Below are 72,089 nucleotides of genomic sequence, written 5' to 3' on the forward strand. Positions count from 1 at the left end.
AAGGTTTTCCTTGACCGGAGCCGCTACTGTTCGGTCGAGTAGCTCCTCAACTGGCACCATGAGGCTGAGTGCACCCCGAAAAATGGCAACAGTGCATGGTGGCCCACATGGTCATCCGTCCAAGTGCCGGCCACGCCCGACAGTGCTTAATTTCGGTGATTTGACGGGAACCGGTGTATCCATTGCGGCAAGGTCGTTGCCCTGCTATCTGAAGTACGTACCGAAAACACTCGTTCTCAACAAAGTAAACTCCTCTCTGTACCACTACACAAGACTGCCACGTTCACTAAATCATTCTCTGTATAAGCAACAATCTTCCACAAAATATTAGAGAAATTAAAATCCTTTTAAAGTTCAGAAGACAGTTAATGACACACGTTCTATCACAATACCTATCTTTTCTTGCATCTCAATCTCATCAACTTTCCCTGTCCCAACACTTTCCCCTTCCACTGTCCATAAAGTTCTCTATTGACTTTATCTTCTTAGCATCTTGTAGCTCAATCTCATCAACCTTCCCTTCCCCCAACACTTTCCCCTCCCTCTGTCTATAGAGTTCTCTATTGAAATTATCTTCTTAGAAGCCATTGTCACTTTCATTTCAATCCTCTCCTCTTACATTATGACTTCCACGTCTTCTAACAGTAAACAAAGCTTCATAAGTGCTAAATTAACATTTTCATTTTGAATGCCTCTATTATTTTATTATCATTATTATTATTGTTAATTACTAGTTTTCTTAACAATGCGAGTTATTATTATTGAGTTTTTGTGCAATAACTAATTGATACCATTCTCTCTTCCTCCATTATTTCATCATCATTATTAGTGTTTATATTATTATTGTTGTTATTGCCTTGCATTACTTTTATTAATAATGAAAATTATTATTATTATTATCACTGGTGTTGTGTAATTGTTTTTTATATGTGTTTTCCCGATCAGAAGTAAGAGAGGGACTTAAAGCCCTAATCTGGTCAGCCTATACAAGCAGTAAATAAACAAATAAATAAATAAATAAAAATATCTTCCGCCAAACGTATTTCCACCGATTCCTTAATAACTGAACCCCAGAAGGACTCATCGAGGCCAAGCTCTCCATGAGAGAATAACCCATGCAATGTCCCACATAGGGCTGGGACCTAGTAATTCCTTTAATTTCGTCAGGTAGAATATATTTTATGACTAATGAAACGTCTACCGATAGCTAATTTTATTGATTTGGCATCTGAATTTTAACTCCACGAGAGCGCATTCGGACAGAGAGAACACAGGGAGTAACATATATACGCACGCGCCTGTGCGCCGCAAATGGAGCAATACTGGAGGAGGGTGCGAAGCTTGAAGGAGGTCGCTCAGCCGGCCGATGTGGCCGTGCGGTTAAAGGCGCTTCAGTCTGGAACCGCGTGACCGCTACGGTCGCAGGTTCGAATCCTGCCTCGGGCATGGATGTGTGTGATGTCCTTAGGTTAGTTAGGTTTAAGTAGTTCTAAGTTCTAGGGGACTGATGACCACGGAAGTTAAGTCCCATAGTGCTCAGGGCCATTTGAACCATTTTTGAGGTCGCTCATGTAGTGGTAGGCTTTGCGCATGAGTGTCCGCGCCAGTTTCTTGTTTAAAGTTAGTGATGTGAATTAGCAGTCTCCAGTGCAAAACCCTCACCTGAAGATGGTTGCGCAGTTGTCAGCCGAAATATCGTGGCAAGGAGCCGACGTCAACCGTCTGTAATCCCCCAGCTTCATGGAGGCAATAGTTGTTGCTAAATCGTATTAGGGATGCTCTAGTAATACAGCTGTATGATTCTGACAGACTAACCATATCTGTTGCCACTGGATTCACGGACGCTTCTAGTACAGTTATTTCATTTTATTTTTGTAGACTTCTATGACAACCATGCCGGGTATAGAATCTCCATTTTCCGACTCTTGACAACAGCTGGGTCTAACGTTGGTGTCATCTGCAACTTGATGAGAAGCTTTACTTCCGTGAGAGATTTGAGCTCTACAGAGACTGTTATTTACTAAGGTATGTTACCTTGAAGATAATGCATCTGTATGGAAAACAAAATCGTAATGATCATGTGACATTGTTACAAAACAGGAAATACCCTGCAATGGTGTTATTTTCTCCATGGTGGATTTTATGAACTCAGCGGACGTTAATGTTTATTGGTGAATAAATCAACCGGCCATAAATATGTTCAAAATGCTCTATTTCAATGCCACAACCGGTTTCGGCCTATCTTGTCCATCTTCAGATGGCTAACATTTCCAGATTAATTGATATTTTGTTCAGCAGCGTGTCCTCTTTTCCGGTACTTCCCAAGAGTATGTCACTGTTGAGGTAAACTCCACAAGTTGTTTCATTCACAGGAGAATGCTAATGTAACTGCATTTATTTCGATATAAGGTGAAATAGTTGTGCACACCTACATGTGTTCCAGCGGATGACGACTTGTTTTGTTACGGCCCTTGTGGATTTCCAGGCTGCGTATAAGTAAGTTACATTGCAACAGGCACATTTAAGTAAATACTGTGATAAACTTGATGATATTCTTAAAGTGTGTTTGAGATTCAAACACGCGTTTTACGCTCGTTGTCTTTGGTTAGTGTAAAGCACGTCTATGAATATTAAACTGCGGTAATAATATGGATAATTATTAAAAATATGAAGAACTATGATGTGTGCCACAGTGAGTTACCGCCCTGGAAAACAACAGGGACAAAACACATCCCCATCTGGTGGAGCATTTGTGTGTACAACTGTTTCACCTTATATCTAAATAAATGTAGGCACATTAGCATGTTTTTATTATTGAAACAACATATAAGGTTTCTCTAAATACTCAAATATCCTTCTGCAGTGCAGAAGCGGACTGACCAAAAAATCAATGTAACTGCAAATGTTAGATGTCCAACGATGGGCATGGTAGCTCGAAACGGGTAATGGCATTGAAATTAAGCGTTTTAAAGATAACGGCGGCTACCTGAGTGATTCGCCAATAATTTTATCTCTACGAATTCAGCGTTTAGATTCTAAAGATACGAGTAAATCGCCGATTCTTTAACGAATCGAACTCCCATGCATAAAAATGTTTCAAACTGTGACTACTTTTCAAATAAATTACACTGTTAAATATGTTACATTAAGATTGTAAGAAAGAAAAAGGTTTAGAAAAAGTATGCAATTGTGTTTGTAATTTGTAGGAAGTCGCTAAATGCTCTCACTGTCAACTACTGGATGATTATTGTCTGTGTCATTTGCTCTCCGTTTTCAACAAACGGTTGTTTTCCACGTATCTCAGTATTTGTAAGGTATATGTTCAATCGTGTGTTGTGCAATGATCGAACCCTGCAGATACATTCAGGGGTAAATGTGGATACTGCCTGCAAAATATGTTGCGAACAGTGTTAGTACTACAGAAGCAATAAATTGAAAAGTCGTTACTGCACGAAGACCGAAAATGTAGTAAATGATGATTTTTACCCTTTCATCATTTAATGGTGGTTGTCAGCGAGAAAAATTTTCCTAAAGATTTAAAATGAGGTGCAAAGTTTGTTTAAAGATGCTATATACTCTCAATCTCAAGCAGTAAATGAATATATTTTTGGGTAAATAACTCATCAAGATCTATCCTATCTCAAGGTATTTACACTGTTTCTACCGTGTCTTACTGTGTTAAACCTTTAACGTTAGATTATACGTCTTAATGTCTAGATTATGGCAGAAATTTAATTTTTTAAATCCGGTCAATAAATATAAGATACTGAAAATCAAGTTTTCTTTTCATTTGTAAGTTCAAATGGTTGAAATAGCTGTGAGCACTATGGGACTTAACTTCCGAGGTCATCAGTCCCCTAGAACCTAGAACTACTTAAAACTAACTAACCTAAGAACATCGCACACATCCACGCCCGAGGTAGGATTCGAACCTGCGACCGTAGTGGTAGCGCGGTTCCAGGCTGCAGCGCCTAGAACCACTCGGCTACCCCGGCCGGCTGCATTTGTAAGTCTTAGAGAGACAATCTGCAGCTGGTTTGTGACAGAGCGCCAGGTTAGCTGTTTACAGATCGGGATGATTACAAATATGTAAACACAATGTTTGGTTGACCTAAACATACTGAACTACACTATTATATAGATATTAAATGGCTCAAATGGCTCTGAGCACTATGGGACTTAACATCTGTGGTCATCAGTCCCCTAGAACTTAGAATTACTTAAACCTAACTAACCTAAGGACATCACACACATCCATGCCCGAGGCAGGATTCGAGCCTGCGACCGTAGTGGTAGCGCGGTTCCAGACTGCAGCACCTAGAACCGCTCGGCTACCCCAGCCAGCTGCATTTGTAAGTCTTAGAGAGACAATCTGCAGCTGGGTTATGTTAGTACGATAGGTTAGCTGTTTACAGATCGGGATGATTATGAATATGTAAACACAATGTTTGGCTGACCTAAACATACTGAACTACACAATTTTATAGATATTAAATGGCTCAAATGGCTCTGAGCGCTATGGAACATAATATCTGTGGTCGTCAGTCCCATAGAACTTAGAATTACTTAAACCTAACTAACCTAAGGACATCACACACATCCATGCCCGTGGCAGGATTCGAACCTGCGACCGTAGCGGTCACGCGGTTACAGACTGAAGCGCCTAGAACCTCACGGCCACACCGGCCGGCTATAGATATTAGTTAAAATCTCTAAACTATACACAAAAACCTATACAAATATAAACAAGAAGATATCTTCCAATAACATTGTATTACATTACACTCTAAGAGTATGGAAAAAGAAGCCATTCTTTGTACAGATAGAAGCTCACGCTGATGTGCGGACTGTCTCTTTAGTTTTAAGTTGTCTGGAATGTCGAAAGACGTTTTACAACAAAATATAAAATAAATGTTATTGTGGAACATTAAAATTGTGTACTTGAGTTTTTCCTGTAACTGCGGATAACAAAAATGGTTCAAATGGCTCTGAGCACTATGCGACTTAACTTCTGAGGTCATCAGTCGCCTAGAACTTAGAACTAATTAAACCTAAGGACATCACACACATCCATGCCCGAGGCAGGATTCGAACCTGCGACCGTAGCGTCACGCGGTTCCAGACTGAAGCGCCTTTAACCGCACGGCCACACCGGCCGGCTGCGGATAACACTTAATGAACAATTCCCTTGTTTTATTTTCATCTGCAAATAATTTTGGTCATTCCTTTTGACGAATGTATGTTGAATATTACACGACAGAAATGACTTCAGGTATCACTTTGTAATGTACCTGTATATAGATCAGGGTTACATTATTTCATCTCCTAAGCATTTCGTCTGGTTTCTCCACGAAATTATAAATATTTCGGTGATCTGCAACTCAGCAGATACATTTGCTTTCAGAAATAATTTCACTAACAGGGTCCAAATAAGCTGTTCGTTTCATTCCGAGTAATTACGTGCATCACACTGTCAGATTGTTTTTGAAATTGATTCAATTATCCAGTTTTAACGCTTGGCAGAGTAAAATGAACAAGATACATTGATTTATTAACTTGATGAGAGCTGAGAGAGATACTGGTGCTGTCACAAAGGACAGTGCTGTGAATATTGCGATGTATGTTTTGAGTAATTTGAATGCCACCCCTGTCATCAGCCCCTCAGACCCTAAATCGCTCAAAATGGCTCTAAGCACTATGGGACTTAACATCTGAGGTCATCAGTCCCCTAGACTTAGTTACTAGTTAATCCTAACTTACCTAAGGAAGTCACACACATCCATGCCCGAGGCAGGATTCGAACGTGCGACCATAGCAGGCGCGCGGTTCCGGACTGAAGCGCAGAACCGCTCGGCCACAGCGGCCGGCCCTCAGATCTAATTTTCATCTCTTTGACAGGTGCTCTTCTTTGTGGTAAATGAATACGGTTGTTTCAGGTATAAATAATCTCGTATATCCAAGTCATGTTGAGGACAGAAATACAGCTTCGTTAAATTAAGCTCAAATGGTGGAAGTTAAAGGTTTCATAATGTCATCCCCATATTTTATACTGTTGAGTTTAAGAATTATAGATTATTTTCTCTACATCTTCTGTAATCACGTTTTAAATATATTGTTGAAATTTTATAGCTTCATGAGCTGCAAACGGATCAGAATAACGAAAAATTCGTGGCTGAGAGAGTCAGCAAGAATGATTCCATCTTATCAAAGTTGCCCTCAGATAACATAAACTGAAAAGAATATGTGAAAGTTTTGTTTTGCAGATGACCTTTTATTGTTTCTCTGTAGTGTAGATAAAGTAAACAGCTAACGAAAGAACGCAAAAGAGCGAATTCCAAAGTAGGCCGGATGGACTAAAACAAAAATGGAGAAACTAACTAAGTAAGCCTGATAAGTTGTTAGAAGTAACGCGAAACTGTGGAATCCATAATCCAAAATATTGTCTAAATAAAGAACGGAGTCCCAGAATTAGTTGGTGGCTTTTTATAATTACTTTAAATAACTCTCCAAATAGGTAAACCAAAAATGAGACAAAACTGAACAGTAAAAATTGTGTGCCATAAGAGGAAGTGGTGTTTTCAAACTAAGTGTCAGATATATGTGAAGCTAAAAGTACAGAAACAGTGTGCATTTCCAGTTTAAAATTATACAGGGTGATTCAAAAAGAATACCACAACTTTAAAAATGTGTATTTAATGAAAGAAACATAATATAACCTTCTGTTATACATCATTACAAAGAGTATTTAAAAAGGTTTTTTTTTTCACTCAAAAACAAGTTCAGAGATGTTCAATATGGCCCCCTCCAGACACTCGAGCAATATCAACCCGATACTCAAACTCGTTCCACACTCTCTGTAGCATATCAGGCGTAACAGTTTGGATAGCTGCTGTTATTTCTCGTTTCAAATCATCAATGGTGGCTGGGAGAGGTGGCCGAAACACCATATCCTTAACATACCCCCATAAGAAAAAATCGCAGGGGGTAAGATCAGGGCTTCTTGGAGGCCAGTGATGAAGTGCTCTGTCACGGGCTGCCTGGCGGCCGATCCATCGCCTCGGGTAGTTGACGTTCAGGTAGTTACGGACAGATAAGTGCCAATGTGGTGGCGCTCCATCCTGCTGAAATATGAATTGTTGTGCTTCTTGTTCGAGCTGAGAGAACAGCCAATTCTCTAACATCTCCAGATACTGTAGTCCAGTTACAGTAGCACCTTCGAAGAAAAAGGGACCAAAAACTTTATTGGCTGAAATGGCACAGAAAACGTTCACCTTAGGCGAGTGACGTTCATACTGAGTTGTTTCCCGCGGATTCTCAGTGCCCCATATACAGACATTGTGACGGTTGACTGTCCCGTTAGTGTGGAAAGTTGCTTCATCACTAAACACAATCATTCAAACGAAAGATTCATCTGTTTCCATTTGAGCAAGGATAAAATCACAGAAATCGATTCTTTTAATCTTATCAGCTGCAGACAGTGCTTGAACCAATTTCAGACGATAAGGTTTCATAACTAACCTTTTTCGTAGGACTCTCCATACAGTTGATTGTGGAATTTGCAGCTCTCTGCTAGCTCAGCGAGTCGATTTTCCTGGGCTGCGAACAAATTCTTGCTGGATGCGTGCTACATTTTCATCACTCGTTCTCGGCCGTCCAGAACTTTTCTTTTTGCACAAACACCTATTCTCTGTAAACTGTTTGTACCAACGTTTAATACACCACCTATCAGGGGGTTTAACACCATACTTCGTTCGAAATGCACGCTGAACAACTGTCGTCGATTCACTTCTGCCGTACTCAATAACACAAAAAGTTTTCTGTTGAGCGGTCGCCATCTTAGCATCAACTGACGCTGACGCCTAGTCAACAGCGCCTCAAGCGAACAAATGTACAACTAAATGAAACTTTATAGCTCCCTTAATTCGCCGACAGATAGTGCTTAGCTCTGCCTTTTGTCGTTGCAGAGTTTTAAATTCCTAAAGTTGTGGTATTCTTTTTGAATCACCCTGTAGTGTCTCAGACTTGATAGCTACCAAGAACGTAAATTATTTCTGTAAAAAAACGGACATGCATGTTGTGAATTTTTAAAACAGACTAAAAATGTAATTTTTGAGACTTGGTAACCATCAAGGAACTGAAATTATAAATGGTAAATGGTAAATTTGTCATTCGGAGATAATGACTTGAGCTGTGGATGCTAGAAAACAGAGTACCAAATGGAGAAATCGGAATATCTTCGTCTTTATTATCTGTTTCAGTTACATAGAGGGGTGAGAGCAGCAGAGTCAGCCAAAAATATTTGCGCCGTGTATTGGGATAATGCCACTGGACAGAGAACGGCAAGAAAATGCTTTTCTCTTTTTAAGGAGGATCGTTGTGACATTAATGAGAATCCACGTTCAGGAAGATTTTCGGGGATTGATGAAGGTCGTTTAAACGCATTAATACACAGTGTTTCCACGTCAGTGTACACGAGAACTGGCAAAAGTGATGAACTGTGATCCTCCCGCCATTGCGCGACATTTGCATGCAATGGAGAAGGTTCAAAAGTCGGGTGAATGGGTACCGCATGCTCTACGCCAATATAACAGCAATAGAAGTTTGGCCATATGTGCATCTTTGCTTGATCGTCATTCATTGCCTGGTGAACAATACCGGGCATTCCTATCCTGTATCGTTATTGGTGTCGAGAAATGGCGTCTTTAAGGTAATATGAGGAAAAGAAGGGAATGGTTAAGTCTACACAAAGCAGTAACTCTCCTTAAAAAGACCTGCGGGCATCCACAGAAATGTTATGTATGTGGTGGAACAATGACGGTGTGGCTCACTACCAGTTGCTTCCCCTGAGTGTAACCATCACTGCTGTCATTTATTGTCAATAACTGAGAGAAACCAGGAGGCTGCGTGAGGTGATATTACTCCACGATAACACCCCCCCCCCCCCACCCCCCCGTAATTCTACACTGACAAAAAGCACTGTACAGGAGCTGGGCTGGGAAGTCATTTCTCTCTATCCCTCTATCGAACAACCTTCAAGAAGCTTTCGTTCTGGATGAAAATGCACTCTGAACATGGTTCGACGTGTCTTTTGCCTCAAAATCTTGTGATTTCTTCAGTCACGGAATCGGACTGTTACCCGAGCGTTGACATACTGTTGAAAGTAATCAAGGAAAACATATTATTGACGATTAAAGTCTCTGTTACGCGTATCTGTTTAATTATCAAACTTACAGAAAAACACTACAAACTTACGCACCAAGCTAGCATCTCAGGGAACAATGTTGTGAATTACCAGGACCGAAACGTAAAAATGGTCTTGAAACTAAATGGAAACGTAATTACAGTTCCAGTGAATAGTAAATGGAGGGAAAGAGGGTAGGTGATGAATATGGCAGCATCATGTACTGGGTGGTCCATTGATAGTGACCGAGCCAAATATCTCACGAAATTAGCATCAAACGAAAAAACTACAAAGAACGAAACTCGTCTAGCTTGAAGGGGGAAACCAGACGGGGCTATGGTCGGCCCGCTAGATGGCGCTACCATAGGCCAAAAGGATGTCAACTGCGTATTTTTAAATAGGAACCCCCATTTTTATTACATATTTGTGTAGTACGTAAAGAAATATGAATGTTTTAGTTGGACCACTTTTTTCGCTTTGTGATATATGGCGCTGTAATAGACACAATCATATAAGAACGTGGTATCACGTAACATTCCGCCAGTGCGGACGGTATTTGTTTCGTGTCACATTACCCGTGTTACAATGGACCGTTTACCAATTGCGGAAAAGGTCGATATCGTGTTGATGTACAACTATTGTGATCAAAATGCCCAACGGGTGTGTGCCATGTGTGCTGCTCGGTATCCTGGACGACATCATCCAAGTGTCCGGACCGTTCGCAGGATAGTTACGCTATTTAAGGAAACAGGAGGTGTTCAGCCACATGTAAAACGTCACCCACGACCTGCAACAAATGATGATGCCCAAGTATGTGTTTTAGCTGCTGTCGCGGCTAATCCGCACTTCTGTAGCAGACAAGCTGCGCGAGAACCGGGAATCTCAAAAACGTTGGTGTAGAGAAGGCTACATCAACATAGATTGCACCCGTACCATATTTCTATGCACCAGGAATTGCATGGCGACGAATTTGAACGTCGTGTACAGTTCTGCCACTGGCCACAAGAGAAGTTACGCGACGATGACAGATTTATTGCACGCGTTCTATTTAGCGACGAAGCGTCATTCACCAACAGTGGTAACGTAAACAGGCATAATATGCACTATTGGGCAACGGAAAATCCACGATGGCTGCGACAAGTGGAACATCAGCGACCTTGGCGGGTTAATGTATGGTGCGGCATTATGGGAGGAACGATAATTGGCCCCCATTTTATCGATGGCAATCTAAATGGTGCAATGTAGGCTGATTTCCTATGTCATGTTACAACAAGATGTTTCACTACAGGACAGAATGACGATGTACTTGCAACATGATGGATGTCCGGTACATAGCTCGCGTGCGGTTGAAGCGGTATTGAATAGCATATTTCATGACAGGTGGATTGGTCGTCGAAAAACCATACCATGGCCCGCACGTTCACTGGATCTGACGTCCCCGGATTTCATTCTGTGCGGAAAGTTGAAGGATATTTGTTATGTGATCCACCGACAACGACTGACAACGTGCGTCAGCTCATTGTCAATGCATGTGCGAACATCACAGATGGCGAACTACTCGCTGTTGAGAGGAATGTCGATAAACGTATTGCGAAATGCACTGAGGTTGACGGACATCATTTTGAGCATTTAATGCACTAATGTGGAATTACAGGTAATTACGCTGTAATGCATGCGTTCTCAGAAATGATAAGTTCACAAAGGTACATTTATCACTTTGGAACAACCGAAATAAAATGTTCAAACGTACCTACGTTCTGTATTTTAATTTAAAAAATCTACCTGTTGCCAACTGTTCGTCTATAATTGTGAGCCATATGTTTGTGACTATTACAGAGCCATCTATCACAAAGCGAAAAAAGCGGTCCAAATAAACATTCATATTTCTTTACGTACTACACGAATGTGTGATAAAAAATGGGGGTTCCTATTTAAAAAAAAAAAAACTTAGGTGATATCCGTTTAACCTATGGCAGCGCCATCTAGCGGGCCAACCATAGCGCCATCTGGTTTCCCCCTTCAAGCTAGACAACTGTCGTTCTTTGTAGTTTTTTCGTTTGACGTTTATTTCGTGAGATATTTGGCCCGCTCACGATCAATGGAATATCCTGTGTATGTATGGCTGAAGTCTCGAATATCAGGAAAGAGCGGAAAGTATATCTTTGAGCCATGTATAACGAATGGTTGATTTTCCTGTGTGTGTGTGATTCTGTGTGTGTGTTTGTGCTGCTATAGCACTTATTAAAATAATTATCACCACTTTCTACTCTTAATGAGCACACTGCATTGCAATTGCACTTTCGACCCCCAAACAAAAGCCAGCTATTTGACAAACACTGGTGAACAAAACTGTATCATTCAGCGGGTCGCTTCGTTGGAAATCTGTAATCAGAAATTCGGCTATCTAAATTTTCAGTGGAGACAATAAATTAGTGTTGTCTACACAGGGTGAACAATAACAACACCGACAAACTGCGGGGACGGGATCCTGACTGGAAATGGAAGAAAGAAGATCCCATGAACATGTGTCCGGAAATTGTTCATTGCCACGGTAGATGGCGCTGACAATTTACAGTTCCTCTGTCTACGTGGCGTGTGTTCCTTGTGTGTTGCAGGCTGTGTGACTGACGCAGCGTACTTCAAGCAGCAGAATAATCCGGTATTAATGTGAAAATGGTCGAGAGGCAGCACTGATATACCAAAACAAGTACCATCACAGACACCAAACATTATACAACATTTCATGCACTTTTTGGGCGTTTGTGTGTGATCATGGCTCCTTCCAGACAAACGAATGTGAAGGAGTGGTGGCAGACTGTGTGTACAGTAGATTTGGATTCTGAAGGAGATTGAGACGAACCCTATACAAGCTTCATGCAAGTGGCAAGCCAACATGGCTTAAGCCAAAATACGAAGACGCGTATTCTGCATGATAGCCGCTTCTATCCCATCACCTGCAATAAGCGCAAGGATTATCAGCAGCGGATTTCCCTCTACGGAAAGAATTTTGTCGGGGATTTTTGCACCGGACCATCACAATTATGGGATTTCTGTTATCAATTCTCTTTACCGACTTAGCATTATCAATATGCATAATTATCATCTGTGGACTACAGACAATTCTCGGGGAATGGTTGAAGTGTCTCATCAGTATTGGTTCAGCATCAATTTGTGGGCAGGCCAGATATTTGGACCGGTTATTATTCCACGACGCCACGATGGAGGAACGTACCATGGCTTCCTGCGGAATACTCTACCTGTCTACCTGGGCTGCTTGAGAATGTGCGTATATCAATACGACAAGTTATGTGGTTTCTGCATGATGGAGTACCACCCCACTTCCTCATAACATTTCGCCGACAGCTCAGCAACATCTTTCCCGGATACTGTATATGACGTGGAGGTGCTGTCGCCTTGCTAGATCACCGAACTTAAAGCGCCTGGATTTTTACCTGTAAGGCATCTGAAAAGTGTTGTGTATGACGAACCGGTTCCTGATGTGCATGTTGACGACGCCTGTCACGGTAATTAGAGAGAGGCTGGAACGTACGAAATCGTACAGCAGTCCATGATGTGTGAACATGTGAACTACATCCCATGGGGGCCACTTTGAACATATGTTGTGACATGGATGCGATGCATGTCTGTACTGTGTTCCGGAACGATTTTCGTCTTTGCATGCACACTGTACATTTCCGGACACATACTCATAGGAACTTTTACCATCCGTTTCCAGTCAGGAATCCAACCACGCAGTTTGCCGTTTTATTAATGCTCACCGTGTATACGATTAACAATGAATCTGATCTCAAGAATGATAAATATGAAAAAAATAGAGACTGGGACCTTAAATTGGATACAAGAAAACACAAACTTCGCGAATTCGACATGGTGTTAAGAGGAAGCTGTCTTATTTCCCATAACAATTTTCATGTAGTTTTGGCCATAAATGTGAATGAAAATGTGAATTTTATAAACGTACTGAACCTCCATAATATCGACACAAAGATATTTTTTCAGTCCCTTCCTGAGACCTCTAATATTGGGCAGAGAGATTAATTTTGTCAGAGTAGCAGTCATTGTGTGTTAGACAGTATTGCAATGTACTTGTTTTGAAATGAATGGAAGCAGGCCTGCCGTGCAGTGGAGACAGCAGTATTCAGAAAGGATTTTCAATTAATACGTTTTTGATGAGAAATATTCAATAAGTGGGATTATAGAAATGGAGGAACTATGTAAGCCAACGTGTAAGGTAATCCAGTTTCTTCTGTAAGTAATTGTGTGGTTTCTTATTGTTAGAAAATTGGGTATGATTGAAGTTTGGTGTAGAAGTTTTGTTATGTAACATATGATTTTGTCTTATGTTTGAAACGAGTGTTGAGGAAAGTCGTACACAGGAAAGTTATTAAAAATATTTTGCAAATTTATCTAGTTGTGAGAACTTTATGAAAGGGTTTATCAACATGGTGTAATGAAGCGTAGTGTAATTTGAAGTCTTTATTCTCATTTATCGCTAAGTTTAATTCCTCATTTTTCATTCGTTACCTTTATCAATATATTTGTATACTTGCATTGCGTATAGCGGGTTGTGTGCTGCTGGAGCTTTTTTTTTTTTTTTTTGTAAAGATTGATAAGATACCGTTTTGCATAGATACAGTAAATGAAATTTGATCTTTGACAATTTCATCGTTATCTTAATAGTAACAGTGCAGAATAGAAGAGCGTACCTTGCGCACAGTTACGACAGCAAATTTAATTATCATCAATATTCATGTTGATTGTAAGGTACAGTGATTGCTGGGACGTATTTGTGAAAATATCATTCTGTTTCAGAGGTTTCAAATCAGTAAAAGATTTCAAAAAGGTGTTATCTTGCGAACTTTAAAGTAGTTTTAACACAAAGTCAGAAGCGATAATTTATACGTTCATTTTCTGCGTAATTAGAATAACAATTCTGGTATAGTGATTGTTTACAATATTAATATAAAGATTAACAACATTCAGGGTCAACATTTTAATCGGAAACATTTTGTTTTGCAGTCATATAGCATATGTAAATTTAATTAAAAATAGATTGTTTGATGTACTGGCTAGTGAAGATTTCACATCGTGTAGCGCGAGATTCACATACTGCCGGTCAAAATTTAATTATAACCCAGTTCTGTTGCCTCTCACTGCGATTTATGTATTTCAATATCAGAATAAGTTCTATGTATATGTATCAGATACAAAACCAGACAATTGCTAACACGAGTTTAAGTAGAAAAGTTACACATTACTTTCAGTGTCAAGTCTCAAAGCCCTACAATGAGGTTCTCAACAGCTTGAGCACAGAACTAAGGAATGTATGGAATTGACAGTGTGGAATCCCCATTCCGGTATATTCATACGCTCATCCACAGATTATTAACACTGATTGCAGGAGAACTTCCCAGCCTCAGTGAGCGGCGGCAGGTGACAGATCTTGGTGCCCAGGGAAATATCGGCGTTCGTCATTCTTCCGGGATGGCTGCATGTTCCTCGCAACACGTGCTCGAACATTTCTTGCTGAAATGTTAAATTTGGAAAACTCCTGAAGTACAATACTGATCTAGCAGTTGCTGTTTAGACTGAGTTCGACAAGTTGGAGCCGTGATCGTGTTATGTCCTACCATCTTACTACACCGCTCAACTATACACAAGAGAAGTATATAGCCATCACTAGCGTGTCAAACAAACACGCATGTAGCAGGTGGGATGGGTTTGGAAAGAATTACTTTAACCACTAAGCACAACTATAGCGTTTTCTACACCACTGCAGCCAGAGGTTAGTACCTAACACGAAGATAATCGAACCCGAGTACTGCATTTACGGAGGGCGGTTCGTAACCAGACAATACGTAACTGCCTCCATGATATTCATATCGCATCTAGGCGTCCATTAAGAAAAACAGTTGAAATTCCCCCGCCACCCACCTCACCACCTGTTCGGGATATGAGTGGGAAACGAAGTGGGAAGGTGTGTGTGTGAAATCTCCTCCGCCGGGACCAGCCGCACAGTCCACGAAAGTGAGACGGCATGAGAGGCACTCGGTTCTCTTCATCGACGAATTCTGATTTGGTGCGATGCTTGACGAAGAGAAGAGTGTTGTGGCCAAATACCAACGAACGTCTCAGGACTGCAGTCCCAGTGGTTCAGTATGGAGGTGCGTCACTGAAGTTTTGGATAGGTGTCACACACGGTTGTCGGACATCTCTCATCGCTATTCATTATAATTTGAGAACTGTACAATATCGAATCAGAATGGACACATCATTGGAACAGCGGAAAGTTCCACGGGACTGTAAGAAGATCCAAGTCATATCAATCTATAAAAAGGGGAGAAAATCGGATGCACATAATTACGGGCAAATTTCACTTACATCGATTTGTTGTAGAATAATGGTACATATTTTGTGTTCAGAAGTAATGACCTTTGTAGACTTTGAGGAGCTCATCTGCAGAAACCAGCACGGTTTTAGGAAACAGCGACCATGCGTGACACATCTGGCCCTCTTTCTGCATGATACGCAACTGGCTCTAGATACCGGCTCCCAGGTTGATGCCATATTTCTCGACTTTCGAAAGGCGCTCGACTCGGTTCCGCACTGTCACTTGCTCCAAAAAATGCGCGCTTACGGTCTATCCGACGACATATGCGGTTGGATAGAAAGTTTTCTAACGGACAGAGAACAGTTACTTAAAATACGTTAGTTCGTGCAGTCTTAGAGTATTGTTCGTCTGTATGGGACTCTTACCAGTTTGGTCTGATTCAAAAGATTGAGAAGGTCCAAAAAAGAACGGCAAGATTCGGGACTGGTACATTTAGCCAGCGCGAGAGCGTTACAAGTCTCATAGAAAGTTTGAAGTGGGACACACTTGCAGATAGGCGACGCGCTAAACGGAACAGGCTGCTCACTAAATTGCGAAATCCGGTCTTCGCCTAGCATGTAGAGCATATATTATTGCCATCAGTTTTCAATTCGCGCAATGATCACCATTCAGTGATAAAGGAAATTAGAGCTCGTACTGAGGAGTTCAGTCGTTTTTCCCTCGCAAGATCCGCGAGTCGTACAGAGTGGAGGAAATATGAATTTGGTGCGAACTGTGCCATCCGCCACACACCGCTTGGTGGCTAGCGGAGTATATATGTAGATGTAGATGTAGAATGTACCAACCTAGTTCAGCCTTACAGCCAACATTTCAAGGATGGGTTCGTTTTCCAGTGTGATAATGCAGTAGCACGCCCCACCCATTTCGTGTACACGTTTTCTTCAAAAATTAGTACTCAACCCGACAGGATGACTTGAAGTTCATGATGATATGAACGCATGGTGGGTGTACTTGAGACCAGTGGATAGCTGCAATACCCCGTGACAGGGACGCTGCACACACGCTGGATAACCTCGCGAGAGACGCAGATGATGTGAGCGTGGGCATGAAGTCAGGGTGTACTTGAGACCAGTGGATAGCTGCAATACCCCGTGACAGGGACGCTGCACACACGCTGGATAACCTCGCGAGAGACGCAGATGATGTGAGCGTGGGCATGAAGTCGAGTAGGGTCGGGGCGTGTTGCAGTACACGGTTTGGAGAAATACTGTACTGAATATTGTTCAGCACCAAATTGTGACCTCAAAGATGAGCAAAAAATTGCTCTTTGGAACTTCCCAATACAGTAACATCTTTTCCAGGTTTTCCAGTTTGTTATTTCTACATCTTCATAGATACTCCACAGTCCACCGTATGGTGCATATCGGAGTGTATCTTGTACTACTACCAGTCATTTCCTTTCCCGTTTCACTAAGAAAGAGAGCGAGGGAAAGACGAGTATCTATACGGTTCCGCACGAGTCCTTTCTCTTTTCAAAAATGGTTTAAATGGCTCTGAGCACTATGGGACATAACTTCTGAGGTCATCAGTCACCTAGAAATTATAACTGCTTAAACCTAACTAACCTAAGGACATCACAGACATCCATGTCCGAGGCAGCATTCGAACCTGCGACCGTAGCGGTCGCGCGGTTCCTGACTGTAGCGCCTAGAACCGCTCGGCCACCCCGGCCGGATTTTTCTTTTCTTCGTCTTTCTTACGCGGGATGCATTTTGGCAGCACTAGAATCTTTATGCAATCAGCTTAAAAATGCTTCATGTCTAATGTTTCTGAACACTGTTTCGCGGAGCGGACGTTCTCTTTCCAACTGAGTTCACGAAGCTTCTCCATAATATTCGTGCGTTGATCGAACCTACTAGCAAAAAAATCTAGCACTTCGCCTTTAGCCAGTGGGAATCCCAAACACTCCAGAACTCGAACGAGTTCTACATGCGGCCGCCTTCGCAGATGAACCGAACTTTCGGAACATTCGCCAAATAAATCAAAGTCAATCATACCCCTTCCACATTGCGATCCTTACGTGGTCATGCCGTTTCATATCGCTTTGTAGCTTTGTCCCTAGATATTTTATCGACGTGACTGGACCAGGCAGTACGATACTAGTTCTGTGCTGGAACGTTACAGGACTGCTTTTCCTACTCGTCTGCATTAACTTAAATTTTTCTACATTTAGAGATAGCTGCCATGCATTAAACCAACTAGAAATATCTTGTAAGTCATCTTGTATAACCTACAGTCATTCAAGAATGACCCCTTCGCGTAGACCAAAGCATTATCGTCAAACAGCAGCAGACTGATGCCCAACCTGTCAGTCTGATCATTTATGTGTGCAGGGAATAAGAGTGTTCCTATAATCTTTCCCTGGGGCATTCCTTGCTGATGGATACTTGCTTCTGTTACTTAAGATTTCTTCGAGCCACTCACGTATCTGGGAACCTATTCCATATGCTCGGACCTTCTTTAATAGTCTGCAGTGCGTCACCGTTTACGCATGTCTGTGAATATGGAATCTTCCCTTTGCCCTTTATCCATGGAACGCACGAGTTAGCAGATGTGCAGACAGCGAAAATTTTTTTAAACTTTTCATGTAGTTGGGTGCGTTGCAGTTCACTGATGTCGTGTAAGAAAGACGTCCGTAATGAACTAGGAAGGCAACATCAGAGTCTGACTTTCTCCCAGAATATCAGCAAATAATAAACTGGCAATGACAGTATCGGCATCTATGCGACGGATAGCAAGTGAGAAGCGAGGATATAGCGAGAACTTGGCAGTGGTGACACATTCGGGTCACGTGTCAGACAATGCGTTAGTAATGATGAAAGTTATGAGATGATGGAGCAAGGGGCTTAAGATGAATTTAAATTCAAAAGAGAAAGAGCGCCGTTGTTTAATGGAGGTAGATGATGAATTGGAGTTGTTGAGACGGATGAAGTTTCGTAGGAGGAGCAGCAGTTTATTGATGGGGAGAAAATGCACCGGGGAATATTAAGCAGTGAGAATGCACTGGGGAAGCTAAGAATTGGAATTTGCGACGGGGGAAAGTTAAGAAGAGTGCCGTACAGATCCATGTGAGTAATGGAAACATTCCCAGGGTGAACAAATGCATCATTTCTCCATAGTAAAAAGAAGAGTGAGAAAACGGATGACGTGACAAAAAGGTTAATTTCATATACTACAGAAGAAGGTGCCCATCCTGTGACACTCACCTCATTGTGCGAATCGAAAATACAATTTAGCACATTCTAGGAAATGACGAAGAGACGGCGGAAAGAATTAACAAATTTAGTTAGAATAAAAGGAGCGTTCAATAAATAATGCCACACATTTTTTTCTCGGCCAATTTCGGCCAATTTAGATTTTATTGTGGAACATCGTGGCATATTCCCGCTTTAGCGACTATAGTTGGCCGGCCGGAGTGGCCGAGCGGTTCTAGGCGCTTCAGTCTGGAACCGTGCGACCGCTACCGTCGCAGGTTCGAATCCTGCCTCGGGCATGGATGTGTGTGATGTCCTTAGGTTGCTTAGGTTTAAGTAGTTCTAAGTTCTAGGGGACTGATGACCACAGAAGTTAAGTCCTATAGTGCTCAGAGCCATTTGAAGCATTTGACAATAGTTTCATGAAGTTCCAATATGTGGTGGCGCTGTACGTAGTCTTCAAAATGGCGTCTGTCAAGGAGCTGTCATAGAGCTTCTTTTGCTGGACAACCGTAGCATATCAGATATTCATAAGCGTTTGCGAAATGTCAACGGAGACCGCCATTAAACAAAAGCACGGTGAGTCATTGGGCGTCTGTAAAGATCTCAACGAAGTCACGCAAACACGTCCGATCTCCAGTCTGTCGGCTTGCTTACACAGCTATGACTACTGCAGTATTGGAACGTGCGAACATGCTCATTCGTGGTGATGGACGGTTCACAATTAAACCCCTCGCTGCTCAATTGTAAGTCTCTGGTGTTAGCGCTGACACACTCATCCGCTAGTTGGGGCACTCAAAGGTTTGTGCCCACTGGGATCCTCACCGCCTGACAGAAGACAATAAGGATCAAGGAAGGACAACCTGTCCGAAATTGTTTGCGCGTTACAAGGCTGCTCATGACAAGTTTTGGACGAACATCGTCACAGGCGATGAAACATGGGTTCCTCACCTCGAATCGGAAACAAAACGGCAATCCATCGAGTGGCGTAACACTACTTCTTCTCCAAAGAAAATGTTCAAAGTCACACCCCCAAACGGTAAAGTCATGGTCTTCTGGGACTCTGAAGGGGTTATTCTGTTCGGTGGAATGGCAACTCTGAGGTGTATTGTGCTATCCTCAGGAAACTGGAGAAACGACTACAGCCTGTCATCGCCACAAAAATGGAAACGGACTTTTCCTTCTACATGACAACGTAAGGCCTCACACAAGTCTGTGATGCCGAGAGGAGCTCACGAAATTTCGTTGGACTATCCTTGAAAATGGTTCAAATGCCTCTGAATACTATGGGACTTAAATTCTGAGGTCATCAGTCCCCTAGAACTTAGAACTACTTAAACCTAACTAAACTAAGGACATCACATACATCCATGCCCGAGGCACGATTCGAACCTGCCACCGTAGCGGTCGCGCGGTTCCAGACTGTAGCACCTAGAACCACTCGGCCACTTCGGCCGGTGACTGTTCTTCCTCATCCACGCTACAGACCGGATTTCGCACCTTCCGACTTCCAACAGTGTGGCCCAATGGAGGATGCACTACGCGGGAAACGGTACGTGGATGATGGGGAGGCAATCGATGCAGGATGACAATCGTTGTGACGTCACTTGTCGAGTGGTATCATGAGGGTGTAGAGGACCTATCAGCAAGGTGGCGCAAGGCCGTTATTTGAACGGAGATTATGTCAGAAAACAGGGTTTTGTTGCGGAACGAGTCGGGGAAAATGCAGTGTACTGGAATCCTGAACAAAACCAACTTGCTTCAGGAAAAAAATGTGTGTGAAATCTTATGGGACTTAACTGTTAAGGTCATCAGTCCCTAAGCTTACACACTACTTAACCTAAATTATCCTAAGGTCAAACACACACACCCATGCCCGAGGGAGGACTCGAACCTCCGCCGGGACCAGCCGCACAGTCCATGACTGCAGCGCCTAAGACCGCTCGGCTTATCCCGCGCGGCCTTTCAGGAAACAAACATTTTTCATTACCTACTGAACGCCCCTCGTAGCTATACCACTGATACCCGACAGCGGCCTTTAAGGAAACTACAGTGTCAAAATCAGCGAATTAAATCTTGCAGATTTTCACTGTAATAGGAGGTGTGCCGAAAATATACGAAATATGATCACGTAGGGAAATTACCGATATCCAACGCCTCTTCTTAGAATGACAATGCATTTAGTACCACCTTATTTCCCCACACTCGGTGATACACTGGACGAACGTCTTTAAATCTAGGTGGTCAGGTACTACTTACAGGATACTTCCGTTCCAGCTTTCTGATTGCCACTGATCCAGTATTATAGTTATAGGTAAGTGTCGACTCCTTTCAGGCGGGTCACAGTGCGGTACTTCTCTGACCAGTTCAGTAAAGAACACGGATAACCTATAAGCAGCAATAGTACCCACAACGATTTCCTCGCTATGATGTACTGGTAGGAAAACCACCACCCCACGACCTATGCGTGTACCTTCACCGCACTTCGAAGGACACATACATTTTCATTTGCTTGGGCGCGGTAAACCACCACCGAATACTCATTTGACAATATCACCTAGACTAATGACGCGTGGATCGCTTTAGTACACGACAAAAGCGTGATACTTCGATAAACGCATGAGGCCAAGCATTCCGCTTGCCAGCAGGGTGCAGTTGGGATGGGTAATCGAGATAGTCTGATGTAAGAGATGTTTACTCGAAAGTGTTAGGCCCTTTCGTCACCTTGCAACTCTGTTAGTAGAGGAACGTGGGTCCCCTAACATTCTACCGTACGTAATCCTGCTGCTCTCCACAAGCGATTTACAACTTAAACAGTCCCAAATGAAATTAGGATATCATCTGTAATTGGATTTATTGACTTCCCGCTTTCACCGTACTGCCAGCCCGTACTCTTATTAATTCTAGAGTTATTGACAGATTATAAATTTTGGAATTTTTTTTTTTGTTTTCTTGAACACACCTGGTGTAGACAGAACGTACGTAGTTACACGCAAATTAGCGTAGAATCAAATGTAATAGAACACTTTTTGGCAGTCCATTGTCAGTGATAGGCGGCCGGAGTGGTCGTGCAGATCTAGGCGCTACAGTCTGGAGCCACATGTGTCAAGATTTGTTCCCTTGACGATGTTCGGTCGGCCACTGCTGCTCTCAGAATGCGACGATCTTGATGGGCGCCTGTAGCAGGTCGACGTCCAGAACCCGGTCCACGGGTGTGGGGACCATCCATAGATATTGCTGGAAGCAATGACACACCACTGATACATTACGCTGAACATGTGAAGCAACCCGTCAATACATCCACCCAGCTTCCAGAAGGCCAACATTGCAGCTCCGGTCAAATGGTTCAAGTTGTTTGGCAGGAGTGCGTACTCATCGATGGATATGGTTGCACCAGATCTACAAAAAAAAAAAAAAAAAAAAAAAAGAATCACCTTCCTGCTCCAACAGGAAAGTGCCCGTGGCAACCACAATAGCGTGCAGGAGTAGTGCGTCAGCGCTTTCGGGAAGTGCTTGTCAGAATATTTTGAGGAATGCCCAGTTAATATGAATATGTGTATGTATGTGTGGCTTCCAAGGATACCTAGCCTCAAACTATTGAGCAAATTGACGGCGCCATCCCTCAAGATTTGCATGACCTAGATCTGGCTCGACCTTGGATCTATCTTGGTACTGATTGTAGATTCTACGGTCACGGACAAGCAAGACTCAGCAGTGCTGTCGGTGAGTCGTTAAGTCAATGTCACAACCGTCACCGACGTCTCTATGGAGGAGTATGTTATTGACAAACAGCAATTGTTGATGACAAAAGTCGATAATCAAGTAAGATATTTCTTAAATAGGATACGTGGATTGGGTTGTATTTTTTCACCATGCCGCTTCAATCTTATGATGCAGGGGCATAAAGAGAAGGAAAATGTGGACTTAAAGGAAATTTGTAAGCTGGGAACAGAAAGCAAATGTGAGGTTCTCTCATCAGATGACATAGATCTTTGAGTTAACCGTCGTATAACCTCAGAAAACACATCTGGACAACAACTGAAAGTACAATGCGCTGACAAACCTCCAATGACGCTTATAAAGACAGGTTTAAAGAAATTTGGTATTGGTCAATGGACAGCTAGAGCGTCTCTGTTACATTTAGGGATCAACGAAAAACTGCGTTTTTTAACGCTACGACCCCTAGTCCGGTAAAATAAAAGTATAAGCAGTGCTGGGCGCAGATGCAAACTCCAGCCTCCGCCCTCACTTCTCGTTGTTTTCATTACATCACCGGCGATGGTACAAGCAGACCATCCTTGCCCCACCCTTATTAAAATTCAAGTGTGCCTATTCGTTTTTATAGCCTCAGTTCTTCCGGAAATTCCTTTAAGGGCGTTTCTCATCTCCCAAGAGACGTAAAAGAAAACAAGATAGTAAAAACTGCCGGTGTTATCGTGATACAAACGGGGGCCAAAGTGTGCGGTGGCGCGAGAGGACCTGTAATGAGGTGCGTTACACGACGCCCACCATGCAAATGAATCGCTTCTTAAGATGGCGAGCAACAAGTTCTTACACCATTTGTACGTGTTTTTGTGCGGGAGGAAGTTACAGGTATAGCCGGACGGTTTTAGCGTACATAAAACTTCAGATGGAATTTGTTTTCTTCCCGAGATTTTTCTTTGATCTTTTCACTTTCCCTGCTACAAGGAATGACATTTCAAGAAAGTGTAACTCATTTATGTTTTTTATTTTGCTGCAGCTCTTGACAATTTAATCCATGTGAAATGTAATATTTATTAAATATGCTTACTGTCTTCAGATAGCTTGGTGTGTTATTGGACGTAAGAGAGAGTTTTTAAAATGAACAGAACATAGAATTTTTTCAGTAAGAACTTCTGTTCTCTCAATGCTTATTCTTGTAAATACGATACACGGTGTTTGGAAATTCCCATTACAAACTTCTGGGACTTGTGGAGGGAACTGGGGACAACACATTTTGAATAGGACCCATGTCCGGAAACGCACTGTTAGACGGTTTCAATTCAGATGTTTAACTCATCCGCTTCTACTTGACGAAATGAATTGGGCGTGACGCAGTACAATTATTAGGTAACAATTCGAATGGAAAAACAACGAAATATCCATTTATCATATAAGTACTTTTTTTTTATTAACACGGAACATTACTTTCTATACGTACAGCATATGTTGGCGTCTTTTTTGTTTTGGAACAATGTCAACACGATATGTTTAAATGCTGATACAGACACGTGTTCTTAAGAGATATGTGGCTGTTTGATTATATTTCCTTTCGAATTGTTACTTATTAACTGTACTCCTTCACGCCTAATCAGTTCCTCAAGCAGAACTGGATGAGCTAAAAATCTGAAATGAAACGATCGTAGAACGGAAACGTTACGTTTCCAGACCCCGAGTTGCTATTCAAAAAATTAGGTGCTCAGTCCCCTGCACAACTCCAAGAATTTTGTAACGAGAATTTCCGAACACCCAGTATATCTGCTCGTTTAGCGTTAAAGAGACCAATAACCAATGTTTAAAATAAATCTACACACCGAAAGCATTTTCTGAAGAGAGGGACATGAAGGAACAATAAACACAACATGTGGTATTACGGGTGAAACCATGAACTAGCGAAATTTGTGGTTCGGTAAATCCTCACGTACTGTATGCGATGAGCTTGAGTAAGTACATGCATATCATGTTGTACACTACTGGCCATTAAAATTACTACACCACGAGGATGACGTGCTACAGACGCGAAATTTAACCGACAGGAAGAAGATGCTGCGATATGCAAATGATTAGCTTTCCAGAGCATTCACACAAGGTTGGGGCTGGAGGCGACACCTACAACGTGCGGACATGTGGAAAGTTTCCAACCGATTTCTCATACACAAACAGAAGTTGACCGGCGTTTCCTGGTGAAACGTTGTTGTGATCCCTCGTGTAAGGAGAAGAAATGCGTACCATCACGTTTTCTACTTAGATAAAGGCCGAAATATAGCCTATCGCGATTGCGGTTTATCGTATCGCGACTTTGCTACTCGCGTTGCTCGAGATCCAATGACTCTTAGCGGGACATTGTATCGGTGGGTTCAGGAGGGTAATACGGAACGCTGTGCTGGATCCCAACGGCCTCGTATCACTAGCAGTCGAGATGAAAGCCGTCTTATCCGAATGGCTGTAACGGGTCGTGCAGCCATGTCTCGTTCCCTGAGTCAACAGATGGGGACGTTTGCAAGATAGCAAACATCTGCACGAACAGTTCGACGACGTTTGCAGCAGCATGGACTATCAGCTCGGAGACCATGGCTGCGTTTACCATTGACGCTGCATCACAGGCAGGAGCGCCTGCGATGGTGTACTCAACGATGAACCTGGGTGCGCGAATGGCAAAACGTCATTTTTTCGGATGAATCCAGGTTCTGTTTACAGCTTCATGACGTTCGCATCCGTGTTTGGTGACATCGCGGTGAACGCACATTGGAAGTGTGTATTCGTCATCGCCATACTGCCGTATCATCCGGCCCATTGGTTACACGTCTCGGTCACCTCTTCTTCGCATTGACGGCTCTTTGAACAGTGGACGTTACATTTCAGATGTGTTACCACCCGTGGCTCTACCCTTTATTCGATCCCTGCGAAACCCTACATTTCAGCAGGATAATGCAAGATCACATGTTGCAGGTCCTGTACGGGCCTTTCTGGATACAGAAAATATTCGACTGCTGCCCTGGCCAGCACATTCTCCAGCGCTCTCACCAACTGAAAACGTCTGGTCAATGGTGGCCGAATAACTGGCTCGTCACAACACGCCAGTCACTACTCTTGATGAACTGTGGTAAAGTGTTGAATCTGCATGGGCAGCTGTACCTGTACACACCACTCAAGCTCTGTTTGACTCAATGCGCAGGCGTATCAAGGCCGTTATTACGGCCAGAGGGGGTTGTTCTGGGTACTGATTTCTCAGGATCTATGCACCCAAATTGCGTGGAAATTCAGTTCTAATATAATATATTTGTCCAATGAATACCCGTTTCATCTGCATTTCTTCTTGGTGTAGCCATTTTAAAGGCCAGTAGTGTATATTGGTTATATTCATTACTTGTACATTTTCTTGTATAATTCTGATGAGGAAAACGTGCCCCTTAGAAGTGGCTCAATTTTAGCGCTTTTGCATTATGAAAGGTGATTTACCCAACTTCTTAACATTGATTCACATACGAAATCCTCTGCCGAAGTACATGGCTTAAGGGTTTCGATCCTCTTCTATTCGTTTGCTCCTTCGTTAGCCTAAAAGAGAAGCTAACACTGTAAGTGTACTCGATCTTCCGTGGTAGACGGGCTGCACAATCATTCCTTATTTATAATACATTCATCAAGCACCCTTTTCCATATATTTAATTGCGAACTGCAACGGTGAAAAAGGCACTTCAGTGTCTTATTGTGATAACAAACAATTTTCTCCGTACTTATACAACATGCACTTGAAATATCAGAAAACTTAATCGTATGGTTCTAGAGTTGTAAAGCAACCGTAGGCTACCGTAGACTGTCATATTTAAGCACAGACTACGTCAGTTAGTGTTGTACCTGTGTTACCTCTACACTGGGTATGTTGCATATCTATCGACCGTTACGTCATAACTATAGTTTTCTTTGTGATGGGATCGGTGTCTTACTAGTTTTCCCTAAGAACTGGAAGCCGTGAAACGTCCAGAAGATGAGTGAAGATATATAAAGGGAAGCATAACCGACGGAACATTCTTGTTCTACATATTTATCTTCATGTCTGTTACTTAAAAGTAAGCAGTATTTACAGAAGAATTAAAATTTTCAAATTTTAATTCAGCCTTTGTTCGAAAATTGTTGATTTGTAATGGGAAATAGTGCGATATTCTAGTAAAAAGAAACAATTCTGATTTATCATAAGCCGCAGTTTCCTCAGCATAAACTAAAAGTATAATAACCGCAAAAAAATTACATTTCGATTCAATACTTCGTCGAACTTACATAGAACATGTTTCTGTTATTCATGAACAATTTTCGCTCATAGAAATAATAACAGGAAACGCCTGCCTTTTTATCATGATGAAGAACGTTCTATTGAGTACAAAATAATGGCATATATAGTGTTCGTGCATGTAAATTGTGCTTACATCAAAAGTAATTGAGGGTTGGTTACATAAAAGCTCAAAACCTAAGCAATCACCTCATTTTTGTTGCTTATAAAGTGCAATTTATATGATGTGTGGTTTTGAATATGTGGGAAACAAGTGAAAAAACAAAGAAAGCCCGTCTGCTCCCAGTTTATCTCTTACATGCTCATTTATGTTTCTTTCCATAGCAATGCTAAAAATTACTATCGCTGATCCTACCACTTACTGCATCGTTTACGCAGTGTACCAAAACTATTGAAATATAGTAATGGTAGAGGGCAACTCTATACTGATTGCATGATATGTTGCAATGCTAATCACAGTTCTGTTCAGTTTTCAACAGTGTTTAGGGATGAGTATGATTTTTGGCCCACGTAGCATTGAAGTAAAATATTCGTAGGTTTTTTAAACTACAGAATCCTTAAACTCACCTAGATCCCTTATCTCCGCTCCATCCAATCCAAAGCCCACAACGGCCCCCAACTATTCAAACTCCTCTCTGGCCGGACATGGGTGTTGCACCCCTCTACCATCCTCCACACCTACAAATCTTTAATCCATCCTATCCTCTGTTATGTCAGTCCCACCTGGATCTCTGCCCCCCCCCCCCAAATTCTATAAGTCCCTCCCGATCCTTGACCGTCATGCACTCCGCCTCGCCTTCCATATGCGCCTCCCATCCCCCACGCGGATCCTCTATGACCTCATTCCTTTCCCCCATCTGCTCCTATTCCTAGTCTGGATGTTGCCCTTTCTCCCTCCATTTATCCCTCCTATCAACTCTGATACTCATACCCTGTCCTTTCCTCCGTCCTTTCCCTGTGCTCCCTCTTCCTCCCCCCTTCCATCCTGTTTTCTCCCCGCCAAACCTCTCCCTACCTCCCTTCTCCCCCCCCCACCAGCCAACTCCTTTTGTATTCCCCTCCTCTGCCTTCCCCACTCCCTGTCGCGTCTGCGGAGCACCCCCACCCCTGTTATGGGTCCTCATCGTCCATTGGCTCCTTTCACCCCTCCCCCCTTCGCTTTTCCTCTCCTTCCACCCTTTTTATTTTCCCATCATCTGTCCAGTTCCCCCCCCCCCCCCCCCCCACCTGCTCTTGGCTGTAGTGTGTCACATTTGCCAACTTTTTAGTGTAGTGTTCCAGTGAATGTTCAGTGTTGTTCGCCTTCCAGGGTTGCGAACAAAAACCATGCTGTCACAGGGTGTGAATTTTATGTCTTTTGCGAACGGAAACCAGATTGTAGCCGTGTTTTTTAATTGTCTGTCTCTTATTTTACCTGTCCGCTTCGTATGTCTTTTATTCGCATCATCATCCCTTTGTTCTATATTTTTAGTTCCACGATTTCTTTTTCACCATGTTACTATTTAAGTCTCCGATTTTATCGTCTGTTTTTATGATTTATTCTCTTCATCTTTTTAAAACAAAGTCTGTAGGCTGAAGAGCGGCATATTAAGCTGCTGCCAGCCCGCCCCCTTCGGGTGGAATCGAAATTCAATAAAGGAAAAAAGAATAATTCTGTACACCCTAAGTCCCTACCAGTTAATACCTCCTGAGATATAATCACTTAGTAGACCGTTTCTCCAAAACTTCTAAATATAGAGAAGAGTAGGCCGGAACCGGATGTACATCTCGAGAGGAGGCAGCAGTATCTTCCGGTGCGGTGTGCAGCAGAACTAATTCTCGCCACGAAGCGGTTCGAGCTGGCAAGACCGTCTCGCAGCGGTTCTCACCACTCCATTTGACTCGGTAAAGGAGGCAATCGTACAGAAATGCTTACATTACTTGCGCAGAGAAGATTATTTGCGCTCGGCTCTGAGCTGTGTGTACTCTTTTCTGCTCCACCGTGTTTCCCCGCCCCCCCCCCCCCCCTCGCGAAGGAATCGCAATTGGAGCGGCGCCTGACAAGCGCGGGTGGAAAGAAGGCGAGGAGGCTGTCGGAGTGCCAGAAACGATTAAGCCCCGCTGTCTGCACTCGCTGCCCCCTCCCTCGCGGCGCGGCCATTTAAAACGGCCGCCGTCCGGAGGCACAAAGGCCCAAGACGGGACCTATCTGCAACCCCCGCCCCCGCCGCCCCCATCATTCATGCAGATACGGGGGTCCGGACGCTGCCGCCTTGATTTATTGCTTCTTTTGTCCCGCATTCTAAATTAGGTTGCTTTGTTTCGCGCGAAAACTTTGGGAGTTAACAGACGAGTGGCGCTATCTGTCATTATTGCGCGAGAGTTAGTCGATTTCGTGCTCCATTCTCCTTTTTTCTTAATGCTGACCCAATGTAGCCACGACAACGAACGCAACGTACAAAAACATGAGTGCAATCGGGTGTCAGAGACATGTTTTTTTCTGAATTATTGGTGAACATCTTTGACGAAGTGTTTTAGAAAGATCTTACTCCATTAATAATGGAGTACACGGAATACGGAAATCAGAGGTAATTGTGTGTTATGGTGTAACATCTGGATGCGCGTTCTCTACAGCTGTAATCTCCAACTAAAGCGTGCGAATTAAAAAGTTTCCCTTCTGTTTCAGGCTGTAGTCGGACAGCAGCAGTTACATCTGTTGCATGAACTTCATTTCGTTAAATCATCCACGACAACGAGCCATCCCTTTTCGTCTTCTGACGGTTTGAATTCAGTGCAGTTATTTCGCACCATTAATGCGAAAAATTATATCTTCTTCTTTTCCTTCTTCTTAGCGCCGTGCATTTGGAGTGAGGACCGTTTTTCTTACGGTCTAACGCTTCCAGTCGATTTAAGTTCCTTCACCTTAGATCTGCGTTTATAATGTACAGCCATCGTCATTTGGGTCTTCCACGTTACGTCTGGCCATAGATAATGAAATGATAGGCTCAGCTGATGACTGAAGTAGGGGGTGCTCTTATAGTGTGAGCGTACCACCGACGTCTCCATTCCTGTATCTTTTCATTGATTGTAGCCACTCCAGCTAGCTGTCGATGTGGCGGAGCACGGAAATGCCTAATCGTCTTCTCAGTATCCGCATTTGCATGAGATGTAGTTACCGCTCAGCATTTCTAGGTGTGAGCCAACAATCGGAACCATATAATGCAAATGGCCTCACCACTCTGCGGTAAAATTTTGACTGCAGGTCGATACCAGTGACGTCTCTGAATCGCAAGCAGGTCGCGCTGATTCTTGCTCGCACATCCTCACTCACACAGCCATCACTCTGTACTCCAGAACCTAGCATAGCTGTGTGTCCACCTCCGTAAGAGGAACTCCTTTAATTTGAACACTACCACGAGATTGAATCGTTTCTAGGTACTCAGTGTTGTGGATGTTTAAACGGAGGCCCAAACTGTGTAGATATTATAACGCGTTTGGAGATAAGTTTCAAGATCCTCCGTGGTATAACTGTCATAACAAAATGTTGTAACATAATGGAGAGGTCACAACTGCAAATAACGATCAAACACGACGGTGAACTTAGTTGGCAAGAGAATCGTTTCCTTTGGATGTGTCGTCGTAGAACAACCAACGTAATGTAAAGGCATACGTAAGTGACTCACTTTGTTGTCAAGTACAGTGTATCAACCGTACTTTAATATCAATGTGACGACAGCTCTTTCTAACGCTTATAAAATTTTTTGATTATTATTTACATTAAAACCTATTCAGTCAAGAATACATGTTCCAAAGACCACAAATGAAGTGTTCGCTTTTATCATATCTTTGTGTAGTGGTTCTTAATTACACAAAGCAGAGGTGTTCCAAAATTTGTACTTACACAAAAGATGTAAATGGTCGTACAGGGAAACGACAACAACGCATTGAAGCTCAAATGGTTCAAATGGCTCTGAGCATTATGGGACTTAACTTCTGTGGTCATCAGTCCCCTATAACTTAGACCTACTTAAACCTAACCAACCTAAGGGCATCAAACACATCCATGCCCGAGGCAGGATTCGAACCTGCGACCGTAGCAGTCGCGCGGTTCCGGACTGAGCGCCTTAACCGCGAGACCACCGCAGCCGGCCCGCATTGAAGCAAAAACCTTTTAAATGGCGGTGATTTTACAAACCAAGTGACTGTCAAGGAATGAATTTACAACCATCTGTTTTTATAATCAAGTAATTGATAGCTATTTTGAAACGTTTGTGGGAACTCTATGACACGCAACGTCGCTGACAAGTGACTTGATTTGCAGCAGATGATGTTTGACACGGCTATGTGCTCAGACAGTGCGTTCTACGTTTTAGAGGAGGAGTCGTGTTCGTCTTACCCCGTAATATTCGAGTAATAAATAATTGTCGTACTACATTGTCTCGTATCTCCATTATACCGCTCCTGCACCGTACTGAATTGGATACTACTTAACAACAGTGCAGCCGGCGTGTGGCCATTGTGCCTCACAATTCGCAGCATTCGCCCACGAGTGCAACAGTGCGGCATACAGTGCTATAAAACCAACTTGCCGACGAAAGATTTTAATGAAAAGTAACACTGACACTAGCCAGTGCAGTGAACCGACAACCAACGTCAACGTTTAAAGATAGTATCCTACATCGGATTTTCTTAGTGTCTTCGTAAGCCCATCCGGTTAGTCGTGCTGTTTGTTCTCTGGGCGGGAAGGCGTGCCGGTCCCCGGCACGAATCCGCTCGGCGGATTGGTGTCGATGTACGGTGTGCCGGCCAGTCTGTGAGTGGTTTTTAAGGCAGTTTTCCATCTGCCTCGGCGAATGCGGGCTGGTTCCCCTTATTCCGCCTCAGTTACACTATGTCGGCGATTGCTGCGCGGACACTTTCTCCACGTACGCGTGCATCATTGCTCTACCACGCGAACATTGAGGTTACACTCGTTTTGTGTGATGCGTTCCCGGGGTGGGAGGGAGGGGAGGGGGTTCCACTGGGGGACAATCGCGCAATGACCTTGGCTGCAGTGTGGGGTGCCAGTGGGGTGAGTGGACTGTGGACTGCTGTAGCCCGTTGCTCGGTCGTGTACCACTGCGGGCTACGGCGGGGACGAAGCCTCTCTGTCGTTTGTGGGTCTCCAATTCAATACTATACTGCTTCGCACGTGATACAATCTGAAATTGTGTGACTCGACCAATTGTATCCGCGTCCGCCAATCATGAAAATTTAGTACCAGTGCCGACACAACCGTCTCGCAACTCCCACGAGCTGGAAACAAAACATTCTAAACCATTTGAGTGCGAGTTTTAAAATATCCTCTAACGTCTCCTAACAACTGTTCTGTAGTGCTCCTGTACGGAACAGACAACTTATTTCGTATTGCCGCTGCAACTGCGTGATCAGCAATATGCTAAAGTATTTCAAAAAGCAATCCTGCGATCCATGCAGAGTGTAATGCATGGACTAATTGCCAACAATTACTGCTATACTTTTATACATAGAAACTCTATGATCGGGAGGGGTTTGGATAACTAACCTTAGACAGTATGAAGAAAAATGAAAGAAACCAGTAAAACCTTTTAATTTACTATATTCAGAAAATTAATAATTTAAATGCTGACAAACTATACTTAAACTTTTAATTATTCCAAGATATCAATACTCAATAAACACGTTTCTGGGCAAAACAAAGATACTAATATGAATCTGAGTGTATGCATACATAAATCTGACAAAATTCCTCCAGTGCGCAAGCAACCAGCAACTACTTGCACCGAAAAAGCAAATTACCATAAAAAAATTCTCAGTTAAGGCCAAAGTCTCCTCCGGCGCTGCTAGCACGATCAAGGCAGGCTGCGACCTCTCATGTCCAGCGACCTCTCCACCGCACCCTGCGTCGGACCCCTTCCGACTCCCATTGACAACAGCTCGCTTGCTTCTACTCGCGATAATAATATCTCAGACTCATAGTATGTGTATGAACACAGCAAAATCGGAACATTCATCTGCACACATTATCATACGGCCACAGGTTCAACCAACCACCAATATCAACCCCTCACAGTCTGGCGTCCAACTCTAACTTCTGCCACTTCGCCCCCCCTCCCCCCCCCCAAATCCACCCACTAGTGCTCTGCGCTAGGGAGGGGAGGCTTCGAGGTAACTCCATACCACATAACATCGCTTTACTTTACAACGGACGATCTTTGACTCAGCGGTGTACTTAGTATATTCTATGCTTCCGAGTAGAAGATTCATGTTTGTCTTACGGTTTAATATTGGTGCAACAAAGAGTTATTACCGTACTGTACTGCGTCGTACCTTAGATGTACTGCTGCTATACTGTACCTAACAACAGACTGTTGCAAGCATATTTAAATTTCTTTTTTTATATTTTTACTGTGCACAAACGATGCACTGATTTGGCTAATTGTTGACATACGTGAGAAGCTGCCTCGCAGACCACACTTCATTATTTGCGTGGACTGAGCGAAATAAGTACACGAAATTTTATAATCGTACGACATAAATGTATTCTCTGTGAAGGAAGTGTACTAAACAAATAAGAGAATAATGTATATATTACCCTGTCGAATAAAAAGTAACACACACACACACACACACACACACATATATATATATATATATATATATATATATATATATATATATATATATATATACTCTGTATGAGACTAAAAGCGAGCAGGAACGGTTGTCTACAATTTATACGCTTTTAAAATGTGTGACAAACTTAACTATCCCACCAGTAATTGTCATGTAATAAGCTTTCTGTATAAAGTCTGGATATGGTAATTTACAGTCAGCTAATAACTTTTATGGAAACATGATGAATGAAGCATTAGTTCGAAACTGGCACTCCAGAAACGAAGATGGAAATGAATTCCGAACTGCTTGAGTTTCGTACTGCTATTGTAAAAGTCTTTTATAGTTGCTAAATTCAATATTAATCTCTTTCCTGAGCTCATATTAATCTCTTTCCTGTTATGCTTATTAATTTCAAGTTTTCAAAACAGCTTCGTAACGTTTATTCGACTTGTGTAAGTGTTGGAAGTTTAACGATCTTACATATTACATATAAAGTTTCCTAAATTAAAAGTGAAATATAGGTTTGTGAAAATTCTTTTAATAACCTCCACTCACACAGATGGTCACAAGTAGTTTCAAAATGCAGGATTTTAGCGGCGTAGGTACAGATATTGCGACCATTGGTACCCACTTCAGTGTTTTAGTTGTTTTTTTCTGTGTGTAACATTCTTTCTGCAAACGCATCACATAATACACTACCTGATGTTTTCTGCACGGTCGTAGCTGCACCGTTAGTGGACTACACCTGCCAGTATAGACAATCCGTTATGTGTGCAAGTATCTACACTTCAATAACTGACCTACTGCCTAGGGGAAAATAAGTATTACTGGCTTTTTTGGCATATGTACCTAAGAATATATAACTCATAATAACTATAATTTTGTCTGCAAATAAAGTGCAGATACTTGTATTGGTGACTGAGAACGGTGTACTGAAAAACATTACATTACTGTTAACGTCATTTTCAGAAATGATAATTACATCTGTTAGAAGTTGTATGTTTTTAGACTGGTTATATCTCCAAGTACATGTGGCAAGAGCAAGACATTAATGCTTATTTTCCCCTGGACATCAGGTCAAGTGTTGAATTTTGTACGCATCGACACGTAGATGCTAAAGGTGTAGTCTATAATTACAGGTGTAGTCCACTTAGTGGCGCAGTTACAGTTACTGCATTATACATTGGGTCGTAAAGATAGTCACGTAATGTAGGAGGAATATTTGACGCAGAGAAAAGCAACCAATGTACTAATGTGTGTACACAGTAAGCCACCAATTATAAAAAAATCTGCATTTATATACGTTACACCTTACTATGAGAAGGCGGGTGTCCATTGGCCAATTTAAAATGTGTACAGAATCGGGGCTCGAAGAGGGAAGTTTGTTAGATTTCGTTGCCAGTGGTCTTACCGAATAAGCTATCCACTTACGAGCCACGAGTTAGTCTCGTAAGTTCTGTGCCGACAGTACTTTGCGATGCATGTAGAACAAGGCAGGTATAAAGACCAAATAGAACAGTTTCGGGTCAACAGTGTACATCCAGAACGCTATTCTCCCATTAGCCATCAATAATAGATTACCGGCGGGCTTCCATCTTGCCGTGTTGCTATTTGCCGGTGCCACTGCAGCAGCGGCACGTGGTCGCGTATAAAACCGTGGCGGCGTAAACACGCCAGAGGGCGGCCGCTGAAATATTGAGTGTCCGCCGGTGACGAATGCGGGAGCGGCCGCCGCGCTAACTCGTAGGGCGCCGCCTGTCGCGGGCCACGTGTAAACACACCCGTTACCGCGCGCGTGCCAACTTTTCCTGCGCTGTCGGTTCTGGGGCGCCTTCCACGTACTGTATGAACTCCACGAGCCTAATCGTGTGACTGATATTATCCCTGTACCACCGAGCAGATATGTGGCAGTACGCTTACGATTACAGAATTGTACTCTGATTAAGGGTTGGGAAAAGTCGAAAGCAGTACACTCCATTTCTTCACGTCTAACGCCCTTCCGTGACACAAATATTTTATAGTTCAATGTTTCCCTGAGACATTTAAGTTTCTTTTTATTATCTACGATAATGATAGAAGCAGATGAAATGAGTTAAAAGTTGTGCTGCGGCTGGGACTCGAACCCGGGTCTGCTTGTTTGCTTTTCTTTTTATCTCATTTTGTTGTAGATTGTTCGTTGAATTTGTTCGTGGCGGACGTCAGATAACGCCTGTTCAAGTTGATCGTTGATTCGTCACTCAGTTTTCTTGTTACAGAGGGTAGCTAAACCCTCTGACCGAACACATTCTCTTTTTTTTTTTTTCTTTTTTTTAAAAAAAATTGATCTCATTTTGTTCGGTGTATCTGCTCGGGGAGGACGTCGCAAGACACCCGTTTCAGTTCGTCGTTGTTCCATTAAATCAGTTTTTTTATTACAGAGGGCAGCTAACCCTCTTTTTTATTTTTTTCTCTTTTTTTCATTTTTTATTTTTTTCTACCAACTTTATTTTAATTTTTTTGTTTGTTGTTTTTTTCTCTTTGTTTTAACATATTCTTTCCTTTTTGAAAACCCTTTAATAATAATAAAAAAAATAAACAAAAAAGAAAAGGGCCAAGTGCCACCGCCACTTTTCATACTATAACAAAAAATCTGGTCGACTTCAGGCGTTGGCTCCTGACGGAACCTACCCCAAAGAGCTGCCTATATACCAGGGGAAATATGGGAAATCAAGGTTAGGGCTATCCTTACAAACAAAACAAAACCTTCCTTCTCCTGAATTATATTTTTATTGTTTTTATTTTTTTTATTTTTAGTTTTCTTGTGTAATTGATCAGAGGCCTTCTGCGCCCCGCTGGTAATATGTTGAGTCACGTCTTCTCGAAATTGATGTGTTCCGTTCAACTGTTCAGAAATGTTCATTGGTTCAAACAGGAAACCTTCATCTCTCTTGGCTTAACACATTCCAGCTGTGAGGCGGGTCGTGGAAAGCACTCCCAAGGAAGTTCGAGAAAAACTGTCTGTATTTTGGGTGACGGACAACGACATAATGACGGTCATTGAGGTATGTCCAAAAATCGAGTACAGAGTTTACAGTTTGTCCAAATAGGTAGCGAATGGCATGTCCGCGAATCCAATTCACAGCATTGGTCTTTGTCCGAGGAAAATATTCACGTTCCGGAAATAATAATGAAAGGGGAGTAATCCGATCCGGAATGTCCCGCGTTAGAAAAGCGACAATACGACGAATCAAGTGCCAAACCTCCGCCGCCGGTCCGCAAACAAACCGATGTTCATCAGTGTCTGGCACTCCACACGTGGAACAGAGAGGTGATTGGGCGAGGTGGATACGGTGAAGGTGGAATTGGTTAATTTGCTTACCATCGACAGTTAGGTACCAGACAGATTGAACATTCGTGTCAAGGTAACAGGCGAAAACCGCGCGCCATACATGACGCCAGTCAACCTGGGGGAACTTTTGTTCAATCGGGTTAGGTGGACGACCTAACTGGAGGACATTGTATACTGCCTTTGTCTTGAGTAAAAGCTGTCTTGGTAAGGTGATGCGTAGATAACTGAGTTCAAGAAAGAAGTATCGTATGTAATGGAACTGAGCCGGAACATCCGAGATCATCACTGGGGCTGACAGTGAGACCGGCGAATATGCCGACAGGAGGAGACCAGTGAGGCTCGTTGGGCAACGTGTCCATACCGTCATCTGGGAGCAGACAAATAGGGCGCGAGCTCTGTCCGGCACATGAAACAGACCTATCCCACCTCGTTCGCGGGGAAGAGAAAGGGTTGCATAGTTAACTTTGAACAACAGCCCAGAGCTGACGAAAGATGCCATCGCTGCCAACATGCGACGTGCCACAGTAAGCGGGAAAGGTAGAACTTGACATATCGAGCTCGTTGGAGAATATCTAGGGATCGAAGGCGATGGTCCATAAGACCTGCTCTGATCACTAAAAGGAGGCGTCGACAGTTGATGGCGGCTGAACGCCGGAGATCAGATGAAAAATCCATTCCCAAACAGCGAATGGTATCAACGGCGGTGAGAGGTGTAACGCACTCCACGGGAAGTCCCGTGCCAATGAACATAACTTGTGACTTACGTACGTTTAAAGAGCTACCCGACGCCTCACCATAAGTCGCTACCCACGTCAAAACAGCTCGAACCTCGTCGGCATTACGTAAGCAGATGACTACATCGTCAGCATAGGCCGTGCAACAGAATCGGTATCGATCTATGCGCAACCCTACCAAACGATGTCTGAGTCCACATAGCAAGGATTCCAAGGAAAAGGCGTACAAAATCGCTGGTAGAGGGCAACCTTGACGTACGGATCGACCCATTTTTATCGGAGGAGTGAGTCTGCCATTGTACATAATCCTGGAAGAGGCACCCCGCAGAAGGCGCATCACTACCGTGATAACGGTGACTGGGAAACTCATATGGTGGAGAACGGCCGTAAGGAACGAATGGTCAACCCTATCAAAAGCTTGACTAAAGTCCAAAGACGCAAGTGCCCCAGAGAGGCGTTGTGCCTGGGTAACGGCGATCATATCCCTGTAGCGGCATACAGCCGTGCGGATATTATTATCCCCTCCCAAAGATGCTTGGTCTGGCGACACAACATATCGGGCAACGTTTTTAAGTCGTGCCGCCAAAAGTCGAGCGAAGATTTTCATATCACTGTTAAGGAGGGTGAGGGGCTGATAATCACTGATACTGTTGCCACCATGCGGTTTATGTACAGGAATAATAATTCCTTCCATGAAAGCGTCCGGCACAGGTACTTCCGGAGACATAAGTTCCCGACAGATGGAGGTGAAAGTGGACTCTAACAAATCACGGAAGGTGCGATAAAATTCGAGGGGAAGACCGTCGGGTCCTGGCGAGCGATTGATGGTTCCTGCCCGGATCGCATCGCGGACTTCATCATCAGTCACCTCTGACATCAAGTCAATCGCTCCATCTCCTGGGATACCACCGATCAACTCTGGGGAATGTGGAATTGCGGCGTAGAGCTGCTGGTAGTGGGCGTGAAGCACATTCCCTATTGCAGATTAGGTTACGTAACTACGCCCTTCTTGGTCTGTTAGGACGAGAATCAATTTTCGGCGTCGATGTTGGCGTTCTTGGATGATATGGTACATCGATGGATGTTCATGAGGCATGCGATCAGCAGTTCGCGATCGTACTATCGCTCCTTCTAAATGCCTTCGCATGGGATTGGAGATTTGGGCCTTAGCACGGTTCATCTTTGTATGGCGCTCAGGGGAGGCTGGCATCGTGGAGCATTCTCGTAGGATCCTGTAGTAAAAGTCCATAGTGCTCTTCCTCCGGGCGACAACATCTTTGCCATACCGGATAAAGGCTTTTCGAAGAGCAGGTTTTGCACACTGGATCCACCAGGATAAGGTAGACGGATACGTGGGACGGCGTCTATTACATGTGATCCAAGTGTCTTCTATTAGAAGTCGACAGTCAGGTGAATTAAGAAGTGCCGTGTTCAGTTTCCATAAACCACGTCTGTGCCATACTGCCTGTCTTGTGAGAACAACGTCACAGAAGTAAGCCTCAAGATCTGAGAAAGCAACAGGCCAGATTTCAGCCTGTCGATTGTGTTGAATTAGGGATCGAGAGATGTAGATGCGATCCAGTCGGCTAAAGGAGTGCGCAGTGTAGTACGTAAAGCCCAAAAGATCACCGTGAACATGTCTCCACGTGTCGACAAATTGTAGCCGCGTGACGACTGTTTCCAGAGCTACGCGTGGTGAGTGACACGGCAATTGATCCTGAGGTCGCTGGGTGCAGTTGAAGTCTCCACCCATGACCCAGTCATCGTGTGGTCCCATAAAAAGGGGTGTAACTTCATCCGCGAAGAAAGCATTGCGTTCACGACGGTAGCTGGAGCCCGACGGCGCATAAATGTTGACGATGCGTACACCAAAGAGAGTAAGGGCCATACCTCTGCCGTTGGGGAGGTATAGGACATCTTCGGCAGGAAGACCTTCTCGTAAGATGATGGCAACACCACTACCGGTGTCCGAAGCGGGAGAAAGATGCGCCGTGAAGCCATGTGGTGGTGAAAAATCGGCGACATGCACTTCCTGAAAAAGCGCAATATCTATGTCCGCATCATAAATCATATCGCGGAGCAGCGCTAGTTTGTGGGGCGCACGAATGGTCGCGAGGTTAATCGTTGCGACACGATAATGCTGGTGTTGGAGTCCCACACGCACAGGAGCGAGAGGTCGTCGATCTTGCCGGATTGCTAAAGAGGCTGAAAGAGGCTGCTATTGTGGAGAGTTTGCGGTCGCGGGCACAACCGATGGGGGCGCCCCATCATCAGCACCGTCCACCCCAGTCCCTTCGATCTCCATGTCGTCTGCCCAGGAGACTGATACTGCGGTAGGGCACCGGCTGTGTACATTATCCATGTGGAGAGAAGACGTAGTTTTCGGCTCATCGGATATACTCTCTTCAACGTCGACCTGTGGGGCGACGGCGCCAGTAAGGAGGGGTGTTCGTTGCCAGTGGTCGCCTGTGGCGGGTCGTTCGCATCAGACTTTTGGTCATCATAGAGCGGTTTGTCGTCTATCTTCGGTTCTGCATCCCTGGTATCCATCTGTAGAATGGCTTCATCAGGGGGTGTACGGCTACGTTTCTTTCTCTTTCGTGTCGACCCTTGTTTTCGAACAGGTCGTCCAGAGTCTGATTGCGGGTGGCTTTCGTCTGACTCCGGACCAGTCTGAAGGAAAGCAGAAGTAGGTACCACTCCCGGATCAACGTCCATCTCAGTAGCATTTTCAGTCACAGTGCTGCGATGATACGGCGGGTCAGGATCTGGCGTCTGTGGCACCTCAGAAGGAATCTCAGTAGCGGTTGCATCTACCTGATTAGACGACGTCAACGGAGCAGGAAGACCCTGTGTAGAGGTGCTACCTTCCTGGGCGACCTTGGCATATGTGACAGGGACCTGAGTGATCACCGCTGGGGACGCTTCCTCGCCGACCGGCGTCTGGATCAGGCGGCGTCGCATGCAGGCGGATCTGACGTGGCCTTCTTGTCCACAACCCGCACATGTTCGGGGTTGGCCGTCGTACATGACAATGGCTCGCACCCCGCCAATTGTCAGGTATGGTGGTACATGTTTTTTCAGTTCAATTTTGACCTGACGCACACCATTAAGGACACGGTAGGTCGTGAAGGTTTGCCATTTTTCCTCTACGTAACCCATGACGTTACCGTATGGTTGTAACGCAGAGACAACTTCATCCTTCGGCACTTCAAAAGGTAGTTCAAACACTCTAATCGTGCGTTGACTGTACTCTGCGAGTTCAAGTGTTACAGCTCCGACGTGACCATCAGAGTATTTGAACTTAAGTCCATTGGCATGGCGGCGAATAACATCTTCACACACCTCGGTGTTTGTCATTTTAATATGAACGACACTACTCGTGATCGAAAAATGGATTCCGATAACGTGGTTAAGATCTAAACGCACTTCTTCACGTAGGAACGTTTCAACTTCATGTGCACGAGGTCGCGCATGTTCAGCTGGGAAGGAAACTTTAAGGGTCGCACGGCGGTAAGCGCTCGACATGTTGTTCACGGTGGACGGACACAAGCCTTAAAGCTACGAATCGGAAATAAACAACGCCTGCAGCGGAGCACTGGGCCGGCGCGCGGGGGCGTCCGCACGCTGCCACGGCTGAGAGCCGACTGGGACCCTCTGACCGAACAGGCTGTCACCGTGCCGGCAACACTCTGAGCTACCGTGCCGGCTGATTTGCTAGGCAGAAATGCTAACCAATACACCATCGCAGTACGATGGTGAACAATGCTGAAGTTTGTGTTGGGGAGGGCACTCAGCTAACGTAGTTCGTAAAGCGATATAGAGCATCGTACTGCAGTGGTGTAATGGTTAGCGTTTCTGCCTAGCGTTTGATTCCCTGCCGCAGCACAAATTTTTATCCATTTATTCTGCTTTCATCATTATCGTAGACAAATATTTTAGTTCTGCACTTTCATTCTGTATCCGGGCTTCATCAAATCGACCACTGATGTGCTAAATTCACCTAAGTGACGATGGAGGTATTGCAGCGGGAGAGAATGCTACAGAAGTAGGGATGGCAAAAACCGACCGGTAAAAACCGATATCATTATTTTAATTCTCACGGTATTTTTCGGTATTTGCTTAGTCTGGGTCACAACAGGTGTTTTATTAATAACTGGTTAAAAAACGAAACATCGATTGCTATAATTTTCAGTTTTCAAATAAAACTTTTTAAACACGAATAACTTGTATTCGTAAAATTTCCTTTGCTTTAAAATATTGGGTTGTTACAGAAAATGGGAAAAGTGATCAGTGATATTTTAATAAAAAGCTGACAGAAACGAGGCACAAACACATGGCACTGATTACTGTACGTGTTATCGGGTTACGTGGCGTATTGAATGGTGCATGTGTACATTCAGTGAGTCAGAATTGTCCCATCTGGTCAATACGGTAGCTTCTCGCTGATGTCATCGAATGTTACTTGTGCTACAGGGTATCACCATCCCCAATCTGACAGTATTTTCCAAAGTGCGGTATCAACGAAGTACAATGACCCATTGGCTTCAAAATATTAAAAACGGAAGGAACCACAACAAACATGCGACTTCATGTAATGATAAAATTTAAAACTTAACCATTCATAGGCTAGAATAGAAAGTGACTGATCTTTTGCCTGTGTCTACATGATACGCCCTTGCTTGCTTACAGCTTTCGAAGTGGTCAACTTAACGTGAAAAATAGTTCTTCAACCTCAGTTTTCACCTTTTAGCGCTGACTATTCGTAATGCCCAAATAGTGGCACCGTCCTCTATTACAAAATGATTTTTTAGCTGAGTTTCAAAAAAAAATTAGGATCGATAGCAGAATACTGTAGGCTTTTTTGTGGTGTTCAACCACTATCACTTTTCGGGAAAACACAGCGAACGGTGGGTAGACGGACCAAGTTTTCGTTTATTTGCCTTCTTAATGTAATATATTCATTCTATGTATCCGGAAAGTGAAGGGTCAAAATTTCTGTCATTGTTCGATTTCTACGTTTATTACAAGAAATAATAGGAATAAGAAACAGAAGACCGGTTATATCAGAAACCGCTTATTCTGAGCGGTTTTAACACTCAGGTTAAACTTGTGTGGAAAAAAAACAGATATAACAGAAATCCGGATATTTCAGCGATAACCGCCGTCCCTACTGTGTAGCTGGTGCCGCCATGTTAAATGCCTCAAAACATAGCAGACAACTGCTTACGATTGCTTCTTGTTCTTCTTTTTTGTAGTGTGCACGCAACAGTCGTTTTAAATAGTAAGTGGTACAGTTATTTCTGAGTAAGATGTTTTTTCTGGTATATGCGTATCTGATCCAGTAATATGCCGCATTTGACCTAGTTAATGCAAGTTTCTTTTTGTCATGTGTTTCTAATACCCTGATACAGAAATATGTGATGTAATGGTTGCTTTCGCAATCCAGCATTTCGCTTAATGTGGAGTGACGAAACTGATGTTCAGTCTATATCCTTTTCCCGAAAATGCTGAGAACGTATTTTGCTGTGTTTCATCGGTTTCCAGTCTTTCCCTCTAACAGTGTTCACCCATTTAGCATTTCGACTTGGACTCATAGGAAACCTAAAGCGACAGATGTAATACCACGTCAATAAAATTGATCAGCGTAACCACAATTCATCTACACAGGGCGGTCAGAAACAGTCTGAATTGTTTGTAAAGGATTCGTAGAGTACGGTGTACTGGTAATTCATTCTTAACAGAAACTTCGATACGTTGTGCGTTTCCGAGTTAAATAGCACTGAAGTTAGACCATCAGGCCACTGAGCACGCAAATTCAAGCGGCTAGCCAGATACAGTGTCAGTTATTTTCCATAGCGTAGATGATAGCGTATGAGATGGGTCGGCCTTTGGTTCTATCGTTACTGCTGTCCCACGTCCAATTTTTGTATAGCTTCTTGTTCGGTTTTAGGAAACCAAACGAAGAATACGTGTGGCGACATTATATTTGGCGGCCAGCTATAACTTACGTCCCCACCCACGTGATTGGCTAACTTCAATGCTAATTTAATCAGAAACAGTGCAACGTATCGGATTTTTTCGTAACAGTTATTTCTCAGCAGAAACTACTTTGCAACACGCTTGAAAACTTTTCAGGCTGTTTTTGACCACCCTATATAAAAACCAATATCGTTTTAGGAAGTTCAATTACGAATGGAATGTGATACCTTTACTGTAGCAGAACGACAGGTACACCTGTAAATCGTAATAGTTAGCATTTTTGATCGCACAAAAATTAATTATGTAATTTGATTTTTTTGAAGTCATAATTAAAACTTGATAACTATCCCTCATATTTCATATTCATGCCGTTAGGCCATGGGTCTTTATCTAAGGAGTAATGGTTCAACTGCCAACCTTTTTTGTGAAACAGTCAACTTTAGCACGAGCTACTCTGAAAGACGTTTTTCTTTTTAATGCTCCAATTCGCATGACTCACGTATAATTTATTTCATCTAATTTTCTTTTATTGACTACTCGCATGGCGCCCGTTATGCATCTGGTCGTCTGGTAATTGTTGTTATTGTGGTCTTCAGACCAGAGACTGGTTAGATGCAGCTCTCCATGCTACTCTATCCTGTGCAAGCTTCTTCATCTCGCAGTAACTACTGCAACATACATACATCTGAATCTATTTTGTGTATTCATCTCTAGGTCTCCCTCTACGATTTTACCCTCCACGCTACCCTCCAGTACTAAGCTGGTGATCCCTTGATGCCTCTCAATATGACCTACCAACCGATCCCTTCATCTAGTAAAATTGTGCCAAAAATTTCTCTTCGCCCCAATTTTATTCAGTACCTCCTCATTAGTTATGTGATATACCCATCTAACCTACAGCATTCTTCTGTAGCACCACATTTCGAAAGCTTCTATTCTCTTTTTGTCTAAACTATTTAGCGTCCACGTTTCACTTCCATACATGGCTACACTCCATACAAATACTTTCAGAAACGACTTCCTAATACTTAAATCAATACCCGATGTTAACAAATTTCTCTTCTTCAGAAACGCTTTCCGCGCCGTTGCCAGTCTACATTTTATATCCTCTCTAATCCGACCATCATCAGTTATTTTGCTCCCCAAATAGCAAAACTCATTTACTACTTTAAGCGTCTCATTTCCTAGTCTAATAGCCTCACCATCACCCGGCTTATTGCGACTACATTCCGTTATCCTCGTTTTGCTTTTGTTGATGTTCATCTTATATCCTCCTTTCAAGACACTGTCCATTCCGTTCAGTCGCTCTTCCAGGTCCTTTGCTGTCTCTGACAGAATTACAATGTCATCGGCGAACATTAAAGTTTTTATTTCTACTCCATGGATTTTAATTCCCACTCCGAATTTTTCTTTTGTTTCATTTACTGCTTGCTCAATATACAGACTGAACAACATCGGGGATAGGCTACAACGCTGTCTCACTCCCTTCCCAACCACTGCTTCCCTTTCATGCCCCTCGACTCTTATAACTGCCATCTGCTTTCTGTACAATTTGTAAATAGCCTTTCGGTCCCTGTGTTTTACCCCTGCCACCTTCAGAATTTAAATGAGAGTATTCACTCAACATTGTGGTAAATTGGCAATAGTCTCTTGGTGTAACTAGAATTTTATGCACAAAGAATTTACTGTGCGCTTACTAAACAATTTCTATGGTCCCAATGGGTCGAACTACCCACAAGAAAAGTTGTTTTTTTCTTTTTTTAAATATTTATACCGTACATAATTCCTCGCTATACGGGGTGGACCAGAAATCTAGCGGCGGACTTCAAGGAGTTGTAGAGGATGTCTTGACGAACAAATCGAGCATTGGAAACTGTGTCCAGAAACGTCATCCGACGGCGCGACAGAGCGTCCAAATTACAGGCGCCGGCAACTGCCACTATGCCACCCCTTCGGCTGGCGGACCGTAGATGGGACATCTCCCAATGTTGTTTGTTATCCAGACCTCGCAACTGATTAACACGATCGGTAGTAGAGAACATTGAGCTAGCTGCTCAGTAGAAAGACATTGTCTTCTATAAATTCTGCACTCTGATGGCCTAGTGGATGACAGTTTCGGAGAAGGGTTTCCATTGACAGTTAATTTTCCTCCTTGTCTGTCGAGAATCTCCAGCGTTTTTTGGTATGCAGGAGGAAAATTAAATGCAAATGGAATCACGTGTCCGAAACCGTCAACCAGCGGGCCAACAGAGCATCGCATTCGTAGAAGACAATGCCTTTCTACGCTGCGTTAGCTCGATCGTCTCCACTGGCGATTATGGTAGTTGTGGTCTCTGAATAAACAATAAATATTGCGAAATCTTTCGACTGTCGTCCGTCAAAGTACAAAATTACGTTTGCTGCCGAAAGGGTGGCCTCGTGTCAGCCGCCGACGACTGTTACTTCGACACTCTCAGGCGTCGTTGGACGAAGTTTCAGGGCACCACTTCCTATCCTCGATTTGTTCCTCAAGACTCCATCTACAACACATCGAAGCTAGTCGCAACATTTCTGGGACATCCTCAATGCGTGTGAGGCAAATCAACATAAAACACATAAGTCAAGTACATAAATCAAGTCATATTACATAAAGTAGTGGTTATACATGTTACAAAGTGCGAAGACCCAACTTCCTGCAAACGTAGTTGATAAGAGTAGTTGCCCGGAACTAGAGAGTGTAAGTAAATTGTTGACAATCTCTTTTAACACGGGTATGACAATCCAAAAGTACAAGCAGTGGTTGATGAAGGTCGCTAAGCAATTACAAACCCACCTCTCTTCCGCTATGTGTAACCAATGATTTGTCAAGCTATCTTACTATAAGTCTCGCTGATAGTCTCTAAACTTTAGTATCACACTAGTTCTTTAGTTATCTGCCAAATTTCATACTCGATGGTTGAAGTGCTGACACCAAAGTTTTCAGATAGTCTGCGTAACCAGATCTGTTCGCCACTGATGCGGTATATATAGTGATAGCGTCAACTCCTTCAGCATCAACTACAGCCTGAAGATGGCGCATTGAAGTGCCGAAACTGGTAGCTACAAAATAAATAAAATCATAAGGACGGCCGCAGGCCCTTCATTTTCTCACAATAGTAAACGGCCGTCGTCCTGAAGACTTCTTGTCAGAAGGATGGACTTATAAAACATTTTATGGAGTCTCTCTCTCTTTCTCTCTCTCTCTCTCTCTATCAATCTCTCTATCAATCTCTCTATCAATCTCTCTCTCTCTCTCTCTCACTCTCGCTCTCGTATCTTGGCAGCAATGTATATCTCGGTACTAAGGCGGCCTAATATTTGATTCTGTAAGAGCAGAATTTGCCGTTCACTGTTTGGTAAATGGCCAGACGCTGTAACATATTTTCTCTTACCTTTAAGTCTGATGACCGAGCAGTTTTCGTTGTCGTAACGTACGTTATACATTTAAAGACTTTCATGTATTCTTGTAGGCGTATCCACATTCAGAAAAAGTCAGTTAGTGACATAAGCCGCATCTGCAATACACTTTACTCACTATTTTGATTGAGAAAAACACTTTCAAGTGTCCTGAATCTGCTGTTGATATGCAATGTCCTTAAGTTATAATAATCTGAAAAGAAATATTTCTTAAGACAATTTCCTATGTATTAAGTACCATTATTCCATTTCTTCCATTAAGAAAGAAGAGTCCTTCGTGTTCCATTCGCTATTGAAGCTTGATGACTTCACAAATTCTGTAGAAACGTTGACATTATATAGAGTTACAAGACAAACAATTATATAATGTGAAGTTACTTAAATTACTTCTCCCCTCGTGTAAAAGTATCAGATGCCGGCTAAGCAATGCAACCAAAGGAAGATGCTTCCATCGAAGTAAATTTAAAGGTGGTCGCTGCAGTTTACTAACAGCGTGGCACGGAATTGCCGTCGATGACTTCTTGGTTTAATGACAAGATCGACGATCAGTTAAGGAGAATTTCCGCAATCTTACAAGATTCCAAAATCGACAAACCTTGCAGTCATTTCCAGTTTTATTGCACGGAATGTCTCGTTGCAAAAGGCAATTCGTGTCTTTCAGAAGGCTTTGTCGGCGATCGAACTGCTGAAATATTTACGCCTTCTCGCCCCGGGCGAAAGCGTCGATATCACGCGAACTTTCGGGAAACAACTTTTTTAGCGTTTGAGAACATGGTTCGATCATGATTTCTATTTATCACTCGGGTCAGTATGACAGCACAAATTTGGATGAAAGTAACTTGTTGGGTCTTTTGCAATGATTGACGTGGTAGCTGAGCGAGCCATTGACTCTTATAATTTTGGAGATTTTATGGGTCACCATTATATTCTTGGTGTCCTGTGCTGGAGTTCCCCCAGTACTAGGTTAACACTTACCTTGTATGTTGCCAGGTCCTCCACGACGCAGGCGAGAGTTGCCTCGCGCCCAACGGGGATGGTCACGTTGCTGATAGGTTCCCCAAACTTGGGCACATCTGTAACACAAAGAGTATGGCGTTAAAAATGTTGTACGAGACATCTTTCTCGCTGGACAGGCTACAACAACGAATGTAGTCGCACAACGATGTTGGGCACTATAAACGAGGATTAATTCTACAATGATTCAGGACGTGGATATAAAATGTTTACAAATAAATTTTGAAATAAAAAATAGACCTACGTTAGGTTCTCCTTTTTATGACACCAAATGTGTTCAAATTCTCGGTATTTTGTGTTCGTATCACGTTACCGAATACCGAAATCTGAATGTACCCAAAGGACCATCCCTAAGCTTGATGAAATATATCGCGCAACGCATTTAAGGGGGCCTTTGTACTATCTCGAGCAGATGCAGATCTAAAGTCTATCAGAATAATCCACTTAGGTTAACAAAGTTTTAAAATACGGAACAGAAAGTATACATACACTCCTGGAAATGGAAAAAAGAACACATTGACACCGGTGTGTCAGACCCACCATACTTGCTCCGGACACTGCGAGAGGGCTGTACAAGCAATGATCACACGCACGGCACAGCGGACGCAACAGGAACCGCGGTGTTGGCCGTCGAATGGCGCTAGCTGCGCAGCATTTGTGCACCGCCGCCGTCAGTGTCAGCCAGTTTGCCGTGGCATACGGAGCTCCATCGCAGTCTTTAACACTGGTAGCATGCCGCGACAGCGTGGACGTGAACCGTATGTGCAGTTGACGGACTTTGAGCGAGGGCGTATAGTGGGCATGCGGGAGGCCGGGTGGACGTACCGCCGAATTGCTCAACACGTGGGGCGTGAGGTCTCCACAGTACATCGATGTTGTCGCCAGTGGTCGGCGGAAGGTGCACGTGCCTGTCGACCTGGGACCGGACCGCAGCGACGCACGGATGCACGCCAAGACCGTAGGATCCTACGCAGTGCCGTAGGGGACCGCACCGCCACTTCCCAGCAAATTAGGGACACTGTTGCTCCTGGGGTATCGGCGAGGACCATTCGCAACCGTCTCCATGAAGCTGGGCTACGGTCCTGCACACCGTTAGGCCGTCTTCCGCTCACGCCCCAACATCGTGCAGCCCGCCTCCAGTGGTGTCGCGACAGGCGTGAATGGAGGGACGAATGGAGACGTGTCGTCTTCAGCGATGAGAGTCGCTTCTGCCTTGGTGACAATGATGGTCGTATGCGTGTTTGGCGCCGTGCAGGTGAGCGCCACAATCAGGACTGCATACGACCGAGGCACACAGGGCCAACACCCGGCATCATGGTGTGGGGAGCGACCTCCTACACTGGCCGTACACCACTGGTGATCGTCGAGGGGACACTGAATAGTGCACGGTACATCCAAACCGTCATCGAACCCATCGTTCTACCATTCCTAGACCGGCAAGGGAACTTGCTGTTCCAACAGGACAATGCACGTCCGCATGTATCCCTTGCCACCCAACGTGCTCTAGAAGGTGTAAGTCAACTACCCTGGCCAGCAAGATCTCCGGATCTGTCCCCCATTGAGCATGTTTGGGACTGGATGAAGCGTCGTCTCACGCGGTCTGCACGTCCAGCACGAACGCTGGTCCAACTGAGGCGCCAGGTGGAAATGGCATGGCAAGCCGTTCCACAGGACTACATCCAGCATCTCTACGATCGTCTCCATGGGAGAATAGCAGCCTGCATTGCTGCGAAAGGTGGATATACACTGTACTAGTGCCGACATTGTGCATGCTCTGTTGCCTGTGTCTATGTGCCTGTGGTTCCGTCAGTGTGATCATGTGATGTATCTGACCCCAGGAATGTGTCAATAAAGTTTCCTCTTCCTGGGACAATGAATTCACGGTGTTCTTATTTCAATTTCCAGGAGTGTATTAGGTTAAAGAAAAACTAAAGCTTGAATCTAGGAACTAAGAATGCTATAGTCTTAACAGAAATTGCCATATTTTTAAAAATTTCCGACAGCTGTTACTGATCCATACAGTAAGACCTAAATTATGACAAAGTGTAAATTTTTGACGCACTGGACTACAATGAAATTTTCGTGGAGCATCTTTCAGTGTTCAGTATTGCATTTTGAAGTCAAAGTCATTACGAGACCTTTCCAAACTTATGTGCCCATTTTCTCCTTCTACAGTACGTAGGCTGCGAGCCTGTGGCTGGACAAAACTTGGATCCTCCTAAGCAAAAAATTAACCACGTGAGGCGCGAATACAATCTGGAAACGGTAATAAATGTTTTGATATGAATATCACAGTGGTATACGAAACATAACAATCCTTATTCTCCGGTTAAATAAACGGTACGCTACCGGCAATATAACGTGAAAAATCCAGCGACTGAGAAATTTCAGTCTTCCGCAAATGAAAGGCATTGCGAAGGTTAGTCACGTGTGAACCGAATCTGGCTGCATGCGAAACGAATGCTGGACATGTACTCCTGCAGAGTTATTGGAGAAATGTTAGTCACACAAGCGTCGGTCCAACACACTTTAATCACTGTTTTGAAAAACGTTTTCTGTCTGTTGACTGACAATGTTCTTAAGTTGCGATAATATGAAAAGTACTATCGTTCATATCTTTAAACAAAACTTCCTATGTATTAAGTAAGATGACCATGTTTTTTTCATGAAGAGAGAAGAGTTATTCGTGTTCCTTTCCTTCATGAAACTTAATGATTCCTCAAATTCTCTGCAAACATTAACTTTATACATCGTTACACGACAAAAAGTTATAGAATATGAAATTATCTCTTTCGTCAGGCATAACCTAAAGATACCAATTAAGAATTGCATTCGAACGAAGATGCTTTCATCGAAATAAATCTCATGGAAATCGTTGCAGTTTACTATGAATATGTAGAGCTATTCAGTAAACTGAAGCATGATGGGTGAAACCCCACCGGTCATCAGAATCGCTTAAGGCGAATGTGAGGACCGTTACTTTGAAAAGGGCACAACATGTTTTCCTTTCCACCGTTGTGCCTTGTCTTCAATGGCTTAGTCATCGTCATAGAACCCTACGTTGAGAGTATTACATACTTAAGTGCCACCAAGCTGCAGTTAGCCGAAATGTTAAAAGAAACAAATTTTACTTGTAGGTTATGACTACTCATGTGTAATGGCCGATCAGGGAAATGACTGCTAAGAACTTGCGGGTTTACTTGACATGTCACCTACGTCGATGAAGGACATACCAGTAATTCAACAGCAGAAAGGCGTTTTAGGAAACATTCAAGGGAATCATTAAGCCATTCTCCTGAAGTTACGGGGGAACGTCTGAGAATATGAATGAGGATGGATGGGCGGTTTGTGTTATACTCCTAATTCTCCAGTATACATCTATATGCCAAACCTGATACAGATATTTCGCACACTGTTTCGTGAGTTACTTATTATGACAATACATCGGAGTAAAAAATTTTAGATAAATAAATAAAAACGGCCCAGCAGCACTTTTAAATATTGTAAATGATGTGTTTTACAAACACAACGTACTCAAAAAGTGATGGCCATTATTGGAGAATCATTTCTGTTGAACTTCTGATTATTGTGTGATTGCGAAGGAAATGGTTTACACATGAGAGCAGTGGGTATTCATTGTCAGACAGTTCGCTGGAAGTGCCAGTCATGCTGAGATTCAGAATATCTTCACCGAAAAGGAACAAGGCGCAAGTGGTTGTACTCCAGAAGAGCCACTAGTGGTTAAAAAAATAGGTAACAACAGCATACCTGATAGACGTTCAAGATTCATATCTTTTGTCCAGTTTAGTCTCTCCGTAGGTAGTGGACATACAGGGTTGCACGCAGATGTTTAAACAGGCATCGATATAGAATTCGTACTATTCATGTGTTCTTTCGGCAGCGAAAATATACAAGGGAGTCACTTTCAACAACTTTCGTAACTTAGGTGTTTCTCTGTAATGTCATGTTACTTTCTGAATATCGTCCCATCTATTTTTATCGGTCCTTCAGACTACCTATGTTTTATTCTGTTTTGGATAATGGATAGCAGTATCCTAACTCTGTTGCGTGCTGCTGGTTCTACTGTTCCTACGTCTCTAAGGTGCCTTGCTTCTGCGCGTAGTATGTTTATTTTGGCTATTAGATTTTGGGTACTGCCTTGTATTTGTAGTTCAGCTAAAAGGTAGTGATGTTGCTCGTGTAGATCTGTGGTTCTTGCTCAGCGTGGTGCGTTTCAGATCAGCCGTAGTCATCTGTATTACCCAAAACTGAATAAAATAAAGGTAGTCTGAAAGACAGATAAAAGAAATAGATGGAACTATATGTGTACTAAGTATCTGCAGCATTTTGAATTTTGTTTTACATTCAGTTTCCCAGGTGGAACAACCATACAGAAGCAGTGTTGTATTATCGCTTGACATAGTCTACATTTCGCTGCTTTTGAGAGGTAGATATAGCCTACGATTTTAGTGATCTTGGTCTACTTCCGAAGTAAGCGGCCCTTGTAGAGCAGTGTAGAGGCACTTTGTGTCGCTTGACCATTAATTTTTTTTTTTATTGAATAATTTCAGCTTGGTGTCGAGCATGGGGCTTCAACTGCTGAACAGGATAGGCTTTGTTTCTTCTGCATTGACTTTGATCCTCTTAGCGGCTAGCCATGATTCCGTGACGCTGATTTGGTCTTGCAGTCCTTTTATGAACGCATATAGGTAACGCTCTGTACTCGGCAAACTGTGCTAGAAGAGTGTTCGGTAGCGTCAGAAGATGGTTGGCGTGGACTGAGATAAGATGGGACACGAAACAGATACACAAAATTTTTTGGTCTTCCCTAACTGGCCTTGCTACGCCACCGGAATCGTAGAGCACTTACAGATTGTAAAATTGAAGTTTGTGTAAATTATAGAAAACGATTTTGTGAATTTTAACAGCATAAAAGAAATGATTGCATCGTTGTATTCGTCAGGCCTTCTGTCTTCGAAACTATGTGTATGCATGTATTAAGTTTAGACTGAATTGTTGACGTAAATACGTTTAGAGTAATGCTTGCGAAAGTAGTTTTCCTTCCACTACCCTCATGGGGAAGCTTAAATTAATAACGTTAGCGAAAGAGCTTACTGTGCTCGTGGCGCAATAGCCAAATCAATGGATATCAAAAAGGGTCGAATATCGGGAATACTTCATGTAGCCGAAACTTTTTTTACCCTGGTGGCAGGTAGTGCCACGAACAACATACTAGAAATCCCCGCTGGTGAAGGATGACTGTGGAGAGGCGTTACGTTTGATAGTTACTTTTGAACGTTCTCCTTGAATAATTCGAAAATCATTGCCTCCAGCGGAAACATATCCCAATACAAAACTTAACAACATTAAATTTACTACAAGAAGGGCCTACTAATACCTGGCGCGTAATGAACAAGAGAATATCTCCATATACCAAAATGACTTTGACTCATGCTATTAGTTTATATAAGACAACAAGATCGCGGCCATTTAACGTGGCACTTCCAAGCTGATTAAAGACAAGGAATGATACCGCTGTCACTAAAGTGAAGTTGTGAGAAACAAGTTTAACAAGCAATATATCATTTACAAACACAAAAGGTAAGATTAAGATATACAGCCCAGTACGAATATTTCAACCTACAACTTCAGGTTTTAATGTTACAAAACAAAGCAGCATCTTCTGAAATATTGTGTGATTCTGATTCCTTGAAAAAGTATCTTTACACTCCAGAGGCGGCTGACGTCTTGGAGTTTATAATAACATAGAGTGAAGTCGGTAAATATGTGACGCAATTAGTAATTTACAAACAGTTGGTAGTGGCAGCCTATGAGCGCCTATGACTCTAGAGCGCAAAACTTGGGGATGAAAGCATCTTCCGCGTGGTGTGTCACTGACAAGTTACTTTCTACTATCATTTTACCACAGTAAAGTACAGAAGATGACAGAGACGTACACAATGACACAAATGGAAGTGACACTTTTACTTAAAGACGATAGTTATACTCAGGTCAACGCCATTCGTTATGCTCCCGTAGGCATTAAAAAGGGAGGGACGTGATTCTTAATGGGGTATGTGATCACGGCAGAGTATGCTCTGCGACCCGCTCCCATGCTGGCCACAGGGATTGTAACAAGTTCTTGTAGAAGGGTATCGCATTCTTCCATCAAGGCGGTTGAAAACTGCTGGATGTTGGTTGATGCATGAATGCGTGCTGTAGTGAGTCTCTTCAGTGTAACCCGAAGGTCCTCAAGGGAATTTATGTCGGGAGAACGAGCAGGCCAGTTCATCCGCCGAATATGCTCTCCTTCAAGACCTCTTCCAACTGCACTATTGAATGCGGTCGTGCATAGCCGTCCGTAAAAATAAAGTCAGGGCCTAATGCATCCCTGGAAATGAACACATGGAAACACAGTGTCACAGTAACGTAGGCCGATGAGTGTATCGTGTTCAAAAACTTTTTCGCTTAGTACGCCCATACAATGTAATGCCTCCCCATACCATAACACCTGGTATACAAAAACGATCATACTCAACAGTGTCCCTGGGAGCATTAGCTGTTCCCACTTCTAGCGATATTAGTGTAGATCCAGAGTCAACTGGAACATGATCGTTTTGAAGATCCATGTGTTGTGATGTGCGAAAGGCATAATGTTGCGTGGGTGTTCCGACCTCGATGTCTTTGAACACGGTGCTCTCACCAGCCAAAGTTATTGTGTCACAGTACTCCTTCCTTACATGCTCTTTCCACTGATGCATTCGACACTGCACGGCCGCGTCCAACTGCGTAGGTGGAGAATCTTCTCGAATGAGAGGATACTCGGCGAATCGACTGGCCTGCTGGTTTCCCCGACTTAAATTCTATCGGACAAGTGTGGGATGCGTTGAAGATGCGCTTCGTAGCATGATCGTATGCGTCAAGGAGGATCCAGCAGTTGTCATCCACGGGGGTGCATAAATGGAACGGCCTACCACGAGAACTCCATGCTGACCTTGCGGCCAGCGTGGGAGCACGTTGCACAGATTGCACTGCTGTCGCTGGTGGTTACAGACCCTAGTAAGAACTATGTCCCACCTTTCGTAAAGTCCAGGGCCATCATAAATAGCGGTGACTTCAGCAAAATTAATGTCTTTGATTGGAGATGTCTTTTCTGTTCGTATCATTGTGCATTTCTTTGTTACCTTCGGTATTGCACTGTACTGTAGAAATTCTTTCTGTGTATGGTCCAATTTTCATCTAGCTATGTCACTTGGCCGAGATTCATCACGTGAAAGTCATTTTCGTCTTTAAGTTCTGTGTACCAGCGTGCTTAGCGGGAGCACGCGATCTGATACTCCTAAACTAAATTCTTCATGCAAAACTAACCATCACAGAGAAAAGAACTGTTCTGAAACGGTTACTTACACAATAGTTGCTTAGGATCATGGATCTCACGCAGACAAAGGCAGCTTTCTTAACCTCAGAACACAGCACAAAGGGCCTGTTCTGCTTTCCCTTACCAATGCCAAATAACAAGTAACCAAGAGTAATGGTGTACTACTCTCAAACAAGAAGGACCACATGACCCAACATCAGCAAAGGAATACCGTTGATCGAGAGCAAAGGGATTCACCAGAGACTTAATAATTTCACAGTCATCAACCAAAGAGAATGCCAAAGAGCTTGCATCGATAGATCGCAACTAGGCGAATTTAAGCACCGAGATCACAGAAAGGAAAAATACTCTCTGAGGAAATTTCTTTATTTCATTTATATTTTTAACAAAATCTGATTAGGGCCATCAAGCCCTCTCTTACATGGGCCATGGTTTCACACGTACAGTACCTTTCTTAATTCGTAGTTACCTAAGAAATAACCATCTTAATATGACAATAATATCATTTGAGAATCCATAGGTACAATATGAGTAAATAATACTGACTATGAACTCATAAAGTTCATATTGGCAGTACTTCCACTACTGCTGCTGTTGCCACTAACAATTATAATAATATGAATAATAACGACAATAATAAGTATAATGACAGTGGCAGATACAAAAAATTGATAGCTGTACAATATAGATGATTTCTGAAGTAGCAATTCCTGGGGAAGAGAAATTTAAGGTAACTTCACCAGCCAAGAATATTGGGAAATGAGGAACATCTGACTGGAAAGCACGCTGTCCAACGATAACGAGTACAGGGATATTAGTAATCATTACCGTTGCTTTGGTAGATATGGTATTAAATGTCTTCTGAAGCTGGAGATGTTATTCATTTCTCTAATATAATGCCGGAGGTTATTCCAAAGTCGAGTTCTTGCTACTGAGGATGACTTAGAGAAAGTGACTGAATGATAGTGTGGGACAGAATGGAATTTACTGTGATGGGAAAGGATGTTTCTGCCATATTGTTCTGACCAGAGTGTTAAGGCCAAGGAGTGATATGAGGGACACTGTGCATTTATAAAATAGTAGATAAGACAGAGAGTATGAAAATCTCTGAGCTTGCCTGCACGCAGACAGGATAGCTGTACATATGATATTTCACACAGGGTGGTATTGACATTCCCAACAGTTGTCTTCATGTTTAAGTTTTGCATTTAGATACAACTGGAGGTCTTCAATGTACAGTGGTATTTGTAGTGAGACGAAACTGATGACATACTCGGAAGGCCCAACGGTACGCTGTCATTCTCAGCAGATGTCAGTTTTCGTGACCAGAGCTGCAACGTCTCAGTCAAGTAGCTCCTCAATTGGCCTATAAGGGCTGACCCTGTTTGCCAAGAACGCTCGGCAGACTTGGACGGTGACCCATCCAAGTGTTAGTCCAGCTCGACAGCACTTAACTTTGGTGAGCTGAAGGCAAGGCCATTGGCAAAAGAGTATAGGAGCAAATGGAAATCATAAGTAAAAAGGCACCATTCAGCGTGAGGCGCAGTACTTGCCGCCTCCGTGTGTTCTACATCCTCGAGTGGGGGCGATGAAGCGGTGCCCGCAGCTCGTGGTCGTGCGGTAGCGTTCTCGCTACCCGCGCCCGGGTTCCCGGGTTCGATTCCCGGCGGGGTCAGGGATTTTCTCTGCCTCGTGATGGCTGGGTGTTGTGTGATGTCCTTAGGTTAGTTAGGTTTAAGTAGTTCTAAGTTCTAGGGGACTGATGACCTTAGAAGTTAAGTCCCATAGTGCTCAGAGCCATTTGAACCATTTTTGATGAAGCGGTGCAGTCCCAAGTCGCCCAGGCTCCTTCGGACGCAGCCAGGAGAGAGTAATTAATTAGCGCCAAGCTCGCCCCGCTGCTCTGGATGTAGGGTTGCGTGACGCGCCAAGAGGGCTCTCAGGGCACGGCGTATGGCAGGCAGGGACGCCTGACCGAAAGGCCTGCCTCCAGCTCTGGAGCTGGAACTGGAAGGGGAGCCTCGGCGGTTATTTGATGTCCCAGCTAATAGGCGGCGGCCGGCGCCACGTTAACGTAACGGCCCTGCGGACACTGGCAAAGGGAAGGCCGCGCCAGGCCTTCCGCTAATGATAATTTGGCTGGTTAGGCTGCGGCGGCGGCGGCGGCGGCGGCGGCGGCGACCACTTTGACATCGGAACGGGCTGCAAGCCGATCGGTCACTGCCGATGACGTGCCTCCCCACTGGTGTCGCCGCTGTCACTCGCTGGTCCGAGGCCGGACAGAACAGGACAGCACTGGGTGACGTCTGTTGTGGTCGCTCTACACGGGGATTCAGTTGCCCCTAACGATGGATTTTATGCAACCAGCATCGCCTTCAGAAAGCACACGGGAGGTTTTCATAGTCTCTTGCTCCCTACGTATAAAGTATTACATCTACATCTACATCTACATGATTACTCTGCTATTCACAATAAAGTGCCTTGCAGAGGGTTCAATGAACCACCTTCATGCTGTCTTTCTACCTTTCCTCCCTCTAACGCCACGCGGGAAAAACGAGCACTTAAATTTTTCAGAAAATGGTTCAAATGACTCTGAGTACTATGGGACTTAACATCTATGGTCATCAGTCCCCTAGAACTTAGAACTACTTAAACCTAACTAACCTAAGGACAGCACACAACACCCAGCCATCACGAGGCAGAGAAAATCCCTGACCCCGCCGGGAATCGAACCCGGGAACCCGGGCGTGGGAAGCGAGAACGCTACCGCATGACCACGAGATGCGGGCAACTTAAATTTTTCCGTGCGAGCACTGATTTCTCTTATTTTATCGTGATGATCATTTCTCCCAATGTAGGTGGGTCCCAACAGAATGTTTTCGCAATCGGAGGAGTAAACTGGTGACTGAAATTTCATGAGAAGATCCCCTCGAAACGAAAAACGCCTTTGATATAATGATTGCCACTGCAATTCACGTATCATGTCTGTGACGCTATCTCCCCTATTTCGCGATAATACAAAACGAGCTGCCCTTTTCTGTACTTTTTCGATGTCATCCGTCAGTCCCACCCGATACGGATCCCACACCGCACAGCAGTACTCCAGAATAGGGCGAGCAAGCGTAGTGTAAACAGTGTCTTTGGTAGACCGGTTGCACCTTCTAAGTGTTCTGCCAGTGAATCGCAGTCTTTGATTTGCTCTACCCACAATATTATCTATGTGATCGTTCCAATTTAGGTTATTTGTAATTGTAATCCCTAAGTATTTAGTTGAATTTACAGCCCTCAGATTTGTGTTACTTATCGCGTAGCCGGGCGTGGTGGTCAGGGCGGTTCTAGACGCTACAGTCTGGAACCGCACGACCGCTACGTTCGGAGGTTCGAATCCTGCCTCGGGCATGGATGTCTGTGATGTAGGTTTACGTAGTTCTAATTTCTAGGGGACTGATGACCTCTGAAGTTAAGTCCCATAGTGCTCAGAGCTATTTGAACTATTTTTGAACTTATCGCGTAATCGAAATTTAGCTGATTTCTTTTAGTACTCATGTGAATAACTTCGCACTTTTCTTTATTCAGGGTCAACTGCCACTTTTCGCACCATACAGATATCTTATCTTAATCATTTTGCAAGTCGTTTTGATCATTTGATGACTTTACAAGACGGTAAATGACAGCATCATCTGCAAACGGCTGCTCAGATTGCCTCTTATGTCGTTAATATAGATCAGGAACAATAGAGTCCCACAGAAAAATGAACGTGGCATGCTTGTGGGAAATTTAATGTATTTAATTTTGTTCTAGGATACATTTCAGCTGGAGGCAACGGTTTTAGAGTTATTCCAGAAAAGCATACAAAAGTGATCTGGAAATTCCCATTATTCCATCTTTTTTGTTCTCTATTAATTTTTCTATTATGACATTAGCAATACAGCTCTTTTGTTACCATTATGCATTTAAACATAACAATGAGGATAAATGAAAAAACCACTTTTGTAAACATTACATTAAAACTAATTACGTTGACAATTCGATTGAAATTGAACCCTTCCATGCACAGTAGTTTCGAAGTCAGAATGCCTTATGAATGCAATGATGCAATTATTTTATGACGTTAAAATTCACAAAATCGTTATTTTAAATTTACACAAACGTCACTTTTAAAATCTGTATGTGTCCAACTGCGCTAGTGGCGTAATAACGCAAGTCAACGAAGGGTCGAGTGGGGAAAATACTTCGTACAGACGCAAATTTTTGTACAGTGGTAGGAGCAGAAAACCTGACTGATGGCCTCTGAGTGTGGGAGTGGGGGGTCTGTTTGAATGTCTCTTTTGTACATTTTTCTTGAACAACACGAAATCTATGGCCACTAGCGAAAATGCATCCCAGTACAAAATTTAACTACGTTAAATCTTTACCTAGGTTTCGATAGATTTAAATCTATCTTCTTCAGAAGGCGGCCTGAGGACAATGAACATCGTAATTTATATGAAAACGTATGAAACATAAGTAAAGAATAGAGTTTAATGTATATTAGGAGAATCTTGTATCACAAAATATGAGAAGGATTCCTGGTACTTACAGTATTACATTAACATGGAGTGATATGTCATTGTCGTTTTTACAAACATCTGCATAGCTCCATTAGTCCAAATAAAATATAGCCCTGAGAATAGGGTTTGTCAGACAAATAAAAATAAGTACATGGAAGTTGGAGAGCGCATAAGCGACTGGGTAAAATCGGCCAGCGTAGTAGCACTGCAGCCAGGGCAGGTGGCGCTCAGGTCGCGAACTATGTGCCGATTGGCGTACTGAAGCAACATGTAAAATATCCATATTAATTACGTCCTTAGATAGAGTGACAATAAATAAAAGGAAAGCATTTAACACTCCCGTTATGACATTGTGGGAGCCTTAGGAACAATAACGTAGATACATACATCAAAAAGGCAGGTGGCGCTTACGCCATAAGTTACATGCAGTGGCATATACAGCCAGAATATAAAAGTTATATTATCATATTAGTGAAGCACATAGATCGTATGTAAATCAAAACTTTAAGAATAATCAGTAATGGCTCTTAAGACATAAATTACGAAACCTGGTCAACAATCCAGTTAATATACATTCTCAGGGAGCCAAGGTTTTAGAATAAGAGAAAATTACATGAGGGCCGATGTAGTGGCAGCCATACATCTTGAGAATACCACATTACATAAAAGGTAGTGAGCTTAAAGATTTGGAAGTGCATTATAGCTTCCTGAGGAAATAGACTACTGAGGTTATCAACATTAATGTTATATGTTAAACAGTACGGGTTTAAAGCTTTCGAAGAATTGTCTACAGGCAAGGTTCAACTGATCGTTCAGTATATTACCGTCTTTGAGCTCTAGATGTTTAAAAATAAATAACTAGATCTATGTTTAAAATACTACATTAAATCTCCTACAGAAATGTCCTGTTTATTTTGTCTGTAGGACTAATAGTTTGTCCATTGTGAGAGAGAGAAAATGAAAAATTCACACGAGGTTTTTGGAGGCCAGATACAGAATTTCAGGTTGCATTAAACGACATCTGTAGGGGCAGTTGAATCACATGTATGTGCATCCTACATGGAAAGGATGTCCATAAAGTGTTAGGCACTGAAATAATGCAGGTGCTGTGAAACTTAAACAGGGCATACAATATGCCTACACTGAATTATACAACATAATGTCAGAATATTTAATAGTTTTCTACTGCGGTCGGCTACTGAGCCGTGACTTGAGACGTAACAATGATAAACACAAATACTCCATATGCTAATTAGGTTTCAAATGCTGAAAAAATGTGGATTGCCGACTGCTGCTATAAGTCACTGTGTTTCGTCGCTTTACTTAACTGGTAGACTGTTATCTATGAAGGGAGTAAAGATTTTTACATGAACATTTTACCAAATAGTCTACTTTTTGTATTAGGATTTTTGAACAAAAAGGCTAACCCATGTTTCACGTAACCCATTCCTGTCACGAACCAGCACCCTCATTTGCCGCCCACAAATATTAGATACGCAAATCACTTCTTCTGGTTACGCCAAATTTATGAAATTCTGTGTCGTGTGACCTTGTTTTTTTATTTACGTATCAGTTAGCGTTACTAGTCTCTCTCTTCTCTCTCTCTTTTTCTCTCTCTCTCTTTCTCACACACGCACACACACACACACACACACACACACACACACACACACACACACACACAAACACACACTCACACACACATACACATACACACACACACACACACACACACACACACACACACACACACACACACCTTTTTTTTTTTTTTTTTGGATATGAAGAACAAGACACTGCGGGGTTTGAAATTAAAATCTGGACGTCTCTTACGTTTTATCGTCATGACTGATGCTATGTTTTTGGATATTTGGCCAAGTTGTTGGCTACAGTAAACCATATTCCAACGACTGATCCAGTCGTCTTCTTTAGCTGCTGTGCAGGTTATGCATACCTACTGTCTGGACTCAAACCGTAGCGTGAAGTATTGTTGGCGTCGGGCCGAGTTCGACTCCAGACATCCACTCCACTCTTTCATGATGATGTGTTTCGCAGACTCAGAAAACTTTTATTTCAATAGATTCCTTAATTAAGTCGCGTGTAGCGGATGTAATACAGCGTAATAGTAAGTAAGTGTTGGAGTAAAGTTTTGTTGGAACTGATTAGGACGATGCTAAGTGCAGCAGGCCCGTTAAGCACGCAACGATAACGTAACCAATGTCAACAGTCTTAAGAACTAAAATATAAATAGGTGCTGAGTTCATTGCCTCAGATCATGCAAAAGAGAACGGCGGGAACACCTGATTCGGTATTGAGAACATAGTGCAGAGCAGAGAAAACGCTCTTCTGTAACAGGGCTGCATGTAGTTACTTCACCTAGGGACGATGTACGACCGCCTTACAGGCTGCAAACGTTGTGTAGAGGAACGCTCTGGAGGCCTGAAATTAAACATTGGGCTAGCCAAGAGTGGGCAACGACCTTGCCGCAGTGGATACACCGGTTCCCGTGAGATCACCGAAGTTAAGCGCTGTCGGGTGTGGCCGGCACTTCGATGGGTGACCATCCAGGCCGCCATGCGCTGTTCCCATTTTTCGGGGTGCACTCAGCCTCGTGATGCCAAATGAGGAGCTACTCGACCGAATAGTAGCTGCTCCGGTCACATAAAACCATCATAACGACCGGGAGAGCGCTATGCTGACCACACGCCCCTCTTACCCGCATCCTCATGAGGATGACACGGCGGTCGGATGGTCCCGATGGGCCACTTGTAGCCTGAAGACGGAGTGCTAGCCAAGAGTGCTTAAGGCTCAGGAAACGGGAGGAATCAGATCACTGACAGCTATAAAAACCTTTACTTACCTTCAACTCACTCTCAGTCTGGTCACTCCATCTGCAAACACTGACGCTAATGGAACGCCAGCTCCAATGGTAGCAGGATGAGTTGGTAAATACGAATCGGTATCACCAGCCCCTGCCAATTGGTGTTCCTTGCTACGATTTCATAGCTTTCCGGATGGGAAGGGATATTCAGCTCAGCAACCTGCATTTCTGCCGGTCACAGCTGTGACTACCCGAAGATGAGAGTCGATCCGACCTTTTGTGGCTGACGAATCCGTTTGCCTGTCTGCTCTCCTTAGCAGAACAAGTAGTTCCTTGCCTGCTGTATGCTGGAATCGCCTCCATGGCTGTCCTTCGTCTCGCTATTGGGTCTACCTCCTATACGTCATCTCGACACAGCAGGGGAAAGTAGATTTCTGGGGCTGGGCTTGAGCAGAGCTTCACTCGACGAGTGTGCTGAGGCTCACACAGACGTCAACATTCACTCCAGGCTGTGGCGACGTTCCGGTCACGATAGGCATCATTGACCTCACGCAACGCCAGAGGCCTGAGTTTGCAGATTCCTCGCCGATCGCTGACACGCTACCTTGCACCTCCGTGCAAAACGAGTTCAGCACGGCCGCTGGCAGGCCACGTTAGGAAACCTCTCGGAGATAAATGACCGTTAATTAGATAATGTCTCATTATGGTCTCGGCACTCGACAGGACTCCACCATCACACCTCAGCTCGGGTATCCTTCACTCACGTAGGAGACCGCATCTGACCGACTCCTATGCAGAGGAACAAAGTGGCAAAAGTCTATATGAAGATAATGGAAGCCATCGACATCTGCACACTTAATGAAATACTGTGAAGAAGAGTTCTATTTTGCATCTTGTTTTTCAGTACTATTCGTGTTTGAACATATTTACCCCTTTAACTGTATATTATTTTACATAGCGAAGAAGGTTATGAAATTACTCATTCAGATTATCTTGTAGCTCCATTGTTAAATAGTATGTACGTTGTTTCCTTTCATCATATATATTAATCATTCAGTCAAAAATGGCTCTGAGCACTATGGGACTTAACATCTGAGGTCATTAGTCCCCTAGACTTAGAACTACTTAAACCTGCCTAACCTAAGGACCCCACACACATCCATGCCCGGGGCAGGATTCGAACCTGTGACCGTAGCAGCAGCGCGTTTCCGGACTAAAGTGCCTCGAACCGCTTGGCCACAAGCATTCTATCATACTATTCATCAGCCACACGTTTAACTTTATTGTACAATTAATTCAATCATGTAAACGAGCAAGTCTTTATGTTCTCTAGTAGGCTGGTGGTAGCCTTTTTTAAGATAGACACACTCACGGCTTTAGCAGTGACATTTCATGACTATGACCTACTTCAGGTGCCTGTTCTAAGACTTTTATGGTACGTCCACCTTTAATCTTTTTGTCGTATCGGCCGCCGCACAGCAATCGTCTACTCGGGGCTGCGTGCTACAACACGCGCGGCACACAGCGAGTACCGCTGGCGCCGCACACGATGTCAACAACTGGCGCAAGTGAACGCGTCGTCGCGGGGTTAGCGGCAGCGTACACACTACTATCGATACGGATTACCCTGGCGGCGCTGCCCTTGCCACCAGAGTGAGCAACCGTATAAGGGCGCCAATTACCAACACTCTGATGGGCCGGACCTGCGGATTTAAGCGAGCTCCCTGAGCCCGTTTAACCAGTTCAATTTTCGCCGATGACTGTGTTACTACCCGGTTGCTGGATTCACGACGACCGAACCGTACTGTGGCCTCACTGGTTGGAAACTCGCGACGCGTCGATATCGACTGGTTGACAGTGGTTTGGACTTGTATTCTCAACTAGTGACTGATTTCTCCTTGGCGCAACAGTCAGCGAAGTGTTGTGTAGTTATTGTTATTATAGTGCGGACGTAACACTTTTTTATTCACCTTTACTTCTATACATAACACAGATCACGACTAAGAACTGTACCTTCTATTGTTCACAGGTGTGAAAACTATTGTGCATCTAACGAAACCATTTATCTGAACAATATTTTACGATCTAGGGTAGCAAAATTTAAATTGAGTAATTAGATACTGTACTCTAGAACTTGACAATGTCAGGCTTTGTAGAAAAATCATGAATTCAAACGGTACCTCGTATTCTCAAATGTATGTAGAAACGCAGTGTCCTTTTCTTCGGTAAGGGAATTTATCACAGCACTTGGGAACTCTTTACAGTAACTAAATATGCATATGCCCATGTGATTCTAGTTTTCCTCGTGCTTTTGATATTCAAAGTGCATGTTAAATGGCCATAACGCAGTTTGTAGAGACTTGCTGGAATGACGCTAGAGGGAGGGGGAGGGGGTTGGCGGAGTTGGGGGGGGGGGGAGTTTACCGTGCTAGCTGGCCAACAGGTGCGCCCAATCTGGCCGCCGCGGCTGCTCTGATTAATGCCTCTCTCTCTCTCTCTCTCTCGAACACACACACACACACACACACACACACACACAGAGGAACATACGCACATGCCTCACGGACACTTATCTCAGCTGCTGGGTGTGAGTCACAGGCACAGTCTCGCTGCCTGAGTCCAATTAGCTGACTCGTGACACATGGGACGATGCAGCTAACAGATGTGCTGAAATGCTCACGTAGCCTGGACAGCTGTTCCTATACCTGAAGTACAGTGGCAGCATTAGTGGAGATCACTGATATGAAACTGGTATGTGCAGTGTCCATGTGGTTGCACTCTCACCCGATTTCACTGTTCGCAGCAGCGACCGAAAATTACAAAGGTAATCATTCAATTCTGTTTAAGTTTTCACATTTTGACATTAACGAAGTAACATTGAAACAGGAACACACAAGTAGTGACATCATGCGTTCAGCATGTGTGTGGCTTCATTACAATCGATTAAAATCGTCTGCACTTTTATTGCTTCTATGTAATAACGAACGTGTGACGTCCTTTTCGAGATTCTTATAGTGGAGAGGAAGGACTTAGCTATCAAATGCACCAAACAGAAAGAAGGAAATTACTCTTACTTTTGGAAGAACATAACGAATAAAGAAGGAATATGAGCGTTACTAAACTATTGGAGTTTATAGAAGTTGACAGTATCTAAGTAGTAAGTCTCTCTGTGACGCACAACGCGTCTCTTTATAACGTCTGCCACCAAATAGCTCCTAGTAATCCGACTAGTTAATGAAATAGAGGCAACTCTATTTAAGTAATGTAAATGCTATTTCCAGTCAAGCTACAAATGAAATGCATTAGAATTATATCTTTATTTTCATGTAAATTTTGGCAAACAGCTCCTAGGAAAATTGAGTAGACGCCATTTGTGGGCCTTAAATCACCTAAAACATGCAGTTGGTATCCACGATCTGAATTCATCAGCCAGAATATTATGACCACCTACCTAACAACCGGTATGTCCACCTTTGAGAAGGATAACAGCGGCGACACGTCTTGGCTTGGAAGCAATGACGCCTTGGTAAATGGCTGGAGGGTGTTGGCACCACATCTGCACGACAACTCACTTAATTCCCGTAACTATCTTTCTTTTCGTTACAAGCAGTTCACTGAAAAATACTATCCCTTTTCTTTAATTTCTTTGAGCTTTGCTTTTTACCAATATTCCACTGTCTTAGTTTATTGGCCTTTGCATTTACTTTATCCCAGATATTAGTCTGTTTTCAAATAAGCCTCTGATTATTTTTTCTTGAAATAGTTTGGGGATAAAAGACAAGTCGGATGCTGACTTTTCCTGTTTAAAACTGTTTTCTTTATTTCTTGCAATTAAATCAACTACGGGTACAAGTCAGCGTTTTGTTTTTCGAGTACTGGTTCACTATTCAAAACCCCAGTAAGCGAGAACGTAATGAAACAAACCTGAGTGTCGCCGCCACTTTTCAGCTATATGAATTCAAATAATCAGATAAAGCTTAACAACTTCAGGCGTTGACTTCCGCGACTTAATAACATTTAAAATTCAAAACACAGCATTTGATGGTATCTTTCAGAGAGAATTAGTCATGTTATCTTTTAAATGGTTCTTGATTTGCCGTTTAGGGCCGAAGGGAGAAGCTATCACATTCTCAATAAACTTCCGATTGTTTCTCAATAAATGACTATTGCATAGGATGACCGTTCTCTTAAATACAGGCTTCGCATTCAGTGCATTGCCAGTAATTACTACAGTGTGAGTCAGTAACTATTGCCACCAAGAATAACCCCGAAAGTGTGATAGGAGAAGAAAAGTTTGTGGGACGAAAGTTGCATGGGACAACGGAGGCCATAATATAACGTTGGTTTTTTTTTTTGCTAGGTGGGTTCGCTTCAGAGATATGAAGGTCAAGATTGTTTTTTTTTTTTTTTTTTTTTTAAATCGGATGCTATAGTTTGGTACTTATTTTCTGACAGCGACTATCGAGACGAATCCAATCATGTGTAACACTACGCTCTTTGAAGGTCAACGAAGGTCAAAAAGATGGCTTGAGCGTCCATTTACAGAAGGTGTTCGAAGTGATGACCATTAGTACCAATGCAGTACTGCAATCTTCTTATCATGGATTGAGTGATATTCCTTATCAAATCTGCAACGGTCGCAGGTTCTAATCCTGCCTTGGGCATGGATGTGTGTGATGTCCTTAAGTTAGTTAGGTTTATGCAATTCTAAGTTCTAGGGGACTGATTACCTCAAAAGTTAAGTCCCATAGTGCTCAGAGCCATTTGAACCAACCTTATCACATCGGCACTTATCGAAGAACATGCTCTGACGGTTCTCTCTCGCATATATTCAGGTGTAGATGGAACGTCTTTATAAACAATTTCTTTTACGAATCCCCACAAGAAAAAACCCAGATGCGTCACGTCTGGCGAACGAGCCGGCCACGACACATTTCCTCCGCGTCCCGTCCAACAATTTGGGAATTGTCTTTGCAACTTATTTCTAGACATCTGCGAAAAATGTGCCGGACACGCATCATGTTGATACCACATTCTGTTTCTTGTTCCTAAAGGTATTTCTTCCAATACCAGATCTAATGTTCCTTGCAGGAGTGTGGTGTACTTCCTACTATTAAGATTTCCTTCGATGAAATAGGGGCTATACTTCTGTCCTCCAGAACCCCACACCAATACGGACCACGGTTTTAGGTGTGCAACTTGCCGCAGCCAACATGGATTTTCAGTTGCCCATTAATGGTTGTTACGCAAACTAACATTTCCATGGTTCGTGAATATAGCCTCATCAGTAAATACAATCAAATTAATAAAAGTTTCCTCCCTTTGAACCTGACGTTGAACTCTTCAGCAGAACTCAATGGGTCGCATCCAATCCGACCAGTTAATTCTTGGTGGAGACTGATACGGTAAAGATGATACTTATGACGATGCAGATCACGAATAACACTACTATGAATTTGAAGCCATTTTCACCATTTTTCGACAGTGACTGTTTCACGAAATATGTAAAGGTTTTTCAGTTTGTCGCTACCAGTCACAAACTTTGTCAACTACTGTATTACTTATCTATTTAGCGACATGTTTTGAGGGTATCCCTGATCTTCAGGCTAAATGTCATTACAAAAACAACTTTACAATAAGATCATACTGATGTTACATAGTATTTTCGTAAATGCTGTGGTCATCCTGTGGAAGAAGAGAAACTTAGTAAACTAAATGTTGTGACTTGGCAAGACAGCCAAGTCACAATGAGAGGAAGCCGAAAGGCACGCGTTAAGCTCACGCAGATTGGCGTGAGGTCTGGAACAGTTAAAGGAATTAATAGTAGCAAATAAAGTACGTAGTTGATGTAATACTTAACTTTAATCCACAATTGTAGAAAATCTCTCTTGACGGTACATGTTATAACCACAATATAAAATAATATCAAATGCTATGGCGCCTTGCTAGGTCGTAGCAAATGACGTAGCTGAAGGCTATGCTAACTATCGTCTCGGCAACTGAGATCGTAGTTGTCAGTGATCCATCTCTGGCTAAGTCGGCTGTACAACTGGGGCGAGTGCTAGTAAGTCTCTCTAGACCTGCCGTGTGGTGGCGCTCGGTCTGCAATCACTGACAGTGGCGACACGCGGGTCCGACGTATACTATGGACCGCGGCCGATTTAAAGGCTACCACCTAGCAAGTGTGGTGTCTGGCGGTGACACCACACTCACTTAGTAAACTAAGTAAACTTAGTAAACTAATTACACTTACTAAGTTTTCTCTTCTTCCACAAGATGACCACAGTGTTTACGAAAAGACTGTGTAACATCAGTAGGACCTTATTGTAATGTTGTTTCTGTGATGTCATTTAGCCTGAAGATGAGGGATTCCCTCGAAACATGTCGCTGAATAAATAAGTAATACAATAGCTGAAAAAGTTTGTGACCGGTAGCGGTAATTTTTTTTAAAAAAAGAAAAGAAAAACCTTTACACAACACTACTCTGGCTCATGCCAGATTCCCCTGCGATTTGAGGCGAACTAACACAGGGATCTCGAACCACAGTGGCAAGAGTACCATATTCCGTTTCCCCGTTAGTAACTTTTCTTTTCTGGATACATTTCCTATGCGTTAAAGCTCCGTTTGTTCTCAATTTATCATACACATATTTAAATGTACGACGTGTAGGGTGAGTCCATTGAGGATATCTTTCAGTGCATGTCTCTGGGTCCACTGAATTTCGTTGGCATTCTCCGTAAATGAGAAGCATATCGACCTGTTCTTCGAAGGAATACATCATTCACAATCGCTTGATTCGACGATACTAGTCTTACCGGTGCTGTTAGTGTTGTATTGCGAAACCGTCGAATGGTGTTTACACGTCAATGGCACGTTAGATGGATACGCCGTATTCGGAGAATATTTATCATTTGCGCGGTATACGATAGAGAATTGTCAGAGTATGTGCTTCGATAAGTGCCTAATTGATAAGGAATAGCTCTCAATCCATGATAAGAAGACAGCAGTATTGCATTGATACCTATGGTCATCACTTCAAATACCTTCTGAAAATGGACGTTCATGCCACCTTTTTGACCTTGGTTGACCTTCAAAGACCTTAGTGTTACACATCACTGCATTCGTCTCGATAGCCGCTATCGGAAAATAAGTATCAAACTATAGCATAACATTCAAAAGCAAAGCGGAGCTTCATGTCTCTGACGCGGCCCCATCTATAAAAAAAACAAAATAGCGTTATATTATGGCACCCGTTGTCCCATGCAACATTTGCCTCACGATCTTTTCAGCTTCTATCATACTTTCGGTGTTATTCTAGGTGGCAACAGTTATTGACTCACCCTGTATATCGCAACGTTCAAGCCGAAGTCACACAGTAAATCCCAACCCAGATATCGCTAAGTCATTACTCCTTAGTGCTTGCATACACTTAGACAACCACAATAATATAATGCAACGCTACTATCCCTTAGTGCGTGCTTTAATCCTCAACCACAAAACAGCTAAACGACTTCGCGTGAACACATCTCTTCATATAAACCATCCAACGAAAATCTCTCAAAATAGTGAAATACGTTTCGCCTACCATCGCGTGGCTATTAAACAGCACAACGCACCATCAATCACAACTAGGAGACTGCAACTGCTGTGTTCGGATGCAGGCTGAGTTGGCATCCCTTCGCTCCCAGCTTCAGGCAGTGTTGGCTTCGGTCACACAGCTTGAGGCTGTTGACAATGGGCATCACTGTGGGGGTCCGGATGGGGGTTTGTCGGGGACGGCCAGCTCGTCCCACGAATCCCCTGATCGGACTACGACTGTGGTTGCCCGGGATACTGCCCGCATTGAGGCTGATCCCTCACCTGTGGTAGAGTGGGAGGTCGTTTCAAGGTGTGGCAGGGGGCGAAAGACATTCCGGAGGGCTGAACGGAAAGCCTCTCCAGTTTGTCTGATGAACCGGTTTCAGGCTCTGTCTCAGGCTGATACTGATCTTCGGCCTGACATGGCTGCTTGTCCTGTTCCAGAGGTTGCCCCTCAGTCTGCAAGATCCGGGCAGTCGCAGAGAGTGGGCTTACTGGTAGTTGGGAGCTCCAACGTCAGGCGCGTAATGGGGCCCCTTAGGGAAATGGCAGCAAGAGAGGGGAAGAAAACCAATGTGCACTCCGTGTGCATACCGGGGGGACTCATTCCAGATGTGGAAAGGGTCCTTCCGGATGCCATGAAGGGTACACGTTGCACCCATCTGCAGGTGGTCGCTCATGTCGGCACCAATGATGTGTGTCGCTATGGATCGGAGGAAATCCTCTCTGGCTTCCGGCGGCTATCTGATTTGGTGAAGACTGCCAGTCTCGCTAGCGGGATGAAAGCAGAGCTCACCATCTGCAGCATCGTCGGCAGGACTGACTGCGGACCTTTGGTACAGAGCCGAGTGGAGGGTCTGAATCAGAGGCTGAGACGGTTCTGCGACCGTGTGGGCTGCAGATTCCTCGACTTGCGCCATAGGGTGGTGGGGTTTCGGGTTCCGCTGGATAGGTCAGGAGTCCACTACACGCAACAAGCGGCTACACGGGTAGCAGGGGTTGTGTGGCGTGGGCTGGGCGGTTTTTTAGGTTAGATGGCCTTGGGCAAGTACAGAAAGGGCAACAGCCTCAACGGGTGCGGGGCAAAGTCAGGACATGCGGGGACCAAGCAGCAATCGGTATTGTAATTGTCAACTGTCGAAGCTGCGTTGGTAAAGTACCGGAACTTCAAGCGCTGATAGAAAGCACCGAAGCTGAAATCGTTATAGGTACAGAAAGCTGGCTTAAGCCAGAGATAAATTCTGCCGAAATTTTTACAAAGGTACAGACGGTGTTTAGAAAGGATAGATTGCATGCAACCGGTGGTGGAGTGTTCATCGCTGTAAGTAGTAGTTTATCCTGTAGTGAAGTAGAAGTGGATAGTTCCTGTGAATTATTATGGGTGGAGGTTACACTAAACAACCGAACTAGGTTAATAATTGGCTCCTTTTACCGACCTCCCGACTCAGCAGCATTAGTGGCAGAACAACTGAGAGAAAATTTGGAATTAATTTCACATAAATTTTCTCAGCATGTTATAGTCTTAGGTGGAGATTTCAATTTACCAGATATAGACTGGGGCACTCAGATGTTTAGGACGGGTGGTAGGGACAGAGCATCGAGTGACATTATACTGAGTGCACTATCCGAAAATTACCTCGAGCAATTAAACAGAGAACCGACTCGTGGAGATAACATATTGGACCTACTGATAACAAACAGACCCGAACTTTTCGACTCTGTATGTACAGAACAGGGAATCAGTGATCATAAGGCCGTTGCAGCATCCCTGAATATGGAAGTTAATAGGAATATAAAAAAAGGGAGGAAGGTTTATCTGTTTAGCAAGAGTAATAGAAGGC

Source organism: Schistocerca serialis, chromosome 5 (assembly GCF_023864345.2).
Source record: "Schistocerca serialis cubense isolate TAMUIC-IGC-003099 chromosome 5, iqSchSeri2.2, whole genome shotgun sequence".
Classification (NCBI taxonomy): domain Eukaryota; kingdom Metazoa; phylum Arthropoda; class Insecta; order Orthoptera; family Acrididae; genus Schistocerca; species Schistocerca serialis.